The sequence below is a fragment of the Ips typographus genome, linkage group LG13 (genome assembly GCF_016097725.1).
Source record: "Ips typographus isolate SLU linkage group LG13, UJ_Ityp_2.0, whole genome shotgun sequence".
NCBI lineage: Eukaryota > Metazoa > Arthropoda > Insecta > Coleoptera > Curculionidae > Ips > Ips typographus.
Genome location: NC_138434.1, coordinates 2,072,539 through 2,144,627, shown reverse-complemented (window position 1 = coordinate 2,144,627; position 72,089 = coordinate 2,072,539). Strand labels below are relative to the sequence as shown.

Genomic DNA, 72,089 nt, shown 5'->3' with positions numbered 1-72,089 from the left:
AACAAGTTAGAAAATTCGTTCAAACACCATTTCGTAGCATTTCTAATCCTCTTTCAAATGGCATAAAAAAAGTAAAAATTTCGATACAAATAACAGTCAAGAATATATTTTGGAAAACAAGACAGAAAATCAAAAGTACTAAGATCACCAGAAACATTTAAGAACTTTGGGTTTTTTAACCACAAACCATCTAGAATTTGAATTATCTAGGAATTGGTTTAGTAATCTAGAGTTTTATAAGATAACAAAATTTACTTATTTTTACAGACTAGGTAAGAAGTATAAATAACAATCTGGAATACCATCAAGAGTTCTTCTAAACCATCTAGAATAATTCTGTTCATCTAGAGGTAACTATGATAACAAAATATCATCTAGAGTTCTGCTACTTTTTGATGGAGTTTAGATAGATAACAGTATAAAAAACCAGCTAGAATTATTTTAAAGACTATTATGATTATCTAAGTCTAAGTAAATCAAAAGTTTCTTTAAAAAGTCTTGGAGAAGCCAAAAAGTATAACTCATCTAGTTTTTTAGTTAATCTAGAGCATTTTTTAGTCATCTAGAGGTTTTTTTTTTGAACGAATAATAACTAACAATCACCAATTAATTGGCAGAAAATGGTCCCTCTGTACAATTCTAATTTGAGTGCTTCCCGGGGGTTAACAAGCAGAAATTCTCTAATACGGACGTAGAAGCAGGGCTAAAGGAGGGAAGGGGGGAAGGTCCCCAAAATAAGCAAATCAAGTACAAACATATATGTAGAATAGATTTTCCTTTTTCGCGAATTTGCCTCCGCTCGGGATATTCAAAATTGAGCCCATTTTATTCTTGCTCGTAGTCGTATGTGTATTCTATTGATTTCTGGATGTCTTTTGTACACGAAAACATGTATAAGAAACAGGGGGGGAGGGAAAATGTTGATCCAGTGGCGTATCACTCCACTACGGATCACACAGCACAAAAAACACTTTTTGGAGCACAACTCAACGTCACGACTGTAAATCACTAACTACTTGATAATAATTGTAACCGAATTTCACCCTTTCGCCCTGCCCACCCTAATGAGGGGATGATTTAACCCTCCGGGTGCTGTCGTTGGTCAAAATTGGGCACACCTGCCTTGCAAGTTTGCACGTGGGGTGGGTCAGGGTGCCTATTAAAAGTTGCGAATTTTTTTAGGGGTGGAGTCCCTCTGAGACTTGGGGCAAAGAGGAGGGGTGGGAAAGGAAAAACAATCTTGTGATAATTAAAGAAAAAAAACGTTTTTAAGGGTGAATAAGTAAATAGAAAAATTATGGCTTGGAAAGGAAAAAAGAAGTTTTTAATTTTTAACTATCATTGGAGGGTGGATTAATCTGTCTGTGGGGGTAATTGTGGGAACGGAACATTGGGTTAGATTTTTTCCTGAAACACGCACTTTTCAGCCAAAATGGTGGCCGTTGCGTGCACGTAATTTTTTTATAAATAAATTATTGATTTAGTAATGCTATCAATTCAGGAAAATAACAATAAATTGAGTTTTTCTGTTCGTCTGAGTTTCTGATGAATCTGAGTTTTCAAAAGTTTGACAGCTCGTAACTCGGCTATTTTGACAGGTATTGTGACAAGTTTTTTATACGAATTTGTAGCTCCGAGTGTCCTCTGTAAAACGACTTAAAGCTTTTCTAGGAACATTGTTAATTGATTGGGTTATTCCACTAAAAATCCACATTTGTTTTGAACTGCGTTGTATCTGAGTTTTCAAAAGTTTGACAGCTCGTAACTCGGCTATTTAGATAGGTATTGTGACAGGTTTTTTACCAAATTGCAGCCTATAGTGCCCTCTTTAGAATGACGTATAGCTGCTCCAAAACATTGTCTACTAAGTGGGTTATTCCAAGAATATCTTCAAGTGTTTTAAGTTCAGACATACCTGAGTTTTCAAAAATTTGACAGCTTCTTACTCAGCTATTGTGACAAGTTTTTTTATACGAATTTTTAGCTCAGAGTGTCTTCTGTAAAACGACCTAAAGCTTTTCTAGGAACATTGTTAATTGATTGGGTTATTCCACTAAAAATCCACATTTGTTTTGAACTGCCTTGAACCTGAGTTTTCAAAAGTTTGACAACTCGTAACTCGGATATTTTGACAGGTATTATGACAACTTTTTAACCAAATTGTAGTCTAGAGTGTCCTCTTTAAAATGACGTAGAGCTCATTGAAAAACATTGTCTACTAAGTGGGTTATTCCAAGAATATCTTCAAGTGTTTTAAGTTCAGACATATCTAAGTTTTCAAAACTTTGACAGCTTCTTACTCCGCTATTGTGACAAGTTTTTTTATACGAACTTGTAGCTCAGACTGTCTTCTGTAAAACGACTTCTAGGAACATTGTGAATTGTATGGGTTATTCCACTAAAAATCCTCATTTGTTTTGAACTGCGTTGAACCTGAGTTTTCAAAAGTTTGACGGTTCGTAACTCGGCTATTTTGACAGGTATTGTGACAGATTTTTTACCAAATTGTAGCCTAGAATGTTACCTTTAAAATGGCGTATAGATGGTCCAAAAACATTGTCTACTAAGTGGGTTATTCCAAGAATATCTTCAAGTGTTTAAGTTAAGGCTTATCTAAGTTTTCAAAAATTTGACAGCTCGTAACTCGGCTATTTTGACAGTTAACCTAACCTATCTTTCAAGGCAAATTTTCTTTAACGTTATTACGTCATTTCATTTAATTTTCCCCATCATAAATAAATGTTGGAGGTTGGTATCGGAGGTTCTTAAACATGTTCTATTAAATCGAATTTTGTGTGTAAATAACTTTCTTAAAAGCTATTAACTGTATAAGTTTTATAAGTATAAAGCAATAATAGGAAGTTACGTAAATGAGAAACGTCTACTTAGCAACAAAGCACAAGACATTAATAAACATTTCCATAAAACCAGAGTCAGGTGGGAGTGTTTATTGCTTTTCAGTGGAAATTGTCTAATGCATTATAATTCGAATAGTAATCAGGCAAAAAGCCAGTTTTATGTTTTGTTGTGACATACTTTACAGTAAATAAACACAAAAAAATACAATCACAGAGGGCGTATGTGTAGACAAAGCTCGGTTTCTTTGGGGGATAATATGCGACTGTATATGCGGCGGGCCCTTTTATATCTCGAGAGATTTTCAGAATGGAAATATAAGATTCCTATTTGTTTTAATGGGCAACCTGGTGGAAGACTTTACGACGTGTTTACGGGATTCAGCCTGGGTTAGTTTACATCAAGATTGCGGAATTGCTTCATTAGCGTTATGGACCTATCGATGCCAATAACGCTTCTGATTGGACTTTTTTCATTTGTAATAAAGAAAAGTGATGTTTCCGCCGGCTTTTCAAGACTCATTCATCATCATCTATTTAGTTCATAAAAGTAATTTTTAGACTGTTTACAGCTTAGACTTTTCTTTCTTACTCACAAAAACCACGAATCAATCTATTGGTAGTTCAGAAAGTGGAATTTCTGGAAAAAAAATATTTTTAGCTTAAACTCCACTTTTCACACATTTTAATTTGTTTTTTAATTAATTGTACAATAATCATCATTTACCCCCGTTTGCACCGTCGTTTTGTAAGACCACCCTGTTATATTGATTTTTACATTCGAAACAAAAAAACAGTTTCATATTAGATATCAAAAGGGAAAAAAGTGACAAAAATAAACTAGTACATACTCAGGTGGAAAGTATTTGATTTGTGTCGAGATATTAGGTAGTTTATCTCGAGACAGAAATTAAACTTTCCACCGTGGTTTGTATACTACTTTTGTAGCTTAGGTTGGGTTAATTTTGCCACACCCTTAAGAATAGATTCTTTGCAATTGAAGCTGTATTAATGTTGGAAAACTTGAAAAACTTCCACTTTTTCATCCGTTGAACTCTCAGTGATATCAACAGTCAAGTAGGTTAGAAACTTTGTGCTATTAAGTGTTTGAACGCACTCTAACCTCAATTTTCGTTATTTTTTTCACACGTCCAAATCAACACACCTGTGCATTAAGTTAATAATTGATAGCTTGAAGGCATAATATAAAGTAATCAATTCGTGTTCGTATATGGACGCTGACACTTGCGGTCGATGAGTTTCAAGTTCGGTAGCCGCCAGTCTTATCTCGATCTCATTATATCTTCAGTTATTAATCCACATCTGCGCCTAGATGATCGATATCTTTAGAGCTATTAATCTGATCCTGATTCGATATAAGGCACATCGATCGTCTTGAAATTCCAGCACTACAAGACAGTAGCCAAACGGGCACAAGCAATTGCAAGGGATTTATTGCTGTTGCTGCAATAGCGCATTAATTGCAAACACACACACACACACAAGTTAATTGTTGGTCGGGTACGGGCCCACAAGTGGGAGTGCATAATTATGGTAATGAACGATTGTGAAAATCTTATACCTACGATAATTCATGCTTGCGTGACTTGATGCCAACGAATAATTCAGTCCGATTGGCCAATTCACGATTGAAGAAGGATGGAAATGTTCCTACTCGTTTACTTACACAGATACAACAGATTTTATTATCTCGTACAAGTAATGAAATCATTACCGATTAGGTTGATCTTTTGGGTGGGGCAGTCAAACAATTTCTGCGTTAATTTGTTTAAATTACCCACCTCAAAATGGTGAACATGCATGCCAAGTTTCATCAAGGCCATTTTGTCTGTCCTTTCTTGAAATTTCCTTTAGAATGAGGTGCAAGTCAATATTTTGACAAGAAATTCACAATGGCGGCCTGAGATGCCATTTTGTCTGTCATTTCTTGAAACTACCTGAAATTGCCTTTATAATGAGGTGCAAGTCAATATTTCGGCAGAAAATTTAAAATGGCGGCCTGGGACGCCATTTTGTCTGTCATTTCTTGAAACTACATAACATTTCCTTCAGAATGAAGTGCAAGTCAATATTTTGGCAGAAAATTCATGATGGCGGCCTGGGACGTCATTTTGTCTCTCATTTCTCGAAACTACGTGAAATTTCCTTCAGAATGAGGTGCAAGTCAATATTTTGACAGAAAATTCAAAATGGCGGCCCGGAACCGTCAAAAATACAACTTTTTTATTTGTCAAGTTACAGTTGTCGTCTCGGTGTCATTTTATGTTAAAATTTCCCGGAAAAGACGCTGGTGCAGTCGGTTTTTTGATATCTCAAAAACTAACAGAGTTAGACCTAAAATTTAACATTTTAACCATTTCTTTGCCAGGAACTCGGCCGGATTAAGAGATACATGAAATCTGACTAAAAAATATTTACAATATAATATGTGATATTATGGTAAAGGAAATTTGACGTCCTCTAGCGGCCAAACGGTGTTATCAATCAACTCATGTGGGCATATTTTTAGAAAGCTTCGAATCTGCTCTATCTTTTGTTTTCTATGACATTTTAACGTACCTTGTCAAGTAAGGGACCAATTTAGGGTCAAAGCAACGAGTGTCACAAAATATGTGATTTTATGGTGAAAAAACTTTGACGCCCTCTAGCGGCCCAACGGTGTTATCAATCAACTCATGTGGGGATATTTTTAGAAAGCTTGAAGTCTGCTCTATCTTTTGTTTTCTATGACATTTTGACGTACCTTGTCAAGTAAGGGACCAATTTAGGGTCAAAGCAACGAGTGTCACAAAATATGTGATTTTATGGTGAAAAAACTTTGACACCCTCTAGCGGCCCAACGGTGTTATCAATCAACTCATGGTGGCATATTTTTAGAAAGCTTGTAATCTGCTCTATATTTTGTTTTCTATGAAATTTGGATGTACCTTGTCAAGTAAGGGAACAATTTAGGGTCAAAGCAACGAGTGTCACAAAATATGTGATTTTATGGTGAAAAAACTTTGACGCCCTCTAGCGGCCAAACGGTGTTATCAATCAACTCATGGGGGCATATTTTTGGAAAGCTTGAAATCTGCTCTATCTTTTGTTTTCTATGACATTTTGACGTACCTTATCAAATAAGGGACCAATTTAGGGTCAAACCAACGAGTGTCACAAAATATGATGCAGTTTTGGCAATTTTTATTTTGCTCCAGGACAGTTCCAATGCACAGCAAAGGACATATTTATACCAAAGGACCCTAAACATACAATAGAACGGTATTATTTGTATTAAAATCAGGTAAGGTTGGTAGCAATGAGCAATGTTGCCAGGTTTTTTTATATTACGGAAATTCTTGATGTTTCGAAGACAGTAAATGTTATTTTTTGTCTTTCTATGAAACTCAGGTTTTAAAAGGTCTTTGGTAAACTTATCAGGCCCTCAGTAGACACTTTTCGTATTTTTAACTAATTCTAGACGCTTCTGGAAAATTGAAAAAAAAACTAAAAGATTAAAAACACATGTAGAAGAAATTTTGAAAAAAAGTTTGGTAAATTCTTCTAAAATTCGATGTTGCCAAGTTTATTTAACAAAACTTAGTTTTTAGAGGCCTGTGACATTTCCAAAATGATTCTAAATTGGAACTCTTTGACAGTTAATTCTAGAGGCTTCTGGCAATTAAAAAAAAAATCCTACAAAGTTCTATAATGATCTGAAACGTTCTACGCAGTTTGAATATTTCAGACGCTTATAATATGAGATATAGAATGTCAAAAATTATGATTTTTTAAGTGTTATAGGAAAAATAGATCTGAATTAATCATGAACAAAGCTTTAAAACTGCATTTCACTGCAACGTCACTTTACTGTCCAATTATGACGCTATTTTGACAGTTGACACTACAAAATTTTTAGAACAGGCAAAAGACAGTTTAAACGTCTACAATTTGGTTAAAAATAGAGTGACGTAACTGTCAAAATGACCGAGATAGAAGCTGTCAAAATGAACAAAGCTTTAAAATTGCATTTCACTGCAACGTCATTTTATTGTCAAATTATGACGCTATTTTGACAGTTGACACTACAAAATTTTTAGAACAGGTAAAAGACTAAGTTTAAACGGCTACAATTTGGTTAAAAATAGAGTGACGTAACTGTCAAAATGACCGAGATAGAAGCTGTCAAAATGAACAAAGCTTTAAAATTGCATTTCACTGCAACGTCATTTTATTGTCAAATTATGACGTTATTTTGACTGTTGATAGTACAAACTTTTTAGGACAGGAAAAAGACAGTTTAAAGGGCTACAATTTGGTCAAAACTAGACTAACGTAGCTGTCAAAATGACCAAATTATGAGCTGTCAAAATTGGTTAAACCTAAAAACAGCATTTTAGTGCAACGTTTCATTTATTGTCAAATTATCACGTTGTTTTGATGTCAAATTCAAGAAAATTTACTTGTGAACTGAAATTTGACATCAAAATCATGAAAATTGACTTGAAAACTGGAAATTTACATCAAATTCAGAAAAATATTGGCTGTTAATCAGATTTCATTGGGTTTCAAGGTATTTTCACCGAATTTTGACAGTTTTGAAGTATGCCAACAGTTGACAAGTGACAGTTTCAGTTATCTAGTGTCAAAATCCCCAATTTTTGTCAATTGTACTTCCAGACTAATGAATAATGTTTCATTGGGATTTAAGCTTTTTTCACCGAATTATGACAGTTTTGACGGACCTGACAGATGTCGCGTGACACTAAGATAGCGGTTAATTTAACAGTTACGACAAAACTGTCAAAAACTCTCTCCCATGAAGCTGCAAAATGCATGTCACCCGTAACAATTCAAAACATTTTGAAACTTTCACTCCGATAGCTCTACGTCCGGAATGACACCTAATTTGACAGGTGTGACGTATCTGACAATTGTCACGTGACAGGGTGATTCAAAATACCAACTTGTAGCCCTTGAAATCCTCTTTGAAACACACTGTATAGCAACAAAGTGACAATGTTTTAAACTGTTAGAAAGTAGTTTTAATCAAAATTTTCTCTCTAGTTCCTGTGAGTTAAGCTTATACAGGATTAGTGCCAGAAAATTTGGATTATTCACTAAATACTGAAACAAACAACTTGCAAGATAACTTTATTAGAAATCTAATGATTTTAAATAAACCTGCTAACACAAAGTAATCACCCAAAGCAATGAAAGTGTTGATATCTCGGAGAGTTCAACAGTCAATTAGGTCAGAAACCTTTTACGTATTTTATTCAATCTTTCAGAATTAGTGAACCATCAAGGTATTAATACTATTCTTCTTCATTGGCAAATCTAACGGTCATTTGACCAATTACGTAACCGCACGTTTTGGTTGGAGGGGGGGTGAAGGGGGGGTGTTTGACCCCTCCAATTTTGCCATAACATTCATATAGCGGAAACGTACGTGATAACGCGTTCGCGGCCAACGTATCGCCAATATTAACGACTCTTTTATTTATTTATTATTATAAATGAAATACCAAACCGGGCAATGACGCTAGAAAAACAATAAAAAATGATTTAAGTTACAATTTGACGCGAATAGTAAAACATAAAGACACCAGGACCACGCGTGTAAGTTTTGCACTGTTTTTACGGTAAAAAAAAGCGTTTTCGAAGCAATCAAACATTGAAATAAAGCTACAACAAGTCATATCAAAGCCAAACCGATTCGTATAATAATAAATCAGGGTTAAAACTTACGTATTGGCACGCCAATAAGGGCTTACGCGACACTGGTTTTTATCAGTGGCATCCACGTTTACGAATGATTTATCGATTTCCAAAAAAAAAAAGGGGAAAGGAGGAAATGTTTAAAGTTATTTACCAAAAACACGGTAAAATATTAGTTTGTCTGTAATAAACGACACAAAAAAATCCTGTAAAAAATAGTCACTTCAATGAAAACTAGTATATGATAAGCATGCATAAGTAAATTGAGTCACAATAATTTTGTTACTTCTATGGGATTTAATTTGACAGTTTTCAGGTTTTTTTTTATACTCATTTTACTGGATTTTAAGACCCTGTGGTGGTTTTACTGCTTTATGGAGACGATTTTGACGGTTGTCATAATCAAAAACAAACTAAAATTAAGCCATAAACAGACAACGAAATGTCATATATGCCAAAAATGCATTGATGAAAGTATAAAATGTATTCAACCAAAGTCACACTAATTTTGTTATTAATAAAGTATGTTCTGTTGTTTTGTACTTCTATGGGATTGAATGTGACAGTTTCCAGGTTTGTACCAGAACTGTAACTGTCACAGGTGTCAAAATTCAACTCATAAAGCTATAAAAGATATTTGGTATTGTTTTATACTGATTTTACTGGATTTTAAGAGTGTTTTGTGGTTTTACAGCTTTAAGGAGAGAATTTTGACTAAAATTAAGTCATACACAGACAACCAAATATTATAAATGCCAAAAATGCATTGATGAAGGTATAAAATGTAGTCAACCAAAGTCACACTAATTTTGTTATTAATAAAGTATGTTTTGTACTTCTATGGGATTGAATGTGACAGTTTCCAGGTTTATACCAGAACTGTAACTGTCACAGCTGTCAAAATTCAACTCATAAAGCTATAAAAGACATTTGGTATTGTTTTATACAGATTTTACTGGATTTTAAGAGTGTTTTTTGGTTTTACAGCTTTAAGGAGAGGATTCTGACTAAAATGAAGTCATACACAGACAACCAGATGTCATATATGCCAAAAATGCATTGATGAAGGTATAAAATGTAGTCAACCAAAGTCACACTAATTTGGTTACTTATAAAATACTATCTTTTGTGGTTTTGTACTTCTATGGGATTAAATTTGACAGTTTCCAGGTTTAGACAAGAACTATAACTGTCACAGCTGTCAAAATTCAACTCATAAAGCTATAAAAGATATTTGGTATTGTTTTATACTGATTTTACTGGATTTTAAGAGTGTTTTGTGGTTTTACAGCTTTATGGAGGGAATTTTGACTAAAATTAAGTCATACACAGACAACCAAATATTATAAATGCCAAAAATGCATTGATGAAGGTATAAAATGTAGTCAACCAAAGTCACACTAATTTTCTTACATATAAAGTACTATGTTTTGTTGTTTTGTACTTTTATGGGATTAAATTTGACAGTTTCCAGGTTTAGACCAGAACTGTAACTGTCACAGCTGTCAAAATTCAACTCATAAAGCTATAAAAGACATTTGAAATTGTTTAGAGTGATTTTACTGGATTTTAAGAGTGTTTTGTGATTTTACAGCTTTATGGAGAGGATTTTGACTAAAATGAAGTCATACACAGACAACCAAATGTTATAAATGCCAAAAATGTATTGAAACTGAAATTTTACCAAAAAGTGTCTAGAATATTGTGTAAATAACAGTAACGGACAGCCAAATGTCATAATTGTCCAAAATATGACGTAATAATGCAGTAGAAAGAAAAATCAGGAATGTGACACAGTGGATAGTGTGTAATTGGTCAAAAAAAGCAGTTTTCAGAGATTGCTTCTTTTTCTTGTCCAATCACAAACTATAACCCACTGTACCCAAATTTACGCAATTCTCGCATATTGGACTATAAATACAACAGTTTTGTTCAATTTTCGTAGCTATTATACAGGGTGCTTCAGAACACAGCTTCTCCTGGCAAAATCAAGGTGCTTTGTTGTCGAGATACAGGGTGTTCAAATTTAAAAAAAAAACCTAATTTTTAATATAACGCTCAAGATGTTTTAACGAAATTTTGGTGGTGTTAACTTATAATACATATTTTACGATAAAATAATGGTTTACTGGATATTTTTTAACAAAAACGTTATTTTTTTTGTTTCCTGTTCAATTCTGAAGAGAATCTTAATTTTTTCCTAGGATGCTCCATTTTTGAGTAAAAAAACAAAAATTATTCAAATTATTTGGAGAAACTTGCTCTAAAATTGTTTTTTTTTTTTAAACTTGAACACTCTGTTCAACTCACATGTTCTCTTGAACTTTGCCAGGAGAATCTTCCCTTAGGCTTTGGTCACAACAACTCTGAAACACACCCTGTATACAATCCGATTTATGGATAGCGATTGAACATCGACCGGATATATGTTCGGGTACACGTAATAAAACGTCTCGAAAGTTTCCCCGAAACTCAATTAGGGGGATTTCAGCGAAATGAAATTTCGAAACGGGGCTGAATCCATAAACACAGATTTCGACGTGAAATACACGAGTCAAGGAGCACTCAGGATATGTATCCGAACCGCGGAAAGACAAATTAATCATGCGAGGAAATCAAATTTGGCTCCGGGATTCGGGCAATAAAGAAAGCGACTCTCGAAACCGAACAAAACTATAAAAACAACCCCCTTCTCTCTATTTTCATAGAATCGGGGAAAAAAATATTGTAATCTCATCCCCGACGGCATCTGCATCCTGCAGGTGACACGTAGGCGGTTTCAACCCCTTCACTTTCGTTTTTAATACTCTCGCTCTCATCTGCATGTCGTTTTCGTGGGGGACCCCTTTTTTTATTATTATTACGTTTTATACGGAAACCACCCCGTTGTTAATGACGGTTTGCTCTCTGTCGTCCTAAGAATGACACCAGCAGATGGGTGGCGTGTGCACTACCATTCCAACAATGCCCCAGAAGATGTGGAACCATTCAATAATAATATAGTTCCAAATCTCTCTTAAAGACAGTATTTTTCATTATTTTTTTTTTTTTTAATACCTTTTGCTGCTAAAATATGTCACACCCTGTACAGGCTTATTCAAATTTCAAATAGAGTGAGAGAGATTTTTGGCTCAAAATGTCTCAAAACACATAATAGGTTCTATTTTGTGGGCGTTGAAAAGTTGAATCAAACGGAATCATGATATACAGGGTGTCCCATCCGACTGCTATTTTCTCTTGGAGAGACATAAGAAAGCATTTGTCGCCATTTGTTTATGTAGTAAACGTTTTAGCCCAAAAATGGCTTTTAAAGGCAATTTTTTAGACTTTTGAATGTTAATAAAAGTTATTTTTGATTTTTGAAGATCACGTGACTGTTTTTTTAAGTTGAACACTCTGTTTATTCGTAACGAAACAACTTTGGACCGAAGACGATACAGGGTGTCTCTAAAAGGTCTGGACAAAATCCTATGACATATTCCTGACATCAAAATAAGCCGATTTAAAGCAACTTACTTTAGTTCCAAATTGCTCCGTTTTCGAGATACAGGGTGGTAAAATTAAATCACGATATCTCGCTTAGTTTTTGGTCTACGACAACCACCAACCACTCAAAATATAGCTTAGAGTCTTCCTTTTGCAACTGTAGCCTTAAAAGTATACATAATTTTTAGTAATGTACAGGGTGTGTTCAAATCCAACATCATAACACTTTAAGACACTCTGTATAGTTTAAACTTTGTTTAAGTGCTTTAAAACTTATGGAGTTAGGTTAACAAAGATTTTCTGGATATTTTTCTACTCTTGCATTTTTTTCGTAACTTTACGTGTTTTTGAGATATTGACGAAAAAGTAGTTTAGTGTCAAAAGTCAATTAGTCTTAACTCCAAATCACTATATCTCGCTTAGTTTTTGGTCTACGACAACCACCAACCATTCAAAATATAGCTTAGAGTCTTCCTTTTGCAACTGTAGCCTTAAAAGTATACATAATTTTTAGTAATGTACAGGGTGTGTTCAAATCCAACATCATAACACTTTAAGACACTCTGTATAGTTTAAACTTTGTTTAAGTGCTTTAAAACTTATGGAGTTAGGTTAACAAAGATTTTCTGGATATTTTTCTACTCTTGCATTTTTTTCGTAACTTTACGTGTTTTTGAGATATTGACGAAAAAGTAGTTTAGTGTCAAAAGTTAATTAGTCTTAACTCCAAATCACTATATCTCGCTTAGTTTTTGCTCTACGACAACCACCAACCACTCAAAATGTAGCTTAGAGTCTTCTTTTTGCAACTATAGCCTTAAAAGTATACATAATTGTTAGTAATATACAGGGTGTGTACAAATCTAAGACCACAATACTTAAGGGACACTCTGTCCAGTTTAAACTTACTACTCCTTTTGATGGTCAATGCTTAGCAACGATTTAAACAGTTTAAACAATGCTTAAATCGTGAATAAAAAATGGTTTAAGTCACTTATTGTATAAATAACTATTAAACACATTAAAACTTGCCTCCAATTAACTAACACCATTTACAAAGGTAGTTTAGAAAATATCACTTGGAATTTAGAAAATTTAAGTTGCATCTCAGAACTTAAAAATTGTATTTCAGTATCGTAAATTTGATTTTAGAAAGCGTGAGTTGGATTTCAGATTAGTCTCTTGTATTTCAGAAAAGGTCTGGTTGGATATTAGAATAGTTATTTTAATTTCAGAATTTGTCACGTGTATTTTGAAAAAAGTTATTTCAATTTCAGAATTTTATTATGTTTCTGTGTGTTTATTAGTCCATTTTTTTAATTTAATATCAGCGAATTTTTCTATATGTAGTAACAATTACGAGTTACAAAACGCCAACAAGAATAACTTTGTCAATGAATACAAAATTTACATCCAAACTGGCATATTTCATTTTCATTTGCTAAAACTTTTAATAACTTTCACTTTTTACAAATGTTAGTATGAAGATTTCTGATATACAACTTTAATTTTACAAATTACAAATAACCGTGTCAAAAATCCGACTGATCTTTTCTGAAATTCAAGAAACTGTTCTAAAATACAATTTGCAATTTCTAAAATCAAAGTTATTATTCTAATATTGAATGTACCGTTTCCGAAATACAAGTGATATTTCTAAAATCCATCACATGGTTTCTAAAATTCAATTGATGCTTTCTAAATTACATATGTAAATGGTGTAGAGCTCTACATCAATTGGTAACTCCCTGTATCAATCATGTACAATTTTGATTTAAAAAAAAAAATCTCAATTACGTAACATAAATGTTATTATGGTTAATAAACTTGTGCAAACAATCGTAATGTAGAAATCCACTAGTTAAACAGCTGTATCATTTATTTACTCTCAGAATGTCCGGATTGTTAGCGATGGGGCCCCATCCACGTGGGTGTGCGACCTTCAAGAGTCCCAGAAGTAGATCGTGCTCCAACCTACCAGGGTCACTCTCAAAATTGATCGAACCATACTCGAACAGTGCATTTACTTGTCGATTGGCCCCGGTAAAACTATTATTATTAATCAAGCTTGTAGTTAATGAGGCGTAGGATGGTTTTAGATTGTTGGAAGCCATTTGTTTATAAATTAACGAGCGTAGGATTAATAGAACATCGCGGTTCTTTGTTTGGTAACCGATATTCCTGCAGAGAGTGCACTATAGAGTGGGCAGAGAGGCATTACCAATTACCTTTTTAGATTTTTTGTAAACCAAATATACGATTGTTTTGCTTCGTTGGGCAAGTGCTAAGTGCTTCTGGTAGCTGAATTTAATCGATTGAAGAGAAACTTAACTCGGTTTCGATTAATTCAATCATATTCTGTTTGCCCTCTCCCAACAGTGTTGCCAAGTCAAAATATTTATCCGTCATACATCTCAGAAACACGTTTTATATCAAATAGTTTTAGTAAGAAAACTTTTATGATTTTTGCAACTTTTAAGCACAGTTTGACATTTTTGACGTTAGTGACAAATTTATATATACGGTCACGTGATTTTTAAAAGCGTAATTAAATTTCCTATCCATAATCTGAAAAAACAGTACATTAATTTGGTACAGTCAGCTAGAAAAGGGGTGTCAAAGTTTGATCTGCCAAAAACACAGTTCGAAAAGACAGTCAGGGACAAAATTGCCTGTAAAACTCACTTGGAGTAAGAAAATTACTGTTTTAAGCAAATTTTTGAAATTCTCATTAAATTTCTTATTTAGTAACTTGAAAAAACAGTACAAAATATGGTACAGTCAGCTAGAAAAGGGGTGTCAAAATTTGAACTGCCTGAAACACAGTTTGAAAGGACAGTCCGACACAAAATTGCCTGTATAACCCATTTGTCGTGAGAAAATGACTGGTTTAAGCACATTTTTGAAATCCTCGTTAATTTTTCTATCCAATAACCTGAAAAACACTACAAAATTGAGTACAGTCAGGGAGAAAAGTGGTGTCAAAATTTGAACTGCCTGAAACACAGTTTGAAAAGACAGTCCGACACAAAATTGCCTGTATAACCCATTTGTCGTGAGAAAATGACTGGTTTAAGCACATTTTTGAAATCCTCGTTAATTTTTCTATCCAATAACCTGAAAAACACTACAAAATTGAGTACAGTCAGGGAGAAAAGTGGTGTAAAAATTTGAACTGCCTGAAACACAGTTTGAAAAGACAGTCCGACACAAAATTGCCTGTATAACCCATTTGTCGTGAGAAAATGACTGGTTTAAGCACATTTTTGAAATCCTCGTTAATTTTTCTATCCAATAACCTGAAAAACACTACAAAATTGAGTATAGTCAGGGAGAAAAGTGGTGTCAAAGTTTGATCTGCCAAAAACACAGTTTGAAAGGACAGTCCGACACAAAATTGCCTGTATAACCCATTTGGCGGGAGAAAATGACTGTTTTAAGCACATTTTTGGGGTCCTCGTTAATTTTCCAATTCAATAACGTAAAAAAACACTACGAAATCAAGTACAATCAGGGAGAAAAACGGTGTCAAAGTTTGAACTGCCAAAAACACAGTTTGAAAGGACAGTCAGGGACAAAACTGCCTGTAAAACCCACTTGGAGTAAGAAAATTATTGTTTTAAGCACATTTTTGAAATCTGCATTAAATTTCTTATTCAGTAACTTGAAAAAAACACTACAAAATTGAGTACAGTCAGGGAGAAAAGTGATGTCAAAGTTTGAACTGCCTGAAACACAGTTTGAAAGGACAGTCCGACACAAAATTGCCTGTATAACCCATTTGTCGTGAGAAAATGACTGTTTTAAGCACATTTTTGAAATCCTCGTTAATTTTTCTATTCAATAATCTTAAAAACACTACAAAATTGAGTACAGTCAGAGAGAAAAGTGATGTCAAAGTTTGAACTGCTTGAAACATAGTTTGAAAGAACAGTCAGGGACAAAATTGCCTGTTAAACCTACTTGGAGTGAGAAAATTATTGTTTTAACCACATTTTTGAATTCCTCATTAATTTTCCTCTCGAATAACCTAAAAAACACTACAAAATCGAGTACAGTCATGGAGAAAAATGGTTTGAAAATTTGAACTGCCAGAAAGATTGTCTGAATAGACAGTCAGGAAAAATCGCCTATAAACCCACTTGGAGTGATAAAATAACTGTTTTAAGCACATTTTTGAAATTCTCATTAAGTTTCCTATTCAATAACATAAAAAAAACACTACGAAATCGAGTACAGTCAGGATGAAAAGTGGTATATGGAATACAAAAATAAAAACAGGAGTACGGTAAAAGAACCACAAAAACCGTTTTAACGGTAGACCTGGCAACATTGTCTGCCAGGTGGACATAATAGTCTCTCCAAATGTAAATATTACAGAACAAGCAAAAGTAAGTTATTGTAGGCTAGGAAGGTCCTATTTGTTGTTTCACCCTATAACCTACCATGTAACCCAACCAGTTGATTTTTGGACATTTTCGGAAAGGTGCTCTACAAAACTGTTAATTTGTCATTTTCATGTATCTGTCAAATCAATTGAGTTACAGCCGGTTGTTCAAATGTAAGTTACTAAAAATGTACGAAGACCTTTGAAGCCCTCTAGCGGAGTTATTTGCACCTTTATCGCCCGATTTTTGGACACTTTTGAAAATCCCAAAGTGTGCTCTACAAAACAGTTTCTCTGTCATTTTGACGTATCGCTCAAAATAACCGAATTATTACGTTCTAATAGTACGATCTTGTAGTTTGGAGGAATTGGAAATACACATTCGATCTGCCAACTTTCCCAGAAATTCATTCAGTGCGATTAAATGGTTTGCACAGTTTTTGAAAACTTCTACCACGGTAGTATTTCTTGGCACTGTTGCCAAGTAGCTGTAATGTTAAAAATAACTAGAAATAGGGTAACCGTTATTGTCTCTTTAGGGTAATTTTTCATAACAAACTCTCAAAAACAGACTGAAATTTAGTCTAATAACTCTAATAATTTGTTATTTTGACTGTCTTTTTAGTATCACAGTTTTAATTTCAATAACAAGTAAGTAAATCTAAGCACAGTGGGTATTAGTTTGTGATTGTTCAAAAAAAGCAGTTTTCAGCTTTTTCTTGACCAATCACAAACTACAAACAGTGCTCTGTTAATGCATAATTTTGATGCTATAATTACATTGGAAAATGCTTTCAGGATAATGCTTTGAAGGTTCAAACGATTTCATAACTTTTTTGCTAAAAAGTAGAACAAAATTGGAAAGCGATTATTGAAAATTGTTTCATTTCAACGTTGCCACTTATTATGCAAATTTCGAGGAGAAGGTGGCGAACATCTGACATGCACATCCTGTAATCGGGTAATTTAATTGATAATGGCGTGCGAGAAGCCATTACACTCTTCTGGTCGTGCGATAATGATGGATAAAATAGTCATAAAAATATGATGTTTCTCTGGTAGGAACCAAAAAATACGGTACGCCCCTGGATATGGGGTTCCTTTGACTGTATTTAGGTAGTTAATAATAATTAAAAGATATAGATAGAAACGATAATCAGTCGGCGGTGGTATTTCAAAGGGCCTAACATCTGACCCTTTACTCTTTTATATGAATTCCAAAGGCTTCTTGATCCTTTTTTTTTTAGCTTTTTCTTACCTGAATTACACCCCAAGGTTTCGGATTAATCGTTTCAATCTTCAGAAATGGGAGATTTGACCCAAACTGGTCCTGGGTTATCAGTCAATTGCCCCCAGTCTGGTGGACGTCAACCCTTAAACGCCAATTGCAACCAAACAAATACTACGAGCAGCTAAGGAAGAGCATCAGTCGAATTAGTCACCGTCCCTGGTCCACGCACACACAACCTGCCGTTTTATGGTGTGTAGAACCTCTTTGAACAGGTTGGAGTCCGGGCAGGTTGTGGTACCATCGAAAAGGGCATTTTGCGGTCGAAAATGGGTACCCTGGTAATCGGTTTCGTGTTCGTTTGCTCTCAGAAAACTTTTAAAAACAGTTTGCGGTTTTCATATTAGCATATGCGCCCATATGGTGGTTACCTGGTACACAATTTAGTGAAAGTGCTGTGGACATCCAGATCTAAGTCCGTTTGATCGTACGTATCAGGTATGAATACTTTTGCTACCAAATCTTTTTAGTAAAAACACAGTTATTATACTGACTACTTGAAAAAGATCAACCCTGCAACTGCCACCAATAACAAAATAAAACTGTTTATCTAAGTGGAACACCCTGTACACGTTATTCTGCTGTACTGCAAATAAGCAATACTTACAAAATTCTTGTAGAAGCTCAACATTTTTAAGTGACACTCTGTATATTGTTGTTGTAGGACTTGGACAACCGTATTTTATTTAAAAAAAAAAACATAATTTTATGGCTCCAATACTAGGGTGTCTTACCGGGAACGTAATAATTGAATGAGATATTTACTAAAAATGTACGAGCAACTTTGACGCCCTCTAGTGACGTTATTTATACTACTACCAGCCAAATTTTAAACATTTTTGAAAAGTTTACTGTGTACTCTATAAGACTATTTCTTTCTCATTTTGTCGTATCTGCTAAAATAATCGAGTTACAGCAATTTGAAACGGTGTGGTCAATATTTTCAAATACTGTACAGGGTGTCTGGATTTAGTGTGGTTTGACAAGAAAACCCCATTTCCCGGCTAGATATTTTATAGATTTTTTATAAAAAGATTAATAACAAAAAGTGTATGTCGATATCTTGTCAGTTTGCTCCTGTCAAAATACTCCAAATTCGGACACCCTGTATCAACAACTTTGACGGTTTGATTGGTACCTTTACAACCTGTTTTCTGCACATTTTGTTTATCTGAATTTGAGACGGTTTATCTGAAAGTGTGCAGTTTTCAAAATGTCGACTGCGGTAATTCCCAGTGGGACACCCTGTATAGCATAGTTTACTAATAAACGTTAATTTTGAATCTAAATATCTAAGAAACTATACCATAAGAATTTTACTGTCAAATTGAAGACCAGAATAGGCAATTTCTAAGGAAGCAATAATATACAGAGTGTCCTATCTAATAAGCGTAAGTTTCTATCATATTGTATAAACATTTTTCTTACTCCAAATTATTCTCTAAAGCCACGTGATGTCTGTCACTAATGTCAAAATTGTCAAAATTTTACTAGAATTTGCAAGAATTACATTTTAACACAGTTTTCGAAACGAGACAATTTTTTGAGATTTAACAGTTATTTTGACAAATTGTCACTTCATAGTCTAGCTAAATAGTTTCCTGAAATCACGTGACAACTGTCAATAACGTCAAAACTGTCAAACTATGCTCTAAAGTTGCAAAAACCAGGATTTAGAAACGTTTCTTGCAGTATTTGATATAAAACGTGTTTCTGAGAATTATGACAGTTATTTTGCCAATTGTCACGTGACCGTCGAACTAAATAGTGTTCTACAATCACGTGACAACTGTCACTTAAGTCAAAACTGTCAAACCATAAAAGTTGCAAAAATCAGGATTTAGAAACGTTTTCTTGCAGTATTTGATATAAGACGTGTTTCTGAGATTTATGACAGTTATTTTGACAATTATCACGTGACCGTCAAACTAAATAGGGTTCTATAATCACGTGACAACTGTCACTTACGTCAAAACTGTCAAACCATGCTCAAAAGTTGCAAAAATCAAGATTTAAAAACGTTTTCTTGCAGTATTTGATATGAGACGTGTTTCTGAGATTTATGACAGTTATTTTGCCAATTGTCACGTGACCGTCAAACTAAATAGGGTTCTATAATCACGTGACAACTGTCACTTACGTCAAAACTGTCAAACCATGCTCAAAAGTTGCAAAAATCAAGATTTAAAAACGTTTTGTTGCAGTATTTGATATAAAACGTGTTTTTGAAATTTATGACAGTTATTTTGCCAATTATCACGTGACCGTCTAACTGAATAGGGTTCTACAATCACGTGACAACTGTCAATAACGTCAAAACTGTCAAATCATGCTTAAAAGTTGCAAAAATCAGGGTTTAGAAACGTTTTCTTGCAGTATTTGATATAAAACGTGTTTCTGAGATTTAAGACAGTTATTTTGCCAATTGTCACATGACCGTCTAACTAAATAGTCTTCTACAATCACGTGACAAATGTCACTAACGTCAAAACTGTCAAACTATGCTCTAAAGTTGCAAAAATCAGGCTTTAAAAACATTTTCTTGCAGTATTTGATACAAAACGTGTTTCTCAGATTTATGACAGTTAATTTGCCATTTGTCATGTGACGGTTTAACTAAATAGGGTTCTACAATCACATGACAACTGTCACTTACGTCAAAACTGTCAAACCATGGTTAAAAATTACAAAAATCGGGATTTAGAAACGCTTTCTTGCAGTATTTGATATAGAACGTGTTTCTGAGATTTATGACAGTTATTTTGTTATTTTGCCAATTGTCACGTGACCGTCTAACTAAATAGTATTCTGCAATCACGTGACAACTGTCACAAACGTCAAAACTGTCAAACCATGCTCAAAAGTTGCAAAAACAGGGTTTAGAAACGTTTTCTTGCAGTATTTGATATAAAACGTTTTTCTGAGATTTATATCATTTATTTTGCCAATTGTCACGTGACCGTCTAACTAAATAGGGTTCTACAATCACGTGACAACTGTCACAAACGTCAAAACTGTCAAACCATGCTCAAAAGTTGCAGAAATTAGGATTTAAAAACGTTTTCTTGCAGTATTTGATACAAAACGTATTTTTGAGATTTATGATTTTTGATAATGGTCACGTGACTACCTAACTACATTATCCTTTAAAACCACGCGGTATCTGTCACTAATGTCAAAACTTAAAAAACAATTATTAATGAAAAAATTAAAAATCATATTACTAAAAGACATCATTAAACAGACAATGCTTAAACACTTTACAACAGGGTGTCTTAGAAACAATGGTAGAATTACCGTACTAGTTGGCACCTTGGTTTCTAGGACACCCTGTACAAAACGTTTGATTCAAGCTACAAACTGATATAAAGTAATTTTCCTACAAAAACTTGTACACCAACCCTCGTATTGGCGAATCGATTCAACCCCTTGTAGTTTGCGGTGGCACTGAACGAGGGCGCCAGCAGTCAGCCACCCCTCTAGCGGCCGTTACTGTCAACCCTGCGACTGTGCATTTTGCCATATCGGTTCAAATTCGGGCTCAGACCGTTAGATGGCGCTAGCGGCTACATCGCTCCCCCACTTGAATTGTTTCCCCTCGTTTGAGGCGGTGCTAGTTCAGAGCGATTAGAGGGCGTGGTCCAAAAATTAGACAGTGGTGGGGAATAAATAGCGGAAGTCGATCTTTGGCCAGCGGTTTCCTATTATTGTAGTTAGAGCTTTAGTCGCGGTTTGTAGACTTTTTGTTATTGTTTAATTAATAATAAATTGCAAATAGTTCGGGGTGATAATTAAAGGTGGTGCTAGTGTTAATAACGCTTGGTAGAGGGCGCCCAGGTAATTTTTTTTTTTTAATTTAAAAGCGTTTAATTAAGGTCCATGGCAGTTTAATTAACCCCCGGAACCAGTTATACACAACTATATATTATTTTGAAGTAACTCGATGCTAATAAATACGGGCGCTGCCATTAGTACTTACAAGCAATTACCTTGCTCATTTAAATTTGCATCGACGGGTGTTCATTAATGGGAATTAGCATATTTTTAATTGCTTTGCTTGATTGGTCAATCAATCAATCCCCCCCCCCCCCACAAAAAACGTCCCGTAAGTGTCATTGTCCTATTCGATGATAGTAAAAATGGTGCTTTTGGACACCCACACGCACACGAAAAACCAGTTTTTCAATCAAAAGGCCTCCACTATCGCCAGACTCGGATCCGTTAGACTTAACCAGTTGGCACCCAAATCCGTTGTCACCTTATTCTATAAATATATAAACATACAATGTGGCAACTTTCGTGAAACACTGAAACCACAACATATGGTAGCCGTACCGACTTCCAGATTTACTGCCAATTGACTTTGTCACACGGGGACATTGTTGCATTTATGAAAAGCTAAATTTAAACTTCTATGTTTATCACATTCTGAGATATTAAGGATGTAGTGTATTATTTATTATTTGCACACCTTGTGGCTGTAAACGTTCTGAAGACCTTTTTAAATGCAACACCCTGTATAGTATTACATTTCTGAGAAGAGCACTTCTTGCTGATTTCAAAAATATAATATTTGTCATGTTTATCTTAAACTGTTTTTGATCTATTAATCTTTGAATAATATACACTTATTCTAATATTAGACATTGTTAGCATTATTTTTTTATTGCTGCTATAATAGTCTATTTTAATGACATAATTAATTACTGAAATGTCAAACATTATTGTCTAATAATTACAATTTTGTAATTACGGTTACTCTATTATAACTCTATTATAATTATCACGTGACCGTGCTAATCATACACAATAAAGTGTCACGTGACAATTGTGAAACTTAAGTTTGCTTGCTCTAGTGCGGAATAATTCAACTTATTTCACGATGAATAACTCAATAACCGTTTAACATCAAAATGTACCAAAGGTGTGTAGTTTTTGAGATATTTAGTTTCAATTCTTATAATACAAAAGTACTAGAATGCAAAGTTTGTATTTGGAGCCACAGATATGTGGATTTTTAAATGGAACACCCTGTATATTGTCACTTTATTTAGTTGATTAATATTGCTATACCAAAAGTGTATAGTTTTTGAGGTATTTAGACCTAAATTAGGATTTGACTTATCAAAAACCTGAAAAATAGGTTTTGCTTGTAACTCCCTTAAAAGGCCCTTTAGGGCAAAAGTGCTTAGAAGCAATCTTGTAGAGCGTGAAATTTCCTATAACTTTATAATTCACACTTTTGCTGTATCTCCTCAAATAACGGAGCTACGCTTTGTTGAACTTAACCTATCTGTCAAAATTGTCAAAAAAAAAAGACCTAACCTAACCTAACCTAACCAAACTTCAAAATTGTGAAAAATATCAAAAAGTAAAAGACTCTCTGTCAAAATAGTACAAAAAAATTGTTTAACCCAACCTAACTGTCAAAATTGTTAAAACAACGCGAGGAATTACACTGGAATTTGTGCGAAGCACTTGAGTGTAATGCAGACATTTTTCGGCTTGTAACTCCCTTAAACGACCTTTTCGAGAAAAAATGCTTAGAATCAATTTTGTAGAGAATTAAATTCTCTATAACTCTCTAATTTACACTTTTGCTGTATCACCTCAAATAACGGAACTACGCTTTGTTGAACTTACACTTTGTTGAACTTAACCTATCTGTCAAAATTGTCAAAAAAGAACCTAACCTAACCTAACCAAACTTGAAAATTGTGAAAAATGTCAAAAGGTAACAAACTCTCTCTCTGTCAAAATTGTCCAAAAAATTCTAAAAAATTGTTTAACCCAACCTGACTGTCAACATTGTCAAAAAATCTGTCATAATTGTCAGAAAAAAATAAAAAAGATTTTTAACCTGACTTGTCAAAGCTGTCAAAACTGTCAAAAATAAGTCAGTTTTATCTAACCTAACTGTCAAAATTGTTAAAATAACTCGAGGAATTACACTGGAATTTGTGCGAAGCACTCGAGTGTAATGCAGACAATTTTCGGCTTGTAACTCCCTTAAATGACCTTTTAGAGAAAAAATGCTTAGAATGAATTTTGTAGAGTATTAAATTCTCTATAACTCTCTAATTTACACTTTTGCTGTATCACCTCAAATAACGGAGCTACGCTTTGTTGAACTTAACCTATCTGTCAAAATTGTCAAAAAAAAAGGACCTAACCTAACCAAACTTCAAAATTGTGAAACATGTCAAAAGGTAAAAAAACTCTCTCTCTGTCAAAACTGTAAAAAAATTTAAAAAACTGTTTTACCCAACCTGACTATCAACATTGTCAAAACTGTCGAAAAATCTGTCAAAATTGTCAGAAAAAAGATTTTTAACCTAACTTGATTTTTGATTTTTAACTGAGTGTAATGCAGACAGTTTTCGGCCTGTAATTCCCTTAAGTGACCTTTTAGAGAAAAAATACTTAGAATGAATTTTGTAGAGTATTAAATTCTCTAAAACCTTCTAATTTACACTTTTGCTGTAACTCCTTAAATAACGGAGCTACACTATGTTAAAGCTACACTTTGGAGTTACTCAAGCTTTTAGTGGATTGTTTGTATTTGGAGCCACAAATATGTGTTTTTTTAAATGGAACACCCTGTATATTGTCGTTATTTTTAGCGGATTATTGTTTGCTATACTAAAAGTGTATAGTTTTTGAGGTTTTTGGAGTTTTGGGACTTGACTTTTCAAAAACACACATCCATACTCACAAAACTAGTTTTTTTTTAAATGGGACACCCTGTATGTGATTGGGTGGTTTAATTCACCGAATTGACTCTGATTAGTAGGTACATAGTGAAAAAATTAGATTCTGAGATATTTAAACTCAAAACGTACGTTATTTAACAATGTTTGCATGAATTGGCCACCAAGATGACAAGACTTATACCCCATTGATTGTAAAACAGCAATATCAAAACATACGCCCCTCACACCCTCCGCCCTACTATTTTGTAGGGAAAAAATTGCCAACAAAAGAACGACGCGCGGGGTGTAGAGGGGTGCGACGCAAAGAGAGGGGGGGGGGAGGAAGTTTCAACCCCCCCGCACACACACACGTATACACATTTACCGCCAACACAAAACTTCTTCAAGATATTTTTCCCCCCCGGTTTGCGACAAACCGTTTTCTAATATACCGTTGTTTCTTTACAGTGCTGCCCCCCGACGGGTCTCCCCCACCCCACTCCAAGCTACGGTACCGGCGCATGTCCATACTCCCGCCGCCAACAGCGACCAGAGCCCCAGCACTCTTGATCGTCAGTTCAGTTCAGTTTGAGGCGCTGCCAACATCAAATAGGACTGCCCCCTCATCACATGTGCTTCAAAATGGGGTGGGGGGGAGGGGTAAAACTGGAAGTGTACAGTGATCGTGTTTTGTTTTTTTTTTTCCATTTTTTTTGTGACTGATGTGTGATTGATAGTGTCCGTGAGTAATGTTTGGGTAAGTATTCATTTTTTTTTGCATTACCCACGAGTACCTGTTTGGTGACGTCATTCAGTATTTTTAACGTCCCCGCGCGGGGACCGGGCGTAATTTTAGAACCCGCCGACCTTGGAATTTTTATCAAAAATGATGCAATTTCCGAGTATATTGACTGACTAATCGTTGGACTGTGGTACCATCTGGAACCTTCTAATGGTTAAAAGGTGCAAAGCACCAAACTCGGTCAGTGAATTGAATGAGTTTCATATTATCACTAGGGAATAAATCCGTTCGTCAAACTGGCTTTTATAGGACAGGGGAATTATCTTTACAAAATCACTATCCCAGTCAGTCAAAATATTTAATGACAGTTTTGGTCAAAATACCGTAGATTTTCACTGTTTCTACACGTCTCGTTTCCAAAAACTTTTTGCAGATTTTAGGCCAATTTTGACATTACTGACAGATATCACATGTTTTCAGAGGATAAATCAACCAAGCATGATCCACTTGGAGTAGAAAATGTTTTAAGCACATTTTTAGAATTTTGAAATCTAAAAAAACAGTACAAATTTAGTACAGTCAGGGAGAAAAGTGGTGTCAAAGTTTGAACTGTCAGGAATACAGTTTGTAGAAACAGTCAGGTACAAAATTACGTGTAAAACCCACTTGAAATGAGAAAATTACTGATTTAGGCACATTTTTGGAATCCTCATTAAATTTCCTATTCAATAACATAAAAAAACACTACAAAATTTAGTACAGTCAGGGAGAAAAGTGGTGTCAAAGTTTGAACTGCCAAAAACACAGTTTGTAGAAACAGTCAGGTACAAAATCGCATGTAAAACCCACTTGGAGTGAGAAAATTACTGATTTAAGCACATTTTTGGAATTCCCATTAAATTTCCTACTTGATAGTCTGAAAAAGACTACAACATTTAGTACAGTCAGGGAGAAAAGTGGTGTCAAAGTTTGAACTGTCAGGAATACAGTTTGTAGAAACAGTCAGGTACAAAATTACGTGTAAAACCCACTTGAAATGAGAAAATTACTGATTTAGGCACATTTTTGGAATCCTCATTAAATTTCCTACTCAATAACATAAAAAAACACTACAAAATTTAGTACAGTCAGGGAGAAAAGTGGTGTCAAAGTTTGAACTGCCAAAAACACAGTTTGTAGAAACAGTCAGGTACAAAATCGCATGTAAAACCCACTTGGAGTGAGAAAATTACTGATTTAAGCACATTTTTGGAATTCCCATTAAATTTCCTACTTGATAGTCTGAAAAAGACTACAAAATTTGGTACAGTCAGGGAGAAAAGTGGTATCAAAATTTAAACTGCCAAAAACACAGTTTGTAGAAACAGTCAGGTACAAAATCGCATGTAAAACCCACTTGGAGTGAGAAAATTACTGATTTAAGCACATTTTTGGAATTCCCATTAAATTTCCTACTTGATAGTCTGAAAAAGACTACAAAATTTGGTACAGTCAGGGAGAAAAGTGGTATCAAAATTTAAACTCTCAAAAATACAGTTTGTAGAAACAGTCAGGTACAAAATCGCATGTAAAACCCACTTGGAGTGAGAAAATTACTGATTTAAGCACATTTTTGGAATTCCCATTAAATTTCCTACTTGATAGTCTGAAAAAGACTACAACATTTAGTACAGTCAGGGAGAAAAGTGGTGTCAAAGTTTGAACTGTCAGGAATACAGTTTGTAGAAACAGTCAGGTACAAAATTACGTGTAAAACCCACTTGAAATGAGAAAATTACTGATTTAGGCACATTTTTGGAATCCTCACTAAATTTCCTATTCAATAACATATAAAAAGACTTCAAAATTTAGTACAGTCAGGTAGAAAAGCGGTGTCAAACAAAAAAAACAATAGATACCACCACAAAAACGGTAGATATACCGTTTTAACTATAGACCTGGCAAAATTGATCCAGTAGAAGTAAATCTGGTGATTATGTAGGCAAGCAGGTTTTTCTGCAACTGAAAATTGGTCCCAATCTGCAGGTTGTTAGGGTTTTGATGAGTCCATGAAGGTATCAAGCATTAATCAGTTACTTCTTCTTTCTTTCTAATATGGATGTCCATATAATAATGCCTGTTTTGTCCTATTATGCCTCTTCGGACGTTGATGTCCAGCTGTCGTCTTCCATTCCGTTTTGGTGTTTATTCCAGTATTTTCTTCTCTGTCTTACTCACCTTCCTATGTCCTGTATCTCGCACTGTTCTGTCCTGTATAGTGGCACTTGATGTACCTGATTAAACAGAACCACAATACAACAAAAGTACATCCGAAATCCCTTTTCAACCATTGTTGCACAACTTGGTGAAGGAAAAACAGGTAGAGGCACACACCCAAACCATTATCCTTGTCCATTCTATGGTATTGATTCCTAAATCCCCGATTTTATTGAATAGAGACAGGTTGACTATTGAATTCAGTCAGCAACGACCTCGTATCAGTATTTGTTGTCTTTATCAGTCCCATTGTTTGAATTATACATTTCAATGGTGTGTGTAGTAATCCCAGCTGTTTAGGAACGTTTGCGGGATTTTCTAGTGTTGGCAAACGTCCCGTCCAGCTGTCCCAACTCTAATTTGACATTTTCCTAGAAGTAACATATAACCCCAGGAAACATCCTTGAAAACCCAAGGAAATGCATCTGCTCGTCTCGAACGGAAAAAATTCGGTTGGCAAACTGGTACGAACAAAAATACCATTCAGCCAGTCACGATTATAAATAACGTCTCTTATCTCCTGGCTTAGTCTGAAAGTAACCGTTTTCTGTACCACTAACTGCGTTTTTACACCTTCTAGTGACAGAAATCGTTCACAAGTGAATTCGTAATTAATATCTACAACCAAATTTGCAGGCAAAAATTCCAAAAATCATTACAGCTGTAATTAGCTTGAAACAATTCGTGGTACCAAACGGTATTTACCGTTGAGAGTGAAGAGTAACGGCAAGCAAAAATGAACTGTAATAACATCAAGTTTTTTCCTTGTTCCCACTGTTTTTTTTTTGGGAATAATTCACTTTGTTTTTGCTTAAAATTGTGTAATTTTTAGTGAATTTTTATTTCCAAAAAGTTTTATACTAAATCTAGTAAGGTTCTACAGGGTGTCTCTAAAATGTTTGTACAAAATCCTATGACATATTCCTGACATCAAAATAAGCCGATTTAAATTTTAAAGCAGCTTTAACTGATCTTTGGCACAATGATTGCCAATTAGGTCGATTTTCGCTTGCACTAACTTGCCAACGTAACGCAAAACCCATTAGGATAGTGGCGGTGTTTCAGGCAAATTTGACCCTTACGAAAATTGTCATTTGCAAAAACAGTTTTTCAAAAAATGTCCAAGCATTACGTCGTGGTTGATCTAGTAAGTCACGTGACCGTGTTTTCCTAATTTTGTAAGGTCAAATTAGCCTTTAACCAGTCAAAAAATGTTTGTGAACACTTTTTTGGTGCATTCTTTTGGTTAATCCTCAAAAACTCGCTGAATTGCACTACTTTTGGTAAAGTTTTTAAAACAGTGTCCCAATTTGAATTGATAGGTAAGACGGTTTGGCCACTAGAGGGCGTCAAAATTGACTAATTTTTTCATGATTTTTTTGGTGCATTCTTTCGCTCAATCGTCAATAACTAGCTTATTTACAACCCCTTGTATATACTTTTATATACCAATGGATAGCCAATGAAATAAGCTTTCTAACAGTGTGCCAATTTGAATTGATAGGTTAGACGGTTTGGCCACTAGAGGGCGTCAAAATTGAGTAATTTTTTCATGACTTTTGTGGTGCATTTTTTCGTTCAATCGTCAATAACTAGCTTATTTACAACACTTTGTATACACTTTTATATACCAATGGATAGCCAATGAAATAAGCTTTCTATTGACGTACAAAAGTTGATGAGTTAATAGTACGATTTTAGCTAAAAATGCTTAAATAAGAGGATTTCAGGGTAGTATTTGGCTGTTATCCTAAATTCCAGGCTTTCTTGCTGGTTACCTAATGCAAAGTCCAGTAACTGCCTGAATTTAAAGAAAAATTTGCTAAACTAGAATTGTTTGGGATTTGAGTCTTATTTAGGGTATTTTAAGAATTTTAACCAAAATTATTCAGTACGACTCTGTAATTCTAGTTCAATTTGGACAAGCTGCAAATTCCAGGATTGTAACTGCTTGAATTCGGAAAATACTTTGTGATTTCAGTATTATTTATATAACATTATTTAACGCAAATTTGAAAATGTTTTCTAAAACTATTCAGTACACCTCTGTAATCTAAGTCCAATTTACCGTACAAACTAAAAATTCCAGGTCTGTAATAGCTAAAATTTAAAAGCCATTTTGAAACGAATCAACAGATTTTAATGCGGTTTGGACTGTCATTGGGTTTGGTTTATTAGCTTTTTACTGATGTAAAAAACGTTTACTTTAATACACCTTAACTGCCTTATACACAGGGTATGACAGTAGTCCCCAATTGAGTTTTGTTTTAACATAAGGAAGTGTTATTTAGGTCAATATCTCGGGACGTTTTTGGAAATTTCCCAATTAAGGTCCCATGTGACTCAAGAAATATTGATTTATCCAGAATGACCCAAGCACAATTTGATAAATCACCATTTTTGTCATTTAAATCTTACTTTTTTGGTTTTAGTATTTTTTAATGCAGAAATAAATTCAGTTTGACCCTGTAATCTTTGCTGACCAATCTAGATGAAATTATGCAGTACGAACCTGGAATAGTCATAAATAAAGCCTTTGAATGTCTAACCATAATCGATTATACGGTAATATTAACGTAATTGACAGGAGGGAAATAATGGAGGCCAGTTAATTAGGATAATTCCCTGTAAAAGGTGTTTTACACCAGTTTTCTGATTAGTCGTTATTTATGGACTGTACTAGAAACAAAATGGCGGTCAGTCTAATTAAATTGTCACTTTTTTGGGTAAAGCAAAATTATTGTTAAAAAAGTATACTGGGGAAGGGGGGGGATCGTTAATCCATGTTAACAAGTTTAAATAACCCATTCAGGGAGCGAGAGTGAGATAGAACGAGTTTAAAAGGATATTTATATGCGACGGACTTAATTTGCTGGCTCAGTTGGGGAGCTCGAAAATTAAAAGGCCCCCTTCTGGTTTTGTCGTTGGCAGTTTTGTAATTTAGACCGGGAATTAGGTAAATGACCCGATATCTGGGCCGCATGACGTCCAGACAGTGGAATTTCTACCGAAAAATACAGCAGAAAATAGTTGGAATGACCCCCCCAATTATTGAACAGATTCTACCATCCAACATTCAACCAATTAATCTTTACAGCTCCATGGAGCCAAATTTGAGGTTAAAAAACACTTTAATACCTTTTTAATCAAAGTATTTTTGTCCAATACTAGAATCAATGTCTAGAGGAGTTCAGTTGCAATGTTTGACTTAGTATGGCTTGTATGGCAATTATTTTGACAGTGGTCATGTGACTGTTTATTCAAATGTTGTTCTAGGATCATGTGATAGCTGCTCAATATGTTGAAAACTTTCAAGTCACATTATCTAGCAATCTTGTAGAGAATATAATTCCCTACAACTTTCTCTTATTACACTTTTTTGATATTTTATCAAATAACCGAGTTATGCACTCGTTTCATCACTTTTTTGATTAAATAACCGAGTTACGCACTCGTTTAATTTTTTAAAACAGTTTTGTTGGAATATCTCCCTTAAATGACCTTTTACGGCAAAAGTGCCCTGATGCAATCTTGTAGAGAATATAATTCCCTACAACTGTCCCTTATTACACTTTTTTGATATTTCTTCAAATAACGGAGTTATACACTCGTTTCATTTTTTTAAACAGTTTAGGGGGAATATCTCCCTTAAATGACTATTTAGGGCAAAAGTGCTCTGATGCAATCTTGTAGAGAATATAATTCCCTACAACTTTCCCTTATTACACTTTTTTGATATTTTATCAAATAACCGAGTTATGCACTCGTTTCATCACTTTTTTGATTAAATAACCGAGTTACGCACTCGTTTAATTTTTTAAAACAGTTTTGTTGGAATATCTCCCTTAAATGACCTTTTACGGCAAAAGTGCCCTGATGCAATCTTGTAGAGAATATAATTCCCTACAACTGTCCCTTATTACACTTTTTTGATATTTCTTCAAATAACGGAGTTATACACTCGTTTCATTTTGTTAAACAGTTTTGGGGGAATAATTTCCTTAAGTGACCTTTTAGGGCAAAAGTGCTCTGATGCAATCTTGTAGAGAATATAATTCCCTACAACTGTCCCTTATTACACTTTTTTGATATTTTATCAAATAACCGAGTTATGCACTCGTTTCATCACTTTTTTGATTAAATAACCGAGTTATGCACTCGTTTCATTTTTTAAAACAGTTTTGGGGGAATAATTCCCTTAAGTGACCTTTTAGAGCAAAGTGCTCTGATGCAATCTTGTAGAGAATACAATTCCCTACAACTGTCCCTTATTACACTTTTTTGATATTTCTTCAAATAACGGAGTTATACACTCGTTTCATTTTTTTAAACAGTTTTGGGAGAATATCTCCCTTAAATGACCTTTTAGGGCAAAAGTGCTTTGATGCAATCTTGTAGAGAATACAATTCCCTACAACTTTCCCTTATTACACTTTTTTGATATTTTATCAAATAACCGAGTTATGCACTCGTTTCATCACTTTTTTGATTAAATAACCGAGTTATGCACTCGTTTAATTTTTTAAAACAGTTTTGTTGGAATATCTCCCTTAAATGACCTTTTACGGCAAAATTGCTCTGATGCAATCTTGTAGAGAATATAATTCCCTACAACTGTCCCTTATTACACTTTTTTGATATTTTATCAAATAACCGAGTTATGCACTCGTTTCATCACTTTTTTGATTAAATAACCGAGTTATGCACTCGTTTAATTTTTTAAAACAGTTTTGTTGGAATATCTCCCTTAAATGACCTTTTACGGCAAAAGTGCCCTGATGCAATCTTGTAGAGAATATAATTCCCTACAACTTTCCCTTATTACACTTTTTTGATATTTTATCAAATAACCGAGTTATGCACTCGTTTCATCACTTTTTTGATTAAATAACCGAGTTATGCACTCGTTTAATTTTTTAAAACAGTTTTGTTGGAATATCTCCCTTAAATGACCTTTTACGGCAAAAGTGCCCTGATGCAATCTTGTAGAGAATATAATTCCCTACAACTTTCCCTTATTACACTTTTTTGATATTTTATCAAATAACCGAGTTATGCACTCGTTTCATCACTTTTTTGATTAAATAACCGAGTTATGCACTCGTTTAATTTTTTAAAACAGTTTTGTTGGAATATCTCCCTTAAATGACCTTTTACGGCAAAAGTGCCCTGATGCAATCTTGTAGAGAATATAATTCCCTACAACTTTCCCTTATTACACTTTTTTGATATTTTATCAAATAACCGAGTTATGCACTCGTTTCATCACTTTTTTGATTAAATAACCGAGTTATGCACTCGTTTAATTTTTTAAAACAGTTTTGTTGGAATATCTCCCTTAAATGACCTTTTACGGCAAAAGTGCTCTGATGCAATCTTGTAGAGAATATAATTCCCTACAACTGTCCCTTATTACACTTTTTTGATATTTCTTCAAATAACGGAGTTATACACTCGTTTCATTTTTTTAAACAGTTTTGGGAGAATATCTCCCTTAAATGACCTTTTAGGGCAAAAGTGCTTTGATGCAATCTTGTAGAGAATACAATTCCCTACAACTTTCCCTTATTACACTTTTTTGATATTTTATCAAATAACCGAGTTATGCACTCGTTTCATCACTTTTTTGATTAAATAACCGAGTTATGCACTCGTTTCATTTTTTAAAACAGTTTTGGGGGAATAATTCCCTTAAGTGACCTTTTAGGGCAAAAGTGCCCTGATGCAATCTTGTAGAGAATACAATTCCCTACAACTGTCCCTTATTACACTTTTTTGATATTTCTTCAAATAACGGAGTTATACACTCGTTTCATTTTTTTAAACAGTTTAGGGGGAATATCTCCCTTAAATGACTATTTAGGGCAAAAGTGCTCTGATGCAATCTTGTAGAGAATATAATTCCCTACAACTTTCACTTATTACACTTTTTTGATATTTTTTTAAATAACCGAATTATGTACTCATTTTATAATTTTTTTGATTAAATAACCGAGTTTGATTAATGCACTCGTTTAATTTTTTAAAACAGTTTTGGGGAAATATCTCCCTTAAATGACCTTTTAGGGCAAAAGTGCCGTGATGCAATCTTGTAGAGAATATAATTCCCTACAACTGTCCCTTATTACACTTTTTTGATATTTCTTCAAATAACGGAGTTATACACTCGTTTCATTTTGTTAAACAGTTTTGGGGGAATAATTTCCTTAAGTGACCTTTTAGGGCAAAAGTGCTCTGATGCAATCTTGTAGAGAATATAATTCCCTACAACTGTCCCTTATTACACTTTTTTGATATTTCTTCAAATAACGGAGTTATACACTCGTTTCATTTTGTTAAACAGTTTTGGGGGAATAATTTCCTTAAGTGACCTTTTAGGGCAAAAGTGCTCTGATGCAATCCTGTAGAGAATGAAATTCCCTACAACTTTCCCTTACTACACCTTTTTGATACTTTTCCAAATAACAGAGTTAAACAGCAAAAACACAACATTTCAAACAATTTTTTAAACATCTATGTGTTTTAAGCAAACATAGACCATAATGACACTTACTATTTTAATGTAAGGGGGGTTTATGTTATATTCTCGAAATTGATTTAAAAGTTCACCCAGTATCTGTCAAACTAGGTCCATTTTAGAAAGAAAAAAAAAACAGGTATCCGATTGGTTTTATTATCTCTCTCGCCCCCACAGGGCCAAATTGTAGATATATAATTAAATTTATAAATCTCAGGGTGGGTAAAGTGTGTTTACACCCCATGTGGCTTGAGAAAATCTAAATTTAGGTCCTAAATTAAAACCAGCAGGTAAACAAGTTGTGTTCGATTTACGTTTAGGGTTATTTTCGTTTTGCCCTGAAACACAACCTTAAACGTAACGCCTATTAGAGTGCGGTTTTGTTTCAAGCGAATTTCGACTTTATTGGCAATTTTAATTCAACATTGATAGTTACAAAACCGAGCAGTAGGTGGCAGAGAAACATTAAAAACGTTACGACTTTGAGAAATCTGTTAAACACGTGTGAATAGTTATCAACTAAAGCCTAAACACCATAAACTTAGGCTCCGTATATGGTCGGGTTAATGCATTAAAAAAAAAAAACAGTTTATTATAGTAATATAACCTTTGAGCGAGAGAAAGAAAAAACGAAATCACCGCCATCTGTTAAATGTTTAGGTTGAGTGGGATTCAGACTTTTGTGCTTTAACGCTAATTAGGGTGTAGAAGGCAGAATGGGTGAAGCAATTCTTGCAATTTGCTTCGCAATGTATGTATATGCAGTTGTGGTAATAATCCACTTCCTTTTTGCCAGTCCTCATGCTAGATAGATGGATAGATTGCGTAAATATACGTTGCAAAACCACTCTTTGATATGTCTGCATCAACAACGACCATTGTTGGTCGTAAAATGTGCAAATCATCAACGAACACTATGTTTTGGCACTGAAATGCATGCAGAGGGAAATGGGTGTTTACCCCCCCTCTCATTTCAACAATTTTCTACTAAATTTAGGTCTTCATAATTCAATTTGACTCAATATTGCTTAAATGATATGTAGATTCCAAAAAAAAAAATGAAATGTATGACCTTTGCAACAATTTAGAAATTTTGGACTAGTTGGCCTTTCAAACTAACTCCAAACCTTCACAAACCAAAAAAACATCTTTTCTACGTGGAAAAGCTAGAGAAAATTACATTGAAATCAACGTTGCCAAAGTGAAAATTGTTGATTCAGTTTGGCAACGCAGGAAAGTTCGAGAAGCTTTTAATTCACGTATTTGGAAAAACGTGGATCACTTGGACGAAACTGAACCAGCTATAACGTAATGACAGGCTTATCTAGTCACCTGACAGCTGTCAAAAGTCAAAACTCAATCAAACAATGCCGTGAAACGGTAAAATGTCAATGCTGTCAAATAGTCACTAGTTATTCCTATCTCTGTCAAGTTAAATTTTGACATTTGTGACGTATACGACAGCTGTGACTTTATACTACAATAGTATTCTGGAACATTGTCACGTGACAACTGTCAAAATAATTGTTTTGTAGAAAGAATGGCCTTACCACAGGAATCGGTTCTTCACTTGGAATTTTATAGTTTCACGTCCTGTCCGGACTCATTTTGACACTAGTGACGTATGGAACAGCTGTCACACAGTACTGGAATGACATTTATTTACATTATCGTGTGACAACTGGCGAAATAATTGTCATAAAGCTGTACAAACCATATTGTTTTGATCACTGCAACAAAACGGTTTCATTTAGTCATTAGTTCTGATATTTCTGTATTCTGAACCGTATTTTGACGGTTGTGACGTATTCGACAGCTGTGACGTCATACTACAATAGTATTCTGGAACATTGTCACGTGACAACTGTCAAAATAATTGTTTTGTAGAAAGAATGGCCTTCACTTGGAATTTTACAGTTTCACGTCCTGTCCGGACTCACTTTGACACTAGTGACGTATATAAGGCTGTCACATAGTACTGGAACGACGTATAGTATCCCTAAGCATTGTCACGTGACAATTGTCAAAGTAATTGTCGTGAAATTAGGAAAAAATCTTATAACATCAAGTAATTTAGATGTTGCACAACAACTAGCAAGTAATTTGTTCTTCACACTTGGATTTTTATAGTTTTATGTCCCGTCTGGATTCACTTTGGACACTAATGACGTATACGACAACGATCACGTGGTGCTGGTACAACATTTATTTGCATTGTCACCTGATTGTCATGATGATTATTTGGATTTTTATAGTTTCATGTCCTGTCTGGACTCAATTTGGTACTGGTAACGTCTAGAACAGCCATCAGGTGGTACTGGAATGATAATTATGTAGATTATCACGTGACAACTGTCAAATGCTGTGAAGCTGTATAACGTTTGAATTTTTGAAATTGAATCCTAATGAATTTTAATTAGCAAAACTGAGAAAATCCTTTATTTAGTGTGAATATCAAAACTATAAGGTTCATTTTAGCTTGTTACTATTTTCAGAACATATGGTGAATCCTATTCAAACAGGCAGTTTGTTGTAAGCGAATTTGAGCTTTGATGACATCTTTCAGTCTTTGGTTTACCATTTTAAACTGAAGTTAAAATAAAACTAACCCTCCCCTGGTGTAAAGAAAAAACCAAAAGGGGATCAACTCTAAATTATTTTCGGACTAATTCCGGATTGCACCCCATCGTACAATTGTCACTTGTCAGGGAGGGTGGTGGACAAAATGGGTGACTGGTGGGGGGGGGGGGTGTGGGTGACGTCACCAATCCATCATGGCCGACCAGAGGGAATCTCTTGTATGTGGATTAACTTGTTGGATGATCAATTTTGAAGTGAGGGGGTGGTGGTAGGGTGAGGGGTGTTTTTTCCATTTCCGCGTGTATAAATCAACGTTGGTAATTTTCGTTTGGGACATTCTCGACGAAAGTCCGATCCAAGATAAAGAGAAATTGTACTCGAGGGTTTTTCGTTTCGTATTAGCATATTTTGGCGATCGTATCGTTCTCGTTTATTTAAGGGAGCATTTTTGCGGTTGTTATGTTACTGATTTACTTATAAAACGACGTGTAAAAGGAAGATTGGAACTGGTCTGATGGGAACTTTACCCTGAGAACCTCAGAGATGATTTACTCGATTTAAATACATTTTAATGCAAAACATTAGCCCAAACTAACCGCCTCGGTCCGTTGACTAAGCATAAAACATCCCCAAACGTGAGTTTATCATAATTTTCGCATATATCACCTATCTATGGGTATTGTAAGAGCCGATGAAAAATTCAACCCCCGAGTGAATTTACATAAGGGTTGCATTAATTTACCCTTTTTTCGGTTCGGTCCTGAAAGGGTTTAAGAAAACCAAAGGTGCAAGATTAGCAAGAAATAAAGGCCAGAGTCATGCTGATGTGACTTTTGAATGAGTACAACAACCCATACAGTTTTTTTAAGTAGGTTTCCATTTCTTGCCTCGTCAACAATGACTGTGGGTTAATGTGACCGTCTTTCTGCTTACCTGGGTTAACTGAGTCAGCTTTTGCGCTGTAATGGTTGCGTAATTGCCTGTTGCTTAGGTCAGACTCGTTTGCTGTTTTAAAACACAAAAAAGTTGAATTTTTTTTTAGTTGGGACACCCTGTATGACACTGCGTTTTCTAATTTTAGACCGAAAATTTGACATTTCTTTACCACAAGTGTACAGGGTGACTGTTTATGTTTTACTCAATAGTCACGTGGTGCGTCTTTTACTAATTTCAGTTTTTAGGTACAACTGTCTTTATCAGTTTTTTGAAGCTCATTTTGAAGGTCACGTGACAGATTTTGACAAATGTCAACTGACCTTTACTCTTTCACGGTGTTGCAAGCTCAAAAATTTAATTATCATAGTCACGTGCCGTGTTTTCAACTTTTACAACTGTTTAACGTTGATTTACAAAATTGTCAACTTTTGAACTGGATTTTAAAAGTCACGTGACTGATTTTGACAGGTCTTAACTGGTTTTCAAAGTCTGACAGGTTCAGAATTGCAGAATCCAATGTTGCATGATAAAAAAAATTGATTTATCATAGTCACGTGACATGTTTTTAACGATTTTAACTTTTTCAACTGTCTAACGTTGATTTATCAAATTTTCAGCTTGTGAACTAGTTTTTAAAAGTCACGTGACTGATTTTGACAGGTGTCAAGTGGCTTTTATACTCTGGCAAGCTCAAAATGCATAATCCAAGTCACGTGACGTGTAGTTTACAATTTCAGCTGTTACAACTGTCTGAATTTAATTTGTCATTTATCTAACAATTTTTCAAAGTTTAAACTACATTTTGAAGGTCACGTGACTGTTTTTGACAAATGTCAATTGGCTTTTACTTCTTTACGGTGTTGCAAGCTCAAAAATTGAATTATCATAGCCACGTGACGTGTTTTTGACTTTTGCAACTGTCTAACTTTGATTTACCAAATTTTCCACTTTTGAACTGGATTTTAAAAGTCACGTGACTGATTTTGACAGGTGTCAAGTGGCTTTTATACTCTGGCAAGCTCAAAATTGCATAATCCAAGTCACGTGACGTGTAATTTACAATTTCAGCTCTTACAACTGTCTCAATTTAATTTGTCATTTATCTAACAATTTTTCAAAGTTTAAACTACATTTTGAAGGTCACGTGACTGTTTTTGACAAATGTCAACTGGCCTTTACTTCCTTACGGTGTTGCAAGCTCAAAAATTGAATTATCATAGTCATGTGATATGTTTTTAACTTTTGCAACTGTCTAACGTTGATTTACCAAGTTTTCCGCTTTTGAACTAGATTTTAAAAGTCACGTGACTGATTTTGACAGGTGACAACTGGTTTTCAAAGTCTGGCAAGCTCAAAATTGCATAATCCAAGTCACGTGACGTGTAATTTACAATTTCAGCTCTTACAACTGTCTCAATTTAAATTGTCATTTATCTAACATTTTTTCAAAGTTTAAACTACATTATGAAGGTCACGTGACTGTTTTTGACAAATTTCAACTTGCCTATACTTCTTTACAGTGTTGCAAACTTAAAAATTGAATTATCAAAGTCACGTGACATGTTTTTAACTTTTGCAACTGTCTAACGTTGATTTACCAAATTTTCAACTTTTGAATTGGATTTTAAAAGTCACGTGACTGATTTTGACAGGTGTCAACTGGCTTTTATTGTCTGGAGAGTTCAAAATTGCATAATTCAAGTCACGTGACTTGTAATTTACAATTTCAGCTCTTACAACTGTCTCAATTTAATTTGTCATTTATCTAGCAATTTTTCAAAGTATAACTTACACTTTGAAGGTCATGTGACTGTTTTTGACAAATGTCAACTGAGATTTATTCTTTCACGGTGTTGCAAGCTCAAAAATTGAATTATCATAGTCACGTGACGTGTTTTTAACTTTTGCAACTGTTGATTTACTGAATTTTCAACTTTTGAACTAGATTTTATAAGTCACGTGATTACGTCACTAGATTCAGCTAATTACAGGCTATAATATGATGTCCTATACTAAAACCGGCTGGATTTTGAGATATGAACTGTCAAAGGAATTTGTTGCTTTATAACCGTCATTGTCAAGAAAACTCACTTTTGTCACTGTATCTTTGTGTGCCGGTTGATTTCTTCATGTACTTAGGCAACCACCATCACTCAGTCACGTGACAAGTCGTTTTACAGCAAACTGTACTAAAAAAAAACCATTATTTCGCTCCAATTAATTGCCAGTTGGCCGTTTCGAGTACCGAAAAATTCAATTAGCGAATCGTAATTCAAGTGAAGATAGTCATCGAAAAGCCGACAATTATCTGCGGTTCATTTAATCATGCAATTTAACCGGATAATCACTGATAAGCCTTAATTAACTTCCTTTTTTTCTGATTTAAATGCTCAATCATTAAAAACAATCGCATGAAGAAGAAAGTTCTAGAATACAACAAATGAGTCATCTGTAATCTAGAATTTTTTGGTCCTAGAATCGAGAATGACTTAGAATACATCAAATGAGTCATCTGTAATCTAAAATGTTTTGGTCCTAGAATCGACAATGACTAGAATATTCTATATTTAGACTAACTGATCAAAGAGTTTGATTATGCAATAACCTTGACAGTAAAACCAATGAGATGGGTAATTGAAATGGCACACCTGCACCACCATAACCCAATCGATTATACATTTCCAGGACACCCTGTACAACTCAAAAGGATCACACATACTGACATACACAGTGAATTGCGGTGAAAAGTTCCAAAAGTGTAATTACAACCCCAAACTTTCAACCCTCCCCTACCGAAAAAATTATTCAAATTATACGCTTCCCAATCTGTATACGTGTACTATTTACCCCCTTTTGCATCATCCCCTATTTTTTTCCAGGACATCTGAGAGGTTTCATTTTAGTTTATCAGCAGTTTGTGTATCGGAAACGTTTTGTAGTTGTTAATACACATTAATATGCAGCCGCCATTTTGGATTTTTTGTGACGTCAGACCACTAGCGAGGTATAGAGTTCCTACGTCATTTTGTATTGTAGGAACTTCATACCGTGCTCTTGGATTTGTCGGTTTTCTTCTAACGATTCCTGATGATGCCCCATGAACGAAACAGGTAGGTTGGTTTTACACTTAGTAATTTGTATGTACGTAAATTATTTTACTCACAGTGTATTTTTTTCACGCAGTATGTGTGTAATTAAGGCCAGAAATTCTCTCAATTTACAAATAGAGTAACATTCCAGCCTGTAGTACCTATCGTAGGCCAGTTTTTTCTGAAAAGTATTTATTTATTTTTTCTTTAGTTTTATACTACAACTTTCCTGTTTTTTGAGGTATAAACAGTCAAACTTTTATTTATTTAAAACCGATTTATGACTAAGTGGTGGGTTTCTCTTTATTGTCAAAAAAAAACATTTTTTTCAAGTGGAATACCCTGTATATTTTACGTCATTAGAATGCGTTTATTACAGGTTTCAAAATGGCATTAAATGTTCCATACCAAAATCAGTACATTTTTGAGATATTAACAGTCAAAATTCGCTCGTCAAAAAGAATTGGACATGGTAATTTTGGATTTTGGGTAATTTTTGAACTTTCTTTGTGATTTTTCAAATTGATTTACTCGATTTTAATATTTTTTTTTACGGATTTAAAGGTAATTTTTTCCTCTTTCTGATGACCTAACAAATATTTTTTAAAGTTTTAATGGATCCGTGTATACAGGATGTGACTGAGGTGTAGTCAAAAAATTCAGTCTAACGTCATTTCTCGCAATTTTTTTATTTTTATTTTTCATAATACATAACCTTAATCGAGCCTTGTGGTCAATATTTCTAGACGTTTTCGCCAGTTTGGTGATTAAGGGCCGTTTACAAATTTTATTGCAAAATTTCAAAAATGGGGTTATTTTTACTTTTCTTGTTTTTAATTTAACCATTTTTTAAATATTTTGTAAGAGGAGAAAGAGATTAGCAAGATTACACTTAAAACTACCCAATTTAAATAAAAAAGCTTAATCTGTGTTATACTGGGTGACCCAAATAAATCTTTGAAAACAAAACAAGAGTTATTTTAACTTGAGATATTTATTTTGACTATAGATTAAGTTGACATAACTTGTGTTATGTAAATTTTGACAGCCCTTAACTCGGTTATTTTGACAGATAGAGAGTTGATTTTTTTGCCATTTTGTAGGCCGTCAAATTTTCTTTAAATCACCTTCTACAGTATTTGCAGCAGAGTTGTCAAATAAGCGAGTTATTTTGGCTTAAAATGTCAAGAGTAAAAATCCTGTCAAACTTGTGTTATGTCAACTTGAACAGCCCTTAACTCGGTTATTTTGACAGTTAGAGGGTTTATTTTTCTACCATTTTGTAGGCCGTCAAATTTTCTTTAAATCACCTTCTACAGTATTTGTAGCAGAGTTGTCAAATAAGCGAGTTATTTTGGCTTAAAATGTCAAGAGTAAAAATCCTGTCAAACTTGTGTTATGTCAACTTGAACAGCCCTTAACTCGGTTATTTTGACAGTTAGAGAGTTGATTTTTTTACAATTTTGTAGGACATAACATTCTCTTGAAATCACCTTCTACAGTATTTGTAGCAGATTTGTCAAATAAGCGAGTTGATTTGACTTAAAATGTCAAGAGTAAAAATCGTGTCAAACTTGTGTTATGTCAACTTTGACAGCCTTTAACTCGGTTATTTTGACAGTTAGAAAGATGATTTTTTCACTATTTTGTAGGACGTAAAATCTTCTTTAAATCACCTTCTACAGTATTTGTAGCAGGGTTGTCCAATAAACGAGTTATTTAGACTTAAAATGCCAAGAGTAAAAATCCTGTCAAACTTGTGTTATGTCAACTTTGACCGCCCTTAACTCGGTTATTTTGACAGCTAGAGAGTTGATTTTATGGCCATTATGTAGGCCGTAAAATTCTCTTTAAACCACGTTCTACAGTATTTGTAGCAAAGTAGTCAAATAAGCGAGTTATGTAGACTTAAAATGTCAATATTAAAAACTTGTGTCATGTCAACTTTGACAGTCCTTAACTCGGTTATTTTGACAGTTAGAGAGTTGATTTTTAGGCCATTATGTAGGCCGTAAAATTCTATTGAAATCACCTTCTACAGTATTTGTAGCAAAGTTGTCAAATAAACGAGTTATGTAGACTTAAAATGTCAAGATTAAAAAACTTGTGTTATGTCAACTTTGACCGCCCTTAACTCGGTTATTTTGACAGCTAGAGAGTTGATTTTATGGCCATTATGTAGGCCGTAAAATTCTATTTAAACCGCGTTCTACAGTATTTGTAGCAAAGTTGTTAAATAAGCGAATTATTTTGACTTAAAATGTCAAGAGTAAAAAACTTGTGTCATGTCAAATTTGACAGCCCTTCACTCGGTTATTTTGACAGTTAGAGCGTTGATTTTTTTACAATTTTGTAGGACGTAAAATTCTCTTGAAATCACCTTCTACAGTATTTGTAGTAGAGTTGTCAAATAAGCGAGTTATTTTGACTTAAATTGTCAAGAGTAAAAATCCTGCTTTTACAGTTAGTAGAAAAACAGATTAACTTATCTTAATTCAGTGTTGTCAGTTTGCTGGCAAAATTGTCACTCGACTAAAGCAGTGTTGCAATGTTGCACGCAATGCAGGTGAAGTTATCGACAAAATAGAAATGTCAATAAGGTGTATTTTCCCTTGTCTCCACTTTTATTGCTTATATACCAAAACGAATCAAACTAGTAATTATTTGAAGCAAATTTCACCCATAAATGCTCAAACAAGAAAATCTTGTAACTATTAAAATTATGAAAAATTCCAGTTGCGTCTGAGCAATTAGTTCCTAATTGATTGAATAATTCCTCGTAAATTAATCGGTTGATAGAGGGAGGGGAGGGGAAGCAGATGCCCTCCAGCCCATAAATAATCCACTTTTCATTAAACGCCTGGCAGTATATCAAAATATACAGAGTGAACATAACACAGCATGTAAATACCTGCATGTTTATCAGTAAATTATGTAATTTTTTTCCAAACTAATGCGGGTTTTAATATGCATAGGACAGGTTGTTCCTTGTCGGCGCCACCTGATATTAAACCCGTCCATTATCGGTCACTTACAGTCATCCATCAAAGTATTTCTATTTTTTCCATTTTTTGCGCAAGTAATTAGTAACTACATTTTGATCAAAAGCTGAATCTCATCAGTATTGATTACCATAATAACAGTGCGACTGGGTCTAAGTCTTCGTATCTTGATTATAGCAAATTACCAGCACCTCTTCTTCCTTTTGCTTTCCCCTGGCTCTTCATTTCGCTGTCAGGATTAATCAGAATTGGCAAAATGTTAATCTGTGATCATTGGTCATCCTGTATGTGAGGTTACCTTTTAATGATATAAAATTGACCTAAACTTTATTATTTTTAATTCAACTCCCTGTATATTTTTACATATTGCTCATTGTACATGAAAGTTGTTCGGATGATTCCGTAAAATTTAAATATGTAAAAATGGTAATATACCATCCCCCACCCCACCTCCCTAACCGATTTCTACTCTTGACATTTTAAGTCAAAATAACTCTTATTTGACAACTTTGCTACAAATACTGTAAAAGGTGATTTAAAGATAATTTTACGGCGTACAAAATGGTAAAAAAATCAACTTCCTAACTGTCAAAATAACCGAGTTAAGGGTTGTCCAAGTTGACATAACACAAGTTTGACAGGATTTTTACCCTTGACATTTTAAGTCTACATAACTCGCTTATTTGACAACTTTGCTACAAATACTGTAGAAGGTAATTTAAAGAAAATTTTACTGCCTACATAATAGTAAAAAAATCAACTCCCTAACTGTCAAAATAACCGAGTTAAGGGCTGTCCAAGTTGACATAACACAAGTTTGACAGGATTTCTACTCTTGACATTTTAAGTCTAAATAACTCGCTTATTTGACAACTCTGCTACAAATACTGTAGAAGGTGATTTCAAGAGAATTTTACGTCCTACAAAATTGTAAAAAAATCAACTCTCTAACTGTCAAAATAACCGAGTTAAGGGCTGTTCAAGTTGACATAACACAAGTTTGACAGGATTTTTACTCTTGACATTTTAAGCCAAAATAACTCGCTTATTTGACAACTCTGCTACAAATATTGTAGAAGGTGATTTAAAGAAAATTTTACTGCCTACATAATGGTAAAAAAATCAACTTCCTAACTGTCAAAATAACCAAGTTAAGGGCTGTCCAAGTTGACAGGATTTGTACTCTTGACACTTTAAGTTAAAATAACTCGGTTATTTGACAACTTTGCTACAAATACTGTAAAAGGTGATTTAAAGAAAATTTTACTGCCTACATAACGGTAAATAAATTAACTTCCTAACTGTCAAAATAACCGAGTTTAGGGCTGTTTGTTAAGTTGACATAACACAAGTTTGACAGGATTTTTACTCTTGACATTTTAAGTCTAAATAACTCGCTTATTTGACAACTTTGCTACAAATACTGTAGAAGGTGATTTAAAGAAAATTTTACTGCCTACAAAATGGTAAAAAAATCAACTCTCTAACTGTCAAAATAACCGAGTTAAGGGCTGTCCAAGTTGACATAACACAAGTTTGACAGGATTTTCACTCTTGACATTTTTAGTCTAAATAATTCGCTTATTTGACAACTTTGCTACAAATACTGTAAATTGGTGATTTAAAGAGGATTGTTATTACTGGAAGTAAATGTATTTCTTCGTGGGACACCCTGTATAGGTAAAATTTTAATCCATCACCACGTTAATTTAATCACAAAAACAGTTATTGTTTTAATAATAATAAAAACTAGTGGAAAAAGCGTGTAACGGGAAAAATGTGAAAGGACCAAATAGAGGTATGGTTGTTATTTATTGGTACGACCAAGTCAGTGGCGTACTTTTGTTACACCTGCCCACACCCCTTTACAGTCTAAAAAAATACAATCTTTATTAACCAATCAGAATAATCGTGATCCAGTGGCGTTTAAATAAGTGTAAATATTACAGAATGTTCTAAATTGTTACATTATTGAATTTGTACACACCCTGTATAGTATTGGATATTTTGAGTGGTGTCGTAGACCAAAAACTAAGCGAGATATGGCAATTTAAAATTTTCACTTTTTTTCCAATCAATATCTCAAGAACAAGTAAAGTTACGAAAAATGCGACAGAGTGAAAAAATACTAAAAGCTTTTAAAACTAAAATACAGAGTGATCCAAATAAACTGCTGACTAATTGAAATCACATTTTTTTGTGTTTTTTTTTTCTCAAAATCTAAGAAATCTTCGGTCTACGCCTCTGAAACTGTCCACGGTATTTATGTTTGTTATTTTCACGTTAAGGTTATTCTTAATTCACCTCAAAAGAAAAAATGTGAAAGGACCACAACAATGCCAGAGGCGGCGGTGCATTTGCATTTTTATTAACTCAGGTGTGTTTAATCTTGGGATTCCAAGGTGCGCAAGCGAGATGGAGACATCGAGTTGTCTCTTATTTACGGCCTACATAATGGCCAAAAAATCAACTCTCTAACTGTCAAAATAACCGAGTTAAGGGCTGTCAAAGTTGACGTGACACAAGTTTTTAACCTTGACATTTTAAGTCTACAAAACTCGCTTATTTGACAACTTTTCTACAAATACTGTAGAAGGTGATTTTAATAGAATTTTACGGCCTACAAAATTGTAAAAAAATCAACGCTCTAACTGTCAAAATAACCGAGTTAAGGGCTGTCAATGTTGACATGACACAAGTTTTTTCATCTTGACATTTTAAGTCTACATAACTCGCTTATTTGACAACTTTGCTACAAATACTGTAGAAGGTGATTTCAATAGAATTTTACGGCCTACAAAATTGTAAAAAAATCAACGCTCTAACTGTCAAAATAACCGAATTAAAGGCTGTCTAAGTTGACATGACACAAGTTTGACCGGATTTTTACTCTTGACATTTTAAGTCTACATAACTCGCTTATTTGACAATTTTAGCTACAAATACTGTAGAAGGTAGTTTCAAGAAAATTTTACGTCCTACAAAATGGTAAAAAAATCAACTCTCTAACTGTCAAAATAACCGAGTTAAGGGCTGTCAAAGTGAACACTGTCAAACCCAAATTGTAATTCCCCATACAAAATCTGATGGTCGGTCATTAATCGGTTCCTGATAAACTGGTCTGGTCGAAACATTGCAAGTTAGTTAAACATGCTTTCTTCTACTTATTCTAAAATTTTCAGTCTTGTATTCCACTCTATTTTAGACGGATTTTTTAAATTAACATTGGATGCGGGAATCATAAAAATATTTACATTGTAGAGAGATTTGCTTCTAATGTAGCTTTGCTCCTGATGAGCCGATCTGATCGAAACTTGGAACACTAGTACAACTGACAAAAGTCTCGAATATTCTTGGGTAGCAATTAAAAAAAAATACTCTCTCTCACAAAACATAAATAAAAAAAAATATTGACAGACACAAGATGGCGGAACCAGAACTTCATTTGTTTTTAAGTGGCAGAATTTTGGTATTTGCTGACAAGAAACGATGGCGATACAAAATGGCAACCATGTCAAAACAACAGTTTTACGGTATTTAGTAATGTAATGACGGATAAGTGGGAACAAGTACAGTATATAATTAAGTCCATGTATATATAAGTAAATTGACGACATATAATTATATGTTGCACTCCTCATATTTATCTAACCTTAACCACATAATGGATATAATTATTTATGATTCACCATCTTGTTTATGAATATTTAGCTTGCGGGTCGTATAAATCATGTCAACCGATTGGTCCAATGCAATTTGTTGCTATACAGTGTAACTTAATTCAATTTTTTTTCTCTTCTCTCTGTTCTACATTGTTTTATATAGTAAAATGACCTTTCCGCGATTGTGAAGGGTATGATTCATAATGCCGGTATCGTTTCAGTCAAGAAAAAAGTGTAGAATTGCGATTCAAACGCTTTTTACCATAACCAATTTGATTAGCAGTCAATAGTAGCACAACTTAAAGACCGCCATCTTGAAACCAAAAAAGCGCCATTTTGATACGGTCTACAAAACAGTAAAAAAATCAACTCTCTAGCTGTCAAAATAACCGACTTAAGGGTTGTCCAAATTGATCTAACACAAGTTTGACAGGATTTTTATTCTTGACATTTTAAGTCAAAATGACTCGCTTATTTGACAACTTTGCTACAAATATTATAGAAGGTAAATTAAAGAGGATTTTACGGTCTACAAAATGGTAATAAAATCAACTCTCTAACTGTCAAATGAACCGAGTTACGGGCTGTCATAGTTGACATAACACAAGTTTGACAGGATTTTTACTCTTGGCATTTTAAGTAAAAATAACTCGCTTATTTGACAACTTTGCTACAAATATTATACATACGGGCTGTCAAAGTTGACATAACACAAGTTTGACAGGATTTTTACTCTTGACATTGTAAGTCAAAATAACAAGTTGATTTTGATACAAATATTATAGAAGGTAAATTAAAGAGGATTTTACGGTCTACAAAATGGTAATAAAATCAACTCTCTAACTGTCAAAATAGCCGAGTTCCGGGCTGTCAAAGTTGACATAACACAAGTTTGACAGGATTTTTATTCTTGACATTTTAAGTCAAATTAGCTCGCTTATTTGACAACTCTGCTACAAATACTACAGAAGGTAAATTATAGAGGATTTTACGGTCTACAAAATAGTAAAAAAATCAACTCTCTAACTGTCAAAATAACCGACTTAAGGGTTGTCAAAATTGATCTAACACCAGTTCGACAAGATTTTTACTCTTGACATTTAAAGTCAAAATAGCTCGCTTATTTGACAACTTTGCTACAAATATTAAAGAAGGTAAATTAAAGAGGATTTTACGGTCTACAAAATGGTAATAAAATCAACTCTCTAACTGTCAAAATAGCCGAGTTCCGGGCTGTCAAAGTTGACATAACACAAGTTTGACAGGATTTTTACTCTTGACATTGTAAGTCAAAATAATTCGCTTATTTGACAACTCTGCTACAAATACTATAGAAGGTAAATTAAAGAGGATTTTATGGTCTACAAAATAGTAAAAAAATCAACTCTCTAGCTGTCAAAATAACCGACTTAAGAGTTGTCAAAATTGATCTAACACAAGTTTGACAAGATTTTTACTCTTGACATTTTAAGTCAAAATAACTCGCTTATTTGACAACTTTGCTACAAATATTAAAGAAGGTAAATTAAAGAGGATTTTACGCTCTACAAAATGGTAATAAAACCAACTCTCTAACTGTCAAAATAACCGAGTTACGGGCTGTCAAAGTTGACATAACACAAGTTTGACACGATTTTTACTCTTGACGTTTTAAGTCAAAATAATTCGCTTATTTGACCACTTTGCTACAAGTACTATAGAAGGTAAATTAAAGAGTTGGTAATAACCAATTTAATTAGCAGTAGCACAAATTAAAGACCGCCATTTTGAAATCAAAAAAGCGCCATTTTGAAAGACAGGGTGTTATTTTATGGGTAAATCAGAAACAAGTCGATAATTTGAACTTGTCGTAAATTTGTTTAGGTTAAGCTACCATTTTAAAACAACAACCAAAATGTACGTTAGTTGATTGACATTCTGTAGCCGAACAGTTTAGACAAGGTTGCCAAATCAACCCAGTTTTATGGGTGTTTGTAGAAATGTAACCAAAAGTCAAACGTTTGACAACGCCGCCACTCACATTCCACACGATTGTGGTGTAAATAGGGCTTAAGAGGACGGATGTTGTAATTTATGTAAATATCTGAGAGTTGAAGATAAGACTTTCTGGAATTCGTTTTGTAATTTGAAATCAAAAAATTAGCTTTATTACTAAGCGATAAAGTTAGCAATTACGAGACTTTAATTGTTTATAAACATGACTCGATCCGGACAATCAAAGGTCTCAGGGGTATTCGATAACGTATCGAATCATTACCAATGAACCTATAAAAAGTGTACTGTTGTTCATGGTTTAAGAGTCCCAACAAGTTTCAATTCTGTCTCCCATTATGATTAATTTTAGGTTTGTTTTTTGAATTTTATTACAATTTTCTATGGCTACGCCACTGCTAAATGTCATAAATATAGATTTTCAATGACGATTTCCAGCTTTTCGGAAATTTAAATAAGCTGCTCGTCAAAAAGAATGGGCCAGCAAAATTTTTGGTCATTTTTGAGGTGCTGTTTCTTTAAATTGATTCACTTTTGATTTTAATAATTTTTTTTAAAGATTAAAAGGTATTTTCTTAATCTTTCTGGTGACCTAAGTAATCTTTTTGAAAGGTTTTTAATATTATTTTATCTTTCAAAATAACCTTAAGAAGTTACAAGGCCAAAAAGTGACTGAATGCACCAAACTGGTTTTTTAAGTAACTCCAGTTTGACTGAACGTAGTTTAGTTATTTAAAAAGCTACAAAAAAGTGTTGAGAATAAAGGTTGTAGGGAATTTCATCCTCTACATGATTGTATTAAGGTGTTTTTGCCCTTAAGGGCCTCATTAAGGAGTTACAAGACCAAAAAGTGACCGGATGCACCAAACTGTTTTTTTTTAAATAACTCCATTTTGACTGAGCGTAGCTCCGTTATTTAAGAAGCTACAAAAAAGTGTAGAGAATAAAAGTTGTAGGGAATTTCATCTTCTACAAGATTGTATTAATATGTTTTTTCTCTTAAAGGCCTTTTTAATAAGCAATTTGGTGCACCCTGTAGTTTATTGCTTTGTAACTCCTTAAGGACTCCCTTAAAAGCAAAAACTTCTTAATGCAATCTTGTAAAGAATGAAATTTCCTACAACTTTCCTTATTTACACTTTTTGGTAATTCCTCAAATAACGGAGCTTACCACAGTCAAAATGGAGTAAAAAAGCAGTTACCGTTGTAATGTACCTGGTAATTAACTAATTATTCAATGTCATTATGGTTGAAATTCGCTTTAAAAAAATCAGCAGTTTAATGGATTTTACCATAAACATTAAGAGTAGTTGCAAGGGAAAATCAACCCTATGGATCAACCAACAAATAAGTTATGATGAGTTTGTTTCACTAATTTTCAGCTGTAGAATTGTGACATTTTCCCTACTAGGGATGTTCCAAATCATCGACCCTAATGAAGCAATTATTACAATTAATTTTTCGTTAACAAATCAATTTATATCGTCAATTATCTACACTGTTGCCGATACATACATTTTTTGGTTCATTGTCTTTAGGCTGAAGCTTTTTAACGAGAAGTAAAGCGAGACAATAAATATGGATGGGAAAATCGAAAAAACCCGGTCAGTTTGAATCAAACAGGGAATCGACGCTTATTATATACATTTATTAGAGTTTTTTTTGGTATCAATCCAGTCCGTACATGGCACCGTTGCCGTCTAATTAGTAACCCCAAGTGATTTAATTGAAAACGAACTGAAACGACTTTTTTCTGACAATTATTGTGCTGGTGGTCGAAATCTGAAAAAGTGTCGATAACGGAACACCTGCCTACTCTGCTGCTCTTATTAAAACAAAACCAAAAAGGATGGTCAAATTTGTTCGCAAGAATCGATACGCACCATTTACAAATCGACAATTTATTAATTTTGCATACAATAAGATTGGAGAACAATGGTGTGTCGATAAATCACTGTATCGATAATTGGATTTACTGTTAGTTTCAAATGATGGTTTAATCAAAATTTTTATGGTTGAATTTTGCTTGAACAGTTTTACTCCCCAAATGGGTTTTACCATAAGAATTAATAGTGGTGGTAATCGAAAACAGTCCTTATTGACTAAGTTTTTGTACCGCTTTTCTCCCTGACTGTACCAAATTTTCTAGTGTTTTTTCAGGTTATCAGTTAGGAAATTTAATGAGGATTCCAAAAATGTCCTTAAAACAATAATTTTCTTATTTCAAATGGGTTTTAGCAGCGATTTTGTCCTTGACTATCCTTTCAAACCGTGTTTCTGTCAGTTCAAACTTTGACACCGCTTTTCTCCCTGACTGTACCAAATCTCATAGTTTTCTTTATGTCATTGGATAGGAAATTTAATGAGGATTCCCAAAAATGTGCTTAAAACAGTCTTTTTCTTATTTCAAATGGGTTTTAGCAGCGATTTTGTCCTTGACTGTCCTTTCAAACTGTGTTTCTGTCAGTTCAAATTTTGACACCGCTTTTCTCCCTGACTGTACCAAATCTCATAGTTTTCTTTATGTCATTTGATAGGAAATTTAATGAGGATTCCAAAAATGTCCTTAAATCAGTAATTTTCTCACTCCAAGTGGGTTTTACACGCGGTTTTGTCCTTGACTGTCCTTTCAAACTGTTTTCCTTCAGTTCAACCTTTGACACCGCTTTTCTCCCTGACTGTACCAAATCTCATAGTTTTCTTTATGTCATTGGATAGGAAATTTAATGAGGATTCCAAAAATATGCTTAAAACTGTCATTTTCACATCACAAATGGGTTTTACAGGCGATTTTGTCCTTGACTGTCCTTTCAAACTGTGTTTCTGTCAGTTCAAATTTTGACACCGCTTTTCTCCCTGACTGTACCAAATCTCATAGTTTTCTTTATGTCATTTGATAGGAAATTTAATGAGGATTCCAAAAATGTCCTTAAATCAGTAATTTTCTCACTCCAAGTGGGTTTTACACGCGGTTTTGTCCTTGACTGTCCTTTCAAACTGTTTTCCTTCAGTTCAACCTTTGACACCGCTTTTCTCCCTGACTGTACCAAATCTCATAGTTTTCTTTATGTCATTGGATAGGAAATTTAATGAGGATTCCAAAAATATGCTTAAAACAGTATTTTTCTTATTTAAAATGGGTTTTAGCAGCGATTTTGTCCTTGATTGTCCCTTCAAACTGTGTTTCTGTCAGTTCAAACTTTGACACCGCTTTTCTCCCTGACTATACCAAATTTTGTAGTGTTTTTTCAGGTTATCAGTTAGGAAATTTAATGAGGATTCCAAAAATGTCCTTAAAACAATACATTTCTTATTTCAAATGGGTTTTACCAGCGATTTTGTTTTTGTTTTACCATAAGAATTCATAGTGATGGTATTCAAAAACAGTCCATATTGACTAAGTTTTTGTAATAAATATTCTTCTAGGTCCAGTTTGTCCACTTTAAACGAATGTTTAAAGCAAAACTGATAATTTCCAGTGTTGCCAATTATTGTCACGTCAACGGATTTTCTGTTAGTTTCAAATGATGGTTTAATCAAAATTTTTATAGTTGAATTTTGCTTGAACAATTTTGCCCCCCAAACGGGTTTTACCATAAGAATTAATAGTGTTGGTAATCAAAAACAGTCCTTATTGACTATGTTTTTGTAATAAATATTCTTCTAGGCCCAGTTTACTTTAACCGGATGTTTAAAACAAAACTGATAATTTCCAGTGTTGCCAATTATTGTCACGTCAACTTAATTACTATACACCTCGTACATTTTTATACGAGGGCAATTTACTTTGTAACCGGCATTTTAATACAGGATGTGCAATTAGTCGTGGACTTCTTCGTGTAGGTTTGGCAACGTGTGCAACGTTGCCGCTCGTCCCAATTTTGATGATTAATTAAGCCGTTTTGTTTCCATTATAATTCGAGCAAAACTGGAGCAATATCCTCTTCCTTTTCCGTTTCGAATCACCGACAATTTATTAATAATCCGGCATTAACGATAATAATCGCATAGAAAATGTAAATAATATTAATTTAACAACTTGTTTATTTAACTATATTTCAATTAAGGCTGTACTGGTGTGTAGTTAATCAATTTGAAGATTTTGATCGTAATAAGTGGAACGTGAGAAAGTTGTCTCAGTGTATATGTTTGCTTAGAAAACAATTATTACTAATAATTATCATTTTAGTTGCTTGGAAATTTCTTTTTTCATGGAGTCAAATACGGGATGTATGCAGATGATACAGCTATTCTGAGGAAGCATCAAGTTTCAGTGTCGTTCAGACCCAATTTGCTTTGAACCACTTTTCTCCTCAAATTCAAGCAAATTTCATCCTTAACGACAGATTTTTTTGTTGTTAAAACTGGCAACATGGATTACCTACTTACTTTACCTATCATGAATACAGCTAGCATATTGGAATTAAACCTGTCAAGGTAGCCACTAATTTTGGCTTGAAGAACACGAATCCAGTGCAATGTTGCCAGGTCTGATTATACTAAATTTTCGAATGTATTTTCAGGTTATTGGATAGGAAATTTAATGAAGATTCGAAAAATGTGCTTAAAACAGTCTTTCTCAGTCAGTTTCTAGGTTCAACAAGGTTTTACCAGTAATTTGGTTCTTGACTATCCTTTCAAACTGTGTTTCTGTCAGTTCAAACTTTGACAAGGCTTTTCTCCCTGACTGTACCAGATCTCGTAGTTTTTTTTATGTCATTGAATAATAAATTTAATGAGGATTCCAAAAATGTGCTTAAAACAATAATTTTCTTATTTCAAATGGGTTTTACCAGCGATTTTGTCCTTGACTGTCTTTTCAAACTGTGTGTCTGTCAGTTCAACTTTGACAAGGCTTTTCTCCCTGACTGTACCAGATCTCGTAGTTTTTTTTATGTCATTGAATAGGAAATTTAATGAGGATTCCAAAAATGTGCTTAAAACAATAATTTTTTTATTACAAATGGGTTTTACCAGCGATTTTGTCCTTAACTGTCTTTTCAAACTGTGTGTCTGTCAGTTCAACTTTGACACCGCTTTTCTCCCTGACTGTACCAAATCTTGTAGTTTTTTTTATGTCATTGGATAGTAAATTTAATGAGGATTCCAAAAATGTTCTTAAAACAATAATTTTCTAATTCCAAGTGGGTTTTACCAGCGATTTTGTCCTTGACTGTCTTTTCAAACTGTGTGTCTGTCAGTTCAACTTTGACACCGCTTTTCTCCCTGACTGTACCAAATCTTGTAGTTTTTCTTATGTCATTGGATAGGAAATTTAATGAGGATTCCAAAAATGTGCTTAAAACAGTCTTTTTCTTATTTCAAATGGGTTTTAGCAGCGATTTTGTCCTTGACTGTCCTTTCAAACTGTGTTTCGGTCAGTTCAAACTTTGACAACGCTTTTCTCCCTGACTATACCGAATCTCGTAGTTCTCTTTATGTCATTGGATAGTAAATTTAATGAGGATTCCAAAAATGTTCTTAAAACAATAATTTTCTAATTCCAAGTGGGTTTTACCAACAATTTTGTCCTTGACTGTCCTTTCAAACTGTGTTTCTGTCAGTTAAAACTTTGACACCGCTTTTCTACCTGACTGTACCAAACTTTGGAGTGTTTTTTCGGTTTGCTGAATAGGAAATCTAATGAGGATTCCAAAAATGTCCTTAAAACAGATTGTCATTTTCTGTGGGTCACGTGACTAAATTATCTTCTAAATCCAAATTTGCCTAGAATCTGCAAGAATTAAAGTTTAACACAGAACTTTGAAACAAGACGTGTTTCTTAGATTTATGACAGTTCAATTTACAATTATCACGTGACCGTTTAGCTAAAAAGTGTACTAAAACCGCGTGATAATTGTCACTAACGTCAAACTGTGCTAAAAAGGTGGACAAATCAAAGTGTATACGGTTTATACTACAAATTGGCATTATTTTTCAACGTAGATACCGCCAACTTGAATTCCAGACCTAAATCCATTTGATTTTTTGTGAATTTAAACGATTTCGAAGTTAAAGAGGGTTGGCAAAAGTTTCTCCACCCACACGCGATAACATCGTCCACACACGTGCCAATAAAACGTGTGTGGACGTATATGGTGGTTTAGCCCCACTGAACGTCTTTTCAACCCCCTTGATTCTGCGCTTTTGAGGAAATAGGGGAGTGCCGTTTGCTAGCGCCCTCTGACAGATCCGTTCGGCAATTTGCTATTACGAGGTGTTAGTCAAAGTTTTTGCAAAACGTTGTCGTTACGGGTAAAATTAGCTTAGAACCAACGAGTTAATGTTAAACTGACAACTTGATTTTAATCTAGAAAAATTCTGTACCTAATTAGGCAACCCTGTGTAATAAGTGGGCGTGGTTTTTTGTGTAAAACAAATGAGCAACGCTGACCGCAAATTTAATTCCGCGTCCGCCATTAGTCATCAACTGCGACTTGTCTCAGTTGATTAATGACGCATCATCATCATCTACATGGTGGTGATGACACGCTTCCGGACTCCTACGAGGTCACACCGTACAGTAAAAATAGTTTTAATTTAATGGGACACCCTGTATATGGTTACGTCACTCAATTCAGCTGTCAGTAGGCCGTGACACTGTTAAAATTCCATTACATTGTTCTTCTAATTCATTTTGTTCACTAAGAAATGATTTTCATAGCAAACTGGACAAAATATCTCAGAAAGGTCCGATTGAATTGAGATAATATTTTTGACAGCTGTCAACCTAATCTAGGACTGAATTTGACATCCGTCACTTGACTCATCACTGTAGTCAGGTTCAACCATTGATATTTCAAAACTTCGTCCCTGATGAAATTTTTGACAGTTGTCAAACTAACCCAGCACAATAACTGTATTGAATTTGACAGCTGTCACTTGACTGCAAACGAGAAAATATTGAAATTCACAGTTGTTTCCACAGGAATACCAAAATTTGAAGCACTATAGGCAGAATCACTGATTTCTCAAAAACTCTGAACGGTGCTGAAATTTTTGACAGCAGTCAAACTAACCTAGAACTATGATTGTGCTGAATTTCACAACTGTCATTTGGCTGCAACTGAAATTCGTGAAACATGCCTGAAATAGGCAGGTTCTTCACTCAGTTTTAACAGTAAATCACGCAGCTATTTGACATTTTCGAAAAAAACACTATACAGAGTGGTCAAAAGAGAATTTCAAGGGCTACAAACTGGTATATTGAACCACTCTGTAACTGTCAAAATAACGGAGTTATGGACTGTCAAATTGAAAACTGTCAAATTCAAACTTTACAGCAAACAACTCATTTTTAACAGTAAATAAGGCAGCTATTTGACATTTTAGAAAAAAAACACTATACAGGGTGGTCAAAAGAGAATTTCAAAGACTACAAATTGGTATATTGAATTACCCTGTGACTGTCAAAATAGCAGAGTTATGAGCTGTCAAAGTGAAAACTGTCAAATTCAAACTCTTCAGCGAACAACTCAGTTTTAACAGTAAATAACTCAGTTATTTGACATTTTAGAAAAAAACACTATAAAGGGTGGTCAAAAAAGAATTTCAAGAGCTACAAATTGGTATATTTAACCACCCTGTAACTGTCAAAATAGCAGAGTTATGGGCTGTCAAAGTGAAAACTGTCAAATTCAAACTTTACAGCAAACAACTCATTTTTAACAGTAAATAACGCAGCTATTTGACATTTTAGAAATAAACACTATACAGGGTGGTCAAAAGAGAATTTCAAAGACTACAAATTGGTATATTGAATTACCCTGTGACTGTCAAAATAGCAGAGTTATGGGCTGTCAAAGTGAAAACTGTCAAATTCAAACTTTACAACAAACCACTCAGTTTTAACAGAATAAAGCAGCTATTTAACATTTTAGAAAAAAACTCTATACAAGGTTGTCAAAAGAGAATTTCAATGGCTCCAAATTGGTATACTGAACCACCCTGTAACTGTCAAAATAACAGAGTTATGAACTGTCAAAGTGAAAGCTGTCAAATTCAAACTTTGCAACAAACCACTCAGTTTTAACAGTAAGTAACGCAGCTATTTGACATTTTCGAAAAAAACACTATACAGAGTGGTCAAAAGAGAATTTCAAGGGCTACAAACTGGTATATTGAACCACTCTGTAACTGTCAAAATAACGGAGTTATGGACTGTCAAAGTGAAAACTGTCAAATTCAAACTTTACAGCAAACAACTCATTTTTAACAGTAAATAACGCAGCTATTTGACATTTTAGTAAAAAAACACTATACAGAGTGGTCAAAAGAGAATTTCAAAGACTACAAATTGGTATATTGAATTACCCTGTGACTGTCAAAATAGCAGAGTTATGGGCTGTCAAAGTGAAAACTGTCAAATTCAAACTCTTCAGCGAACAACTCAGTTTTAAGAGTAAATAACTCAGTTATTTGACATTTTAGAAAAAAACACTATAAAGGGTGGTCAAAAAAGAATTTCAAGAGCTACAAATTGGTATATTTAACCACCCTGTAACTGTCAAAATAGCAGAGTTATGGGCTGTCAAAGTGAAAACTGTCAAATTCAAACTTTACAGCAAACAACTCATTTTTAACTGTAAATAACGCAGCTATTTGACATTTTAGAAATAAACACTATACAGGGTGGTCAAAAGAGAATTTCAAAGACTACAAATTGGTATATTGAATTACCCTGTGACTGTCAAAATAGCAGAGTTATGGGCTGTCAAAGTGAAAACTGTCAAATTCAAACTTTACAGCAAACAACTCATTTTTAACAGTAAATAACGCAGCTATTTGACAATTTAGAAAAAAACACTATAGAGGGTGATCAAAAGAGAATTTCAAGGGCTAAAAATTGGTATATTGAACTACCCTGTAACTGTCAAAATAACAGAGTTATTGTCAACACTATGGAGTTGTTTACAGGGTGATTCATTGAATTTTTAACATCCTCGTAACTTGTTGTGAAATATAAATTTTGTAGCTATTTGGGTGAACTTTATTCCTAGATCAGATCCATCAGTATACAGGGTGTCCCAAATAAGTTACCTGAGGTCGTTGTTTACTCTAGCCTCAGTGTGATTAGATGATAAAATGGCAACGATGCCTTCAGGGTTGGTAATTTGCACTTGAGTCAATTATCGAGTGAGTACCAGTTTCGACCTCGCAGCCATCATCAGTCAGGATTTCCATTTAGTTGCGGTTAAAGGCTGGAGGCTTAGATGGGTTCTAAATCAACATAGCGGCTTCTGATTTGCTTCGATTCTTAGAGAAGAAACGGTGGTAGTACCGAAAAGGAGCGTGGGCATTTTTATTGGTCGACAAAAAGTCGTTAAAGCGCATGAGAGAAAACGTAAGAATTAGTCGTAAAAATTCTCGAGAGAGGATTTTTTTTTTGTGTTGTGGTTCTAAACCGGAACTTGGTGATCGGCCACCTCGGTAGAAACCGCATTTTTATTTAATTATGGCGATGGCACCGACAATGGTCATAATTTATTTCTGTTTTTACTGTAAAGATGCTACTTTTTCTGGAATGTGGTCGGCCATATTGAGATTACGGCTAAATTCTCGGTACGGTGCAAACGAAAGGAATTTTTATCGATCTTGGAGCACAAACTTTTAATGGCGTTCGATTTCCCAAAGGGGGACTTCAGGGAATCAAATGCTCACCTTTTTCACCACCATCGTGATTCCGACCAGAATGGTTCGTTTGCTTTTTTCACCACTTTCAGGAAATCAGATCTCGTTAAGTTCCAATAAACGACAATTTCCCACGAACCAATTTCACTAATTTTCAAAATCAAAAATTACAGAAAAATTCAAATTATGTAAAATTTTAATCACTGATATTTCAAAAACTAGCGTCTCAAGACAGCATATCTACCGTTTTTGTAGTTCTTTTACCGTTCTCCTGTTTTTATTGTATATAATCTACCGTTTTTAAAATTACATTGTCATTATGTTGGTTGTGACACTTTTTATATACTTTTTCAGTTTATTGAATAAGAAATTTAATGAGGATTCTTAAAACATTTATTTTCTTACTCCAAATTATCCTCTAAAACCACGTGATGCCTGTCACTAATATCAAAATTTGACTAAAATTTGCAAGAACTACATTTTAACACAGTTTTCGAAACAAGACGATTTTTTGAAATTTATGGTACGGTTATTTTGAAAATTCTCACGTGACCGTCTAGCTAAATAGTGTTCTACAATCACGTGACAACTTTCATTAACATTAAAATTGTCAAACTGTGTTCAAAGATTGCAAAAATCAGGGTTTAGAAACGCTTTCTTGCATTATTTGATATAAAACGTGTTTCTGAGAATTATGACAGTTATTTTGACAATTGTCACGTGTCCGTCTAGCTAAATAGTCATCTACAATCACGTGACAACTGCCATTAACGTCAAAACTATCAAACTGTGTTCAAAAGTTGCAAAAATCAGGGCTTAGAAATGTTTTCTTGGAATATTTGATATAAAACGAGTTTTTGAGATTTAATACAGTTATTTTGACAATTGTCACGTGATCGTCTAGCTAAATAGTGTCCTACAAACACGTGACAACTGCCATTAATGTCAAAACTGTCAAGCTGTGATCAAAGGTTGCAAAAATCAGGGTTTAGAAACGCTTTCTTGCATTATTTGATATAAAACGTGTTTCTGAGAATTATGACAGTTATTTTGACAATTGTCACGTGTCCGTCTAGCTAAATAGTCATCTACAATCACGTGACAACTGCCATTAACGTCAAAACTATCAAACTGTGTTCAAAAGTTGCAAAAATCAGGGCTTAGAAATGTTTTCTTGGAATATTTGATATAAAACGAGTTTTTGAGATTTAATACAGTTATTTTGACAATTGTCACGTGATCGTCTAGCTAAATAGTGTCCTACAAACACGTGACAACTGCCATTAATGTCAAAACTGTCAAACTGTGATCAAAGGTTGCAAAAATCAGGGTTTAGAAACGCTTTCTTGCATTATTTGATATAAAACGTGTTTCTGAGAATTATGACAGTTATTTTGACAATTGTCACGTGACCGTCTAGCTAAATAGTCTCCTACAAACACGTGACAACTGCCATTAATGTCAAAACTGTCAAACTGTGATCAAAGGTTGCAAAAATCAGGGTTTAGAAACGCTTTCTTGCATTATTTGATATAAAACGTGTTTCTGAGAATTATGACAGTTATTTTGACAATTGTCACGTGATCGTCTAGCTAAATAGTGTCCTACAAACACGTGACAACTGCCATTAATGTCAAAACTGTCAAACTGTGATCAAAGGTTGCAAAAATCAGGGTTTAGAAACGCTTTCTTGCATTATTTGATATAAAACGTGTTTCTGAGAATTATGACAGTTATTTTGACAATTGTCACGGGACCGTCTAGCTAAATAGTGATCTACAATCACGCGACAAGTGCCATTAACGTCAAAACTGTCAAAGGTTGCAAAAATCAGGGCTTTGAAACGTTTTTTTGCAGTATTCGATACAAAGTGTTTTTGAGATTTAGATTTATGATTTTGACAATGGTCACGTGACTGCCTAGCTAAATTTTCTTTTAAAACCACGTGATATCAGACACTAATGTCAAAACTTAGAAAACAGTTATTAATGAAAAAAATACGGTTTTTATATTTATAGCATAAATTAATGATAAACATTTTTGAAAACTATTAAAAGACACCCTGTATAATAATGTAAAATGAATGAATTTGTTTTTATCTACCGTTATCTACTGTTAGTATATTTTTGTAAATGGGACAACCTGTATATTTTTACTATACTTAATCCATTTTTTTTGTTTTTAACTGATAACCCTTCTGGAGCAGAAGGAAAAATTGCCAAAATTGTTGACACGTGTTGATTTGACCCTAAATTACTCCCGTATTTGATAAGTTACGTCAAAATGTCATAGAAAACAAAAGATAGAGCAGATTTCAAGCTTCAGAAAAATATCCCACCATAAGTTGATTAATCACACCGTTTGACCGCTAGAGGGCGTCAAAGTTCCTTTACCACAAAATTACACATTTTTTGATCCTCGTTACTTTGACCCCTACTCTCTTATTTGACAAGTTATGGCAAAAATAAAAAAATTGACAAAATTGCATTTTTTTGCAAAAACGGCATTTTATCAATTTTTGAATGATTAGTTTTAGTTTTAAATTTTTTTGAAAAACAAAAAGTTGACAAAATACATTTTAGTAACATGCATACTGTTTCTATAAGAATTTAACACACTTCAGGTGTCAAAGCAAACCATCTGTCGGGTTCTAGGAACCGTTTGACCCATATTTTGAGGCAATGGCATGATGCACCACTGTATAATTTCCCAAAACGTGTGATTATTTTAGTGAAATCCAGGTCGGTACCCGGCAAAGTGCCAACTTCATTGTTCTCGCATTTCGGGTACCTTGTAAACGTGTAATTTGAAGGGAAAGTCGATAATACACATGCATTATGAATGAGATGGGGTACAAAGTAACTTAATGTTATTAATTTATGTCGGTTGACAAATTGAAAATCGATCGTGGAGACTTAATTGAATGCGGTCTTAATTAGCGCAGGATCGTCAACTTAACATTTTGCATTTATGGGTACCGAGCGTCCCATTCAAATACCAATCGTCCAATGAAATATTGTCTTTAAACAGTTGAGAGCCGTATAATTAATGGCAATTATTGTAATGAAATAATTGCGGATATTTGCCATAAATTGAAAAGTTCAAATCCACGTATAATTAGAAAGGCCGTTACGTAATCACTTGGGAATTATTTATACTGCTGGTGCTGATGTTTTCAGTACGGAATGTTTACTTACATTGTTGCTATTTGCATTTGCCATATACTTGCAAAATAAAAAAACTTCTATTTAATTAAATTTACCATTAAAAAATTATTTACCTAAAAAAAAATGGTTATCAATGAGAATCAATGCAATATTGAGCGACATTGATAATAGGAATTGAGATGGCCCAACATATTCCAAGAAAACGGTAAATTATCGAAAATTTTCTTTTACAAATATTCTCAGAAATTTGAATATTCCTTTTTAACGTGTATTGACAGGCTTATAGTCACCTGACAGCTGTCAAAACTCATGAAACACTTTCCTAGGAAACTGTAAAATGTCAAATAGTCGTAGTTTTTAAGGACAGACAGGGACAAAATTGCTTGTAAAACCCACTTGGAGTGAAAAAATTAAAGTTTTAAGCACATTTTTGGAATCCTCATTAAATTTTCTATTCAATAACCTAAAAAAAACTCTAAATATCGAGTACAGGCAGGGAGAAAAATGGTGTTAAAGTTTCAACTACCAAGAACACAGTTTTTAAGAACAGACAGGGACAAAATCGTCTGTAAAACCCAGTTAGAGTAAGAAAATGACAGTTTTAAGCACATTTTCGGAATCCTCATGAAAGTTTCTATTCCACAACCTGAGAAAAATCTTAAATATCAAGTACAGGCAGAGAAAAAAATGGTGTTAAAGTTTCAACTACCAGGAACACAGTTTTTGAGGACAGACTAGGACAAAATCGCTTGTAAAACCCAGTTGGAGTGAGAAAATGACAATTTTAAGCATAATTTCGGAATCCCCATGAAATATTCTATTCCATAACCTAAAAAGGCTCTAAAATCGAGTACAGGCAGAGAGAAAAGTGTTTTTAAAGTTTCCACTACCAGGGACACAGTTTTTAAGGACGTCTCTTTGCGGATTCACGCCGAAATTGGTTATTCGTAAAACTTTGTGGATTGACAGTTGTGACGTTAAATGACAGTTCAAGACGTTAAATTTGACAGTTGACAGTGTCACTTTGCAACGTAGCTTATAGTCACATATGACACTTGTTATAACTATCAAAACTTTTCCAGCAGTGAGATTAAATTATCAAATACAAAACAGTTGTACATTATATTTACACCTCTCGTTCTTGTCAGGCTATAGTTCGATAGAACAAAATTTGACAGTTGTGACGTTAGTGACGTATCAACGTGTTTACTAACGTCAGAACTGACATAGTAGCTGTAAACACAACTTACAAAATGCAGATCTTCAAACAAACACTTCTCTTTGGCATTTTATACCTTCAGGACACTGGTGGATTTTGACAGTTATGACAACTGTCACGTGACGTATGGAAAATATAAAAATGTTTCTTAGCGTCAGAACTGTCAAATTTGGCTAAATGGAGCTGTAAACACAACTTACAGTAAAATTCCTCGAAGCAATACTTCTATTTGGCATTCCATATCAAAGTGAGTTTTGACAGTTCTGACAGTTGTCACGTGACAAAAGAAAAGTATAAAATGGTTCTTTAACGTCAAATTCGGCTCCATGGAGATGTAAATACAACTTACAATGCCATTCCTTAACGAAACACTTTTATTTGTCATTTTATACTTTCAGGTCTGTGGTGAGTGAGTTTTGAGAGTTATGACAGCTGTCACGTGACAAAAGAAAAGTATGAAATGGTTCTTTAACGTGAAAACTGTCAAATTCGGCTCCATGGAGATGTAAATACAACTTACAATGCCATTCCTTATCGAAACACTTCTATTTGTCATTCCATATCAAAGTGAGTTTTGACAGTTCTGACAGTTGTCACGTGACAAAAGAAAAGTATAAAATGGTTCTTTAACATGAAAACTGTCAAATTTGGCTCCATGGAGCTGTAAATACAACTTACAACGCAAGTCCTCAAACAAACACCTCTATTTGACATTTTATACTTTCAGGTCACTGGTGAGTGAGTTCTGACAGTTATGACAGATGTCACGTGACAAAAGAAAAGTATGAAACTGCTTTTTAACGTGAAAACTGTCAAATTCGATTTCATGAAGCTGTAAATACAACTTACAATGCAATTTCTCAAACAAACACCTCTATTTGGCATTTTGTACTTTCAGGTCACTGGTGAGTGAGTTTTGACAGTTATGACAGTTGTCACGTGACAAAACAAAAGTCTAAAAGTGTTCTAAAAAGTCAAATTTGCTTGCATGAAGCTGTAAACACAACTTGCAGAGCAATTCCTCAACGAAACACTTCTATTTGGCTTTCAGGTCACTGATAGTGAGTTTGGACAGTTATGACAGCTGTCTGGTGATGTAAGAAAAGTATTAAAGTGTTCCTGAACGTTAGAACTGTGGAAATTTGGTACCATGGAGCTGTAAATACAACTTAGAGTACAATTCTACGAAGAAACACCTCTATTCTATAATTTTGTTTAAATTCTTATTTGCATTTTCTCCAACAATACATTTCTGGAAATGTTCCTTCTTTAATATGAATTACTAGCAAAACAGATGCGATTATTTATCTCAAAAACAACATAGAACACTCAACGCAGGTGTTTTGTTGTTTTTTTTTTTGGGTTAACTCCCATTTTGGGTTACATTAAAAATTTAAAATAGAATTTGTGGGTTCGTAATGTGCCGCCGCTAAAAATAAATTAACTGGTGAGCGTATTTATGAAAATTAGACTGGTGTGGGGGTCCCTGATGATGGTTGGGTGGGCGAAACACACGGGAAATGTCCTAAGGAGGTGGAGAGTAATGAACAATCATATAAATTAGTGTTAAACAGCTTTAAAGGCGGTTTACAGGACTTTCAATTATTAAGGTTGCTTTGATTGGTGCCCAGACAGCTGGGTCTAGAGTAGATCCACTCAGGTAGACAAAGAACCTTTTTTGTTACGTAATCTTACCATTAGGTTTGGAATTTCTTACCTGACTTTTACCTACTTATTATACTTTATCATTGTCAGATAAATAGTTTTTTTGTCGGTGGAAATTAAAACTGGTAAAATTACGGTCAACCGAATGAAACAAACAAGCCAAACTAGTTCATAATACCGAAGCGTGATGGAATTGACCTACTATTTTACTATACACTATACTATTCACTATCATTAGCCAATCTTGGCGCTAACGAGCCGTTTTGTGAATGGAATTGTTTGCGTAAATCGGGCTTTGGCCTGTCCAACTTGAGAAAAAATCCTTTTCCTCTCAACATTTCCAATCTGGTTTGGCATTTTAATGAGTCAATTAATATGGTTCCCAGGCTTATTTACACATAAACTTCCATTAGGTTTCTTTTTATCTAGGGAATTTTAGGGTCGTATCGTAGATTATACGGGTTTCAACTGTCCGAGTACCCGTGATAATCATCTCGGTTCCACGTTCGGTACCACTTGTAACTAGCAACGTTGTCAGTTTAAAAAAAAACCCAAATGTTTACTGTAAAAGTTTGACTCTAAATATCTCCAAACAATTTTTTTTCACTGTAGCATATGTGGTGCCAGAAAACCAAAAAATATACAGGGTGTTTTATTGATGAAACTACAAAGTTTCATGCACAAGCTGCGTTGAACTGTATTGTTAAATATCTAAGAAACAGTACGTTATTAGTATAGAACATTATTTAAAGTTGATTGTAGATTTAAAAAAATAGAGTCACACTAAAATATACAGGATGTCCTATTTATTAAACACACTTTTCTTTAATAATTTTTAAAAAATGACAAATATGAAAGTTATAATCCACGACCTGAAGATTTTACAGGATTTTTTAAAATACCGGGTGAATCAAAAAAGCTATATGACAGTTATGTTTTTCTTAAAAGGATATCCTATATTATTCGATATTCTGATTCCGATTTGCAATATTTTCCATATTTAATGTTATATACCTAAGATCAACACTTTTCAAACCTTGGAGCTGGCCAGCAAATAGTCCCGACCTAACACCATTGACAAACTAGCTAAAAACGAGAATCGATTTTGACGCCCCCTAGCGGCTAAACGGGGCAACTTAGCTGTGCCCGCTCAACGTCACGTGATACCCCCATTCATTAGCTTTCTTTTGTTGTGCGGTGGTTTTATACAGGGTGTTTCAAATAAGCGAGTTATAGACGATTTTCTGGAAAAGTGCACGAAAATTTAGTCTAAATTAGGGATTTTTTGGACCTACTATACTAACGGCACGGATTTTGGATTTTGCTCAATCAAAGTGACTTTTTGATTAATTTTAACCTGGGGAACACAAATCTAACGTCCATTTTGCTCTAACTGGCACCGTTTTGGAGATGACCTTAAAATTATGTTAATTTTAACACTTTTTAGGGCGTGGCACCCTTGCAAAATGACATTTTGACAAATGACGCTTTACGTCATTTTTGTATTATTAACGTGAAGGTATTTAGACAGTTGAGGTTAACTTAAAAAATAAAAAAATTTCTGAAAAAAATCAGAAGGTATCACCCTCGAAATTTCTTGACAATTCTAGATTTTAATTTTTCAAAGTCAAACGATGCATGATACCAAAAAGTGTAAAGAAGGTAAAAGTTGCATCCCATCTAGATGCATTTGTGGTACAAATTTCAGACCTCTAATCTGAAACCTTCCTGAGATATTGAGCAAAAACTGCAAAAAACGAGAATCATCAATTTTGACGCCCTCTAGCAACTAAACGGGGCAACTTAGCCGTACCCGCTCAACGTCACGTGATAGCTCCATTCATTAACTACCTACGATCATATGATATGTCTACGAAATGTTTCAAAGAATCAATTAATTTTTCAAAAAAATGCACCGACATTTTCTTCAAATGAAGAGTTATCTTGGCCTACTATACTGACCGCCACCATAGTAAATTTAGACGAGTCAAGGTGACCATTTTAACTAATTTTGTCATGGAGAACACGAATCCGGTGTCCGTTTTGCTGTAACCGACGCCATTTTGTCATTGACTTTAAAATCAGGGCATTTTTCTAGTTATCTATCCATCTATCTAAAGCAAATCATATGTGGTTGTCATACATCACTGAATTCAGAATAAAATGCTGTATTTGATCGTGTAAAAATCCAATATGGCGTCCATCGTATAGCTGATCAAAAGTGGCAATAAAAATGTTTTCTCGGTTTTGCGATATCTCTGCAAATAAGGTTAGAAATAACGAAAAACCCAAAAAAATCAAAATTTCATGTTTGTGTCACTAAATTCTACTTTTTTTCTCTACAATCTGACGTAAACTGTTTGACAAATATTTGACAAAACATGTCACTGTCATTTGTCACTTTTCATTTTTCTGACATGACAGCCAACGTCAGTTTTTTAAATTATGGGGTATAGCAGGCCGTGGCAGAGTGTCAAAAATTCTATTACGTCACTGTTCCTCTAATTCACTATTTCTGGCAGAAACTGATTTTCTTGGCAAACTGGACAAGATATCTCAGCCTGAAGAAGGCTGCAACTGAAAATATTGAAAAAACATTCTAAACTTTAGCCTAACAGCTGGTACTCGAGCGAAGGAGTTTAGAACTTAAGAGACTATATAATTTTCTAGTGTTTGGCTACGTCAATCCAGTTTTTTTCTGTTCTTTTTTAAAGTGCTTTTGACATATTTTCAATTTGTTCTAATCAATCCCTTCTCACCGGATGTTTTCCTAGCTAAATCAACGGTAATCACAATAGGAAACAGGAATTTTAAATATGTGTGTAAGCACTTATAGTAGAACAATAATACTAATTATTATTTTTTCTACTGTTTTCAATTAGTGGATTGCCAAAAATTTCTGATAAGAAATTTTTGCAAATTGGATATAATAACTCACACTTTAACCGTTTTTGAGACATTTGTGTGGGTGAAACAGTGAATGACCATGCCGGACTATTATCATGGTAGAAACCTTGTTTTTTTTTGTGATTTTTTGGTTTTTATTGGGTTTTTCTGGTTGTTCAGGGGATTTGCCTCCAGCGATGGACGGAAATTTGGCCAGGCTGTCTAAGAAACTTTCCTTAGCAAGTCCAGAGTTGCCCCACCACATAAAAGATCCAAATGCACCAAAAGACCGGTTCAATCTAGTGTTGATTGTGGTGTCCATTATGGGTTTGATGAGCATGTTGCCTGCATCTTACTTCACCACAGCCAATGAGGTAATTCGGTTAACTTTTCATGATAACCTCCAGTTAACCTTACTTTTTACAGTATTGGATGTACAAATTCAGGAACGTGTCCCTAAACACGACAAACGCAGACGAACGGACTTATTTACAGAAAAATTTCGTTTCTTTGACTGGTATTTACAACTCAATTCCCTCAATTTTCACCAATTTGTTATCCACCTTTGTCGCCCACAAAATATCACCAAAACTACGTATTTTGTCGTTGATGTCGTTGCATATAGGCGTTTTCGGATCTTTGGTGGTGTTTGCCTGCATCGATACTGATGACTGTAAGTTCGACGAAACGTTGTCTGTTTTACAAACTGATGTAAGTTTCGTTTTAGGGCAGTATGCGTTTTTTGACATTACCGTCGTCTCTATGGTACTGGTGATCTGTAAGTATTCACAGTTTTGTCAATCTTTGACAGTTTCAAAGTGATCCAATATGTCAATTAGAAATTCTGCTTTTTTTTGCTATTGACCACCCTGTACAGTGCCTAAAGCAGAGTTGTGAAACTACACTGAATTAAGAATTTCAGTTTCCACTTGACTTTGATTATTTTGATAGCAGACAGGGTGATTCAATATATCGATTTGCATTATTATGTAACGTAACCAATTTTCAAAATTTCATCTCTAGGTCACGTGACAAAATTTCCAGACATTGTCATTTTAGATTTTTTAGGTCACGTGACCATACAGCCAACTGCCATTTTAAATAATTTAAATAACGTGACAGTTTTTCAAGTGTTGCACTGCCATTAGAAGAACTTTGAAAAAAGTGACTGAATACAGGTTCAACTGACGTGGCATGAGTATTTGGGCAGTTACGGACCTGAAGTTTTCACTGGGAACCAGTAAATTAAACCTAAAAGACAGGGACGTACTTCACAATATTCAGAAAAAATTCTAAATTTAATTAAACCACAGTAACCATGAAGAAAATTACAGAAAACAGGTTAAACTGACATGAAACACAATTTGTTTGTTCATTTGAGTATTTGGGCAGTTACGGACCTGAAATTTTCACTGGGGACTAGTAAATTAAACCTAAAAGACAGGGACGTACCTCACAATATTCAGAAAAAATTCAAAATTTAATTAAATCACACTAACCATGAAGAAAATGACAGAAAACAGGTTCAACTGACATGAAACACAATTTGTTTGTTCATTTGAGTATTTGGGCAGTTACGGACCTGAAATTTTCACTCGGGACCAGTAAATTAAACCTAAAAGACCGGGACGTACTTCACAGTATTCAAAAAAAATTCTAAATTTAGTTAAACCACACTAACCATGAAGAAAATGACAGAAAACAGGTTCAACTGATTTGAAACACAATTTGTTTGTTCATTTGAGTATTTGGGCAGTTACGGACCTGAAATTTTCACTGGGGACCAGTAAATTAAACCTGAAAGACAGGGACGTACTTCATAATATTCAAAAAAAATTCTAAATTTAGTTAAACCACACTAACCATGAAGAAAATGACAGAAAACAGGTTTAACTGACTTGAAACACAATTTGTTTGTTCATTTGAGTATTTATGTAGTTACGGACCTGAGATTTTCACTGGGAACTAGTAAATTAAACCTAAAAGACAGGGACGTACTTCATAATATTCACAAAAAGTTCTAAATTTAGTTAAACCACAGTAATCATGAAGAAAAGACAGAAAGCAGGTTCAACTGACATGAAATACAATTTGTTTGTTCATTTGAGTATTTGGGCAGTTACGGACCTGAAATTTTCACTGTGGACCAGTAAATTAAACCTAAAAGACAGGGACGTACTTCACAATAATCAGAGAAAATTCTAAATTTAATTAAACCACAGTAACCATGAAGAAAATGACAGAAAACAGGTTAAACTGACATTAAACACAATTTGTTTGTTCATTTGAGTATTTGGGCAGTTACGGACCTGAAATTTTCACTCGGGACCAGTAAATTAAACCTAAAAGACCGGGACGTACTTCACAATAATCAGAGAAAATTCTAAATTTAATTAAACCACAGTAACCATGAAGAAAATGACAGAAAACAGGTTAAACTGACATGAAACACAATTTCTTTGTTCATTTGAGTATTTGGGCAGTTACGGACCTGAAATTTTCACTCGGGACCAGTAAATTAAACCTGAAAGACAGGGATGTACTTCACAGTATTCAAACAAAATTCTAAATTTAGTTAAACCACACTAACCATGAAGAAAATGACAGAAAACAGGTTCAACTGACTTGAAACACAATTTGTTTGTTCATTTGAGTATTTAGGTAGTTACGGACCTGAAATTTTCACTGGGGACTAGTAAATTAAACCTAAAAGACAGGGACGTACTTCACAATATTCACAAAAAGTTCTAAATTTAGTTAAACCACAGTAACCATGAAGAAAAAGACAGGCAGACATTTCTTTAATAATTTGGGCATTTGGGCAGTTACGGACCTATAGATTTTTAGAAGCAGCTGAGTTTTCCCTTACAATTTCCTTTTTTATCTCATAAGTTTCAGCTTAAGCTGCATTTTCTAACTTTGCTATTCTATAATATGTCATTGTTTGGAATTTGTTTTTGTAAAATCAAATTATTTATCTAAAATTGCCACTCAAAACGTGAGAAACACTTGAGGAACCACTTTTGGGTACTAAACATGTTATTTCGATTGTTTACAGCTTCAATGCAATTGGTGGGAGGTGCACTGTTCAATTTGTTCACCAAACTACCACCAAGCTATATCAGAGGGTTCTTGGTTGGTCAGGGGTGTGCCACCATCTTCACGGCCACCTTAAGATTGGTTTCCATTGCCATTTTGCCCTCCACCACTGGTTCCGCCATTATATACTTCACTTGTGGTGTGATTGTTGTATTTTTGACCACCCTGTCAGCGGCCTGGGCCATGAACACGAATTTCTTCAAGTAACTGTCCAAACCAAGTGAATTTCTTTTTATTACATGGTGGTTATCCTAGGTACCATACTTGTGACTATAAGGAGGAGAAAAAGGAACCATTTAGGAATGCTGGGGACTTTTGGGGTACTTTGAAGATGATTTGGCCTATGTTGCTTCTGGGGGTGATTATGTTTATGTTTCCCTTACCTTCCATATACAACCTGGTGGTTTCTGAAAACTACGGGGATGATGGTACCACCTGGGGCAGTAAGTACTTAATTTAATAATATAGTTTGACAGAAAAACAGTCTGATTGCTTTCAGATAAGTACTTCGTAACCGTTTGCACTTTCTGGATCCCCGCTTTTTTTAACGTCTTCGGACGGGTGATTTACAATAAACTCAACTGGGTTGGTACCACTTCAGTACCATAATCTTTCAGTATGTTTTTGAATGGGAAATTTTCAGGACTGGCCTGTCACCATTTTGATACTGTTCACCTTCGGGTACCAGGTGGTCTTCTTCGTTTTGATTGTTTTGTGCAATGCCAGACCCAGAACCCATTTGCCGGTACTGTTACCCGACGATTGGCAGTACGCCATCGTAATGGCGATCTACGCTTTTTTGAGCGGTTTCACCGCCAATATGACAACAATTATTACCATAAAGTAGGCCTTGAAATAACTCAAAAAATTTGTTTTTTAATTTTTATTTTTTTTTACAGGTTGGTACCCCAAAATCGTGCCGAATTCGCTATGATGCTCATCTTTTTAAGTGGCAGTATTCTTATGTTGGCTTTCTCACCCTTAGGGCTGCTGGCTGTCAAAATGCTTTAAAAGATCTTTTGAAGAATATATTCTTCACCCTGTATATAGAGTAGGTGTATCAAACTAGTATAGGATGGATGTTTTTTTTTTGTACTTGAATAAATTATTTTGTTTTGATGTTTGTTTTGCTTTTAAGAGCCTCCTTAAGGTCAAAAATTGACTGGATGCACTAATGTTTTTTTTTTTTTAAACAACTTCAATTTGACGGAGCGTAGC

The 72,089-nt window shown here is 34.2% G+C and overlaps 1 protein-coding gene and 1 long non-coding RNA gene across 2 annotated transcripts; both read left to right on the top strand.

Moving 5' to 3' along the window:
• Window positions 1–20,524: 20,524 nt before the first annotated feature.
• LOC145737077 (uncharacterized) lies at window positions 20,525–36,665 on the top strand. The gene is made up of 3 exons (XR_014180210.1): window positions 20,525–21,574; window positions 24,898–25,186; window positions 36,440–36,665. It is a non-coding gene; the product is annotated as an uncharacterized LOC145737077 (long non-coding RNA).
• A 31,075-nt stretch (window positions 36,666–67,740) lies between these two features.
• LOC145737080 (equilibrative nucleoside transporter 3-like) lies at window positions 67,741–71,988 on the top strand. The gene is made up of 9 exons (XM_081991682.1): window positions 67,741–67,891; window positions 67,953–68,146; window positions 68,199–68,445; window positions 68,500–68,550; window positions 70,831–71,074; window positions 71,127–71,314; window positions 71,371–71,456; window positions 71,515–71,714; window positions 71,771–71,988. Exons 1-9 carry the CDS (start codon window positions 67,867–67,869, stop codon window positions 71,880–71,882), a joined length of 1,347 nt encoding a protein of 448 aa, XP_081847808.1. The 5' UTR covers window positions 67,741–67,866; the 3' UTR covers window positions 71,883–71,988.
• The last annotated feature ends 101 nt before the right edge of the window (window positions 71,989–72,089 follow it).

Bases quoted from the DNA above. Each gene is read 5' to 3' on its own strand.
- LOC145737080 (XM_081991682.1), top strand. From the start codon at position 67,867: ATGACCATGCCGGACTATTATCATG. The intron at 67,892-67,952 runs GTAGAAACCTTG...CTGGTTGTTCAG, and splicing joins CATGCCGGACTATTATCATG to GGGATTTGCCTCCAGCGATG. The intron at 71,315-71,370 runs GTAAGTACTTAA...GATTGCTTTCAG, and splicing joins TGATGGTACCACCTGGGGCA to ATAAGTACTTCGTAACCGTT.